Genomic DNA, 69,065 nt, shown 5'->3' with positions numbered 1-69,065 from the left:
TCCTGAGGTCAATCCAAGTATCGGAAGTGAAGCAGGAAAAGAGCAAGGTCAGCTCATCTGGCATGATAGCCACCTCAGCAGGAGGCCTTCTCCATTTTCTAGGCATGCACATTATCATAGAAAATCTCTTTCATCCCTGACTTGCAGAAGAGGGGTCTTCCTTCCTGACAGCTTCCAGGACACACTCCTCCTCTTCCCTATCCACAGACATCCACTGCTTTCCATTCTGGCCTCAGAGAGGGTTTCAGGATTGCTAAAGCCATCAGCCACCTCCTTGTTCTCACTGACATCCCTCGACCCTCTCTCTGAGCCCTACAAATGGCCAATCAATGAGTGCTGCTCAGAGCTGCTCGCTCTTCAGAAGAGGCCTTGAGATTCCTGCATATTCCTGGTGCTTATTAACGATCTTCCTGACTCCCTCCAGAGCTCATGGCAAACATTGTTGTCTACAACAGGGCCTTTATGACCATCTTTTATGAAATCATTGTCTTTTTTAGATCTTCTCTGCAGAAAGGGTAGCCACAGAAAAGCACCAAAGCCACCACAACAGAGTCTGAGTGAAGTGCCAGTAAGAAGCAGCTGAGCAACACCCAAGGCCCTGGCTTCCTGGCAAGGAGCCTCTCCTGTTTGTCACCTTTTCTCATGAAAGGAACAGGAAAACTGTCCATCCCATGGAGCCCTGCTGAAGGAAGATGGAGCTGTACATAGTGTGAGGCGATACAAGTGGGATCAGCAGGTAGAGAAGACTTCTGTAGGGAAAGCATTTTGAGGGAGCACCCTGACTTCACCCAGATAAAAAAGAGACCAGGAAGTGTGCTGACATGATGGTTAGAAGTGTCCTGGGGTAAAAGAATGTGCATGAGAGCGGGTGGGAGAGATTTGGTTCGCAGGGGTTTGAGGTAGTACTTTCCGTGTCTGAGCAGCCTGAGGTTTGGAACCAAGGAAAAATATAGAAGATCTCAAGGACATTTTGGAATTAATGGAACTATCACTGTGATAAATGAATTTAGTCTCAAACAGGATTCCAATCAAAGTTTACAATTTATTAAATGAATAAAGGCAAGCAAACAGCGCTGGGTGCATTGGGAGTCTCTGCTCTACCAAGATGCACGCTGTGAAAAACAACCCAGCTTCTTTTATAGTCTAACAGTAGTTACATCGTGTCCTTCCAAAAACTCTCCACCTCCTGGTTGTGCAGGTGCAGTAGTTCTCCTAGAAACTTCTCGAACTCTCCTCATTGGCTGAGGGGTCTTCTATACAATGTATCTCCTACCAAGCTCCTCACTGCTCGGGCATGACAGCAGACATCCTGTGTGACAGGACACCCTGCACAACACCAGCTGTGGCCTCCAAAACCCAAGCAAGTTCGCAACAGACACCCCCCCCCCCAACAAATGCATATAACAAATTGCTTACACCCTGCCACTTCAATACACCCTCTATTCATACATACTAAAGATCACCCCGTTCGTAACCTCGCTTAATACTATGATAAATGCCTCAGTTCTCCCCTAGGATCTCTTGTTTAACACTGCGCAGTTAACAACAAAACCGGTTTTGGGCTGGCAAAAAAGAACTATATACATATCATCTGTTTCCTCCTGGCCTGTGGTTATACGAGGACCGACAAAATGGTTAAAGATTACATATACAGTGAGGGTCACATTTTATTATGCGGCCCTAGCATTGCTTATATTGACACGAATCAGATGAACACATTTCACAATCACTAATAGTAGTAACAGGACAGTGCTGAAAGGGAACTCCTTTGTATTCTCGATGATGAACTAAAGCTCTTTCATTTTTCTTTTTACTTGACAAAATAGCTGTAAGTTCTCAGTGATTAGCCTCTGGTGTACAATTCTTAGAACAAGTGTCCATGATGGCACCTCCTGGCAGCTGCTTCACGGCCCCTGTCAGCGCCCTGTCCCTGTGCTGGCCCAGCCCTACTGCCGATACGTGGACCCACGGCTCCACTGTGCAGGAACAGCATAGGAAAGGGGAGAGTCAGGGGTGGGGACCTTCCCCTCGTTGTGATCCCAAAGACAGCCTTCAGATCACAGTTCCCCCATGACCTTCCTACTTTTGCAGCTTCCCCAGCACCCGACCCCTGCCCTGCCCCAGCCTTGTACTACATGGGGCTTTGCAGAAAGCTCTGCTCCAGGGTCTGCCAGGGTCTGGGGAAGGAGAGAAGCTGGTCAGGGCTGTTTCTTCCCCCAAACCAGCCTTTGGGCCACCGGGACAGTGGAGGTGGCCTCACAGCAAAACTTACCTGTAAACCTGGAATAACTGGCAAGTGCTGGACATGGCCAAAAAGAGATGTTGGGAGTGATGAAGACCCCGAGCCACCTTCCCTGTCTGACCACACCGCAAGGGCACCGACCAGGCCTCTTCTGTGCTCTGCACCTGCGTGTCTTCCATGCTTGCCACAAGCCCTGCCTCTGCACCACAAACCCCCGGTGTGAGCCCTTGCCCTGCATGGTCACACACTGCAAGCTACACACTGATATTTTTCTCTCCTGGGCGCTTTCCAGCCCAGACCAGCTCCCCCTAAACTCTTCCCACTTCCCTTAACCTCTCTGCACCTCCCCTGCCCTCTCCCCAGCACAGCCCAGTCTGGCATGGCCCCACACCAGTGCCCACCACAGGGTGCGGCAGAGCTCTGGGCACTCACCCCACAGCCCCAGACCCTCTGAAGGGCACAGCAGCTCCTCGGGGGCGGAGAGGGGTGAGCCCCAGGGGTGGGGGGCATCTGTGGCACAAGGCATGGGGAGATCCCCTTGTCTGATGGAAATGCTGCAATGGAGGCCAGCTCTGTCACACAAGTGCCTGCGGCCACAGGCCTGCCACACAGCAGGACTGTAACCATGCTTGAGGAACACTCAGGTCTTCCACCAACCAAAGGGTTCAGAAGGAAAGCATGCAGTGGGAAGAGAGCAGCTGGGGAAAGACCAGCGCTGGTGCTCCCTGGCACTGCTGCTGTGGCCTGGACTCTTTTCTTCTTCCCCTCTGCACACAGGCACTGCTCCCTGCAGCTGCAGAGAAGGTCTTGGAGGAAGGATCTCATAAGAACAAGTCACTGCAGGGCCCTTTATTTTGTTTAAATGCACACAGAGGGCATAGCTCATTTGCACAGCCTCCAGGACACAAAATGTGGATAGACTGTGAATTAGAAACCAGAGGAAGACAGACATTTCTTTGTGGAAAGCTTTCAGATAAGTAAAAGAAAGTGACATAGAAGAAATAAAAACCACACCCAAAAATCACCATAAAAAGACCAGCAAAGACAGGTTGGTCTGCAAAGAGATATAAGTACTATGCAGAAGACAAGAGGACAGCTGCTTTCTTTCTAAAAAGCATCCAGTGATTAGTTTTCTCAGGGCATCCTTGATCTCATGGTTCTCATGCTGTAGATGAGGGGGTTCAAGGCTGGAGGCACCACCGAGTACAGAACTGCCACCAGCAGGTCCAGGGATGGGGAGGAGATGGAGGGGGGCTTCAGGTAGGCAAACGTGGCAGTGCTTACAAACAAGGAGACCACGGCCAGGTGAGGGAGGCAGGTGGAAAAGGCTTTGTGCCGTCCCTGCTCAGAGGGGATCCTCAGCACAACCCTGAAGATCTGCCCATAGGACAGCACAATGAAAGTAAAACACCCCACAGCTAAACAGACAGCAACTACAAGTACCCCAACTTCCCTGAGGTAGGCATCTGAGCAGGAGAGCTTGAGGATCTGGGGGATTTCACAGAAGAACTGGTCCACAGCATTGCCTTGGCAGAGGGGTAGTGAAAATGTATTGGCAGTGTGCAGCACAGCATAGAGGAACCCACTGCCCCAGGCAGCTGCTGCCATGTGGACACAAGCTCTGCTGCCCAGGAGGGTCCCGTAGTGCAGGGGTTTGCAGATGGCAGCGTAGCGGTCAGTAGGCCATGACAGTGAGAAGAAAATACTCTGCTGAGATCAAAAAGAATAACAGAAAGACCTGGGCAGCACATCCTGGGTAGGAGATGGCCCTGGTGTCCCAGAGGGAGTTGGCCATGGCTTTGGGGACAGTGGTGGAGATGGAGCCCAGGTCGAGGAAGGAGAGGTTGAGGAGGAAGAAGTACATGGGGGTGTGGAGGCGGTGGTCACAGGCTACGGCGGTGATGATGAGGCAGTTGGCCAGGAGGGCAGCCAGGTAGATGCCCAGGAAGAGCCAGAAGTGCAAGAGCTGCAGCTCCCGTGTGTCTGCAAACGCCAGGAGGAGGAACTCAGCGCTGGAGCTGCCGTTGGACATTTTCTTCCTCTGGGCATGGGGTGCTTTCAAAGTAGAAAAAAGACAGGGAAGAGTCAGGGCATTATTCTCTGAGCAATATCAAAGCCATTTCCCGCAGATGCTCCCATTCTTACACACACAGACCCTTTTCCTTTTCTAGGAGACCTTCCTTCAGGCCTGTGGCTGGAGCCCTGCTTGGTGCTGGCCGAGCGTGCAGTGAAGAGCAGGGCCTCTACCCATGGGCTCTTGAGAAGTCAGCCCTGCTCTGCAGCAGTGGGTTCATGGGATGGGTGCAGGCAGGGGCCAGTCTGGTGTTTGACTTTGTCAGCTGAATCCACTCCTAATGCAGAAGGGGTTGTCAGCACCTGCACTCCCAAGTGCTAAGGACCCAGGAAGGTAAAAATAGTTTTAGAGTTCTAGGGTTTTTTACAGCTGCCTACATCACCCCTGGGGAGTTTTCTTAGATCTCAGAAGCCTTCAGCATTTCTGCTGCAGTCTGGGAGAACAGGGTGAGCCAGGCAAGTCAGGAGGATTGCCTGTGGCTTAGTGCAGAGAGAGGGGAGCTGCTCTGTCCTTCTGTCTAGTTCCCACTTCCACTGTGCTTGCACCTGTCTGAGGTGGATGGTGATCACGCTCCCATATTTTACCCTGAAAAGCCACCAGACACTGCTGAGAGCAGAGACATCCACTGCAGACCACCAAATGTCTCACCCTTTCTCAAAGTCTCAGCACCCTGCTTCTAGGCAAGGACACACCAGGCTCATTTCACCAGCCCAAGAGCATTTCCTCAGTCATAGCATCTCTGTGCTTCTCCATGGGGCTTTCTGATAACAGAAAGCTGCTGTGAGACAGGTTTGCATCCTGCAGGGCAGCTCACAGCTTGGAAGGACGCTCTGAGGTGACAGCCAAGTGACCTAATGTGCTGGCATCTCTGTAAGGGAGAATCAGCTCTTTCCCCAGCCCCACAGACAGCATTGAGCATAACCCCTCAGATGAGAGGAAAGCTGGGACACTTGTTCCCATGGACACAGCTGCATGGGAGGACCCACAAGACCAGTGTGTGACTCTGCAGCTGAAACTCCCATCCCCAGAGAGCCTGACAGCAGAAACAAGGTAACAGTAACGCAGACAAGTGGAGAACCAAGGGAAAAAAGCAGTGATGGTCTGTCTCAGAGAGGCAAAGGGAGAGGCAGCAGGGAAATCAGGAAAGAGCTACCCTTCCCCAGCTGCGCATGCCACCTCCCAGGCACCAGCACAGCCAGGCAGTTGTTCTCAGTCCCTGTGCTCTACTTCAGGAGGCTCCTATCAGACTGACTGATCCCTCAGAGTTACAGCTCCCCAGTCTCAGTGAGCTGTTCAAGCATGACAGCTCCTTTTCCATTTCTCCTGAAAACTTCGCCAAGACGTAGGAAAGACGAAAACACAAGCTCCGGAAAGCTCCTTAACTTTATAGCAATCCCTGCTTTGAGCTTCCCCTTGAAAAGTGGCCTCAGAAATGCCCCGGGGCTGATCTGGAGCTGTGAGCAGCCCTGACCCACACAGCACCCTCTTGTCAGCAGAAGGACCCTGCCCTGCTGCAAGTTGCTTCTTCCACCCACAGCTTCTCCCCACTCTGCTGTTGGAGCTCCCCAGGCAGGCTGAGTACTTACCCTGACCAGCGGCAGAGTCCCTGCCCCAGCACACAGCCCCCTGGGGTGCAGGGACCCTGCTCAGCAGGACAGCCCTGGGCACCCCTGGCTGCACACCCAGCTTCACACTCCGCAGCCATCCCCGGGTGAAGGCAGCTGACATGCCCTGTCCCTCTGAGGGTGCAGCAGGGAACCTCTGCTCCAAAGCGCGTCCTTTTTCTCTACACTGCACAAACTGTGAGAGTCCTCCTGACAGATCCCATAGGCTGTGGGATGTGCCAGCTTTAGGAGGTCATTCCAGGAACCACAGCTGCATTGCCCTGCAGCAAGACACTTACCCTGTGAAGGGCTGTGAAGATTTTTCTCCAGGTCAGCTCTCCTCTCTCCTCCCACCCCAGACTGCCTTTAACCTCTCTCTCTGCCTCACTCCTCTCCCCTCGGTGCCTGCAGGCAGTGCCCTCAGCCCTGCTGCGCTTTGCAGAGGAGCTGCTCCTGGGCAGAGCTGTCTCTCTGAAATGCTGCCTGCTTGCCAGGAGCTCCCTCCACCCCAGGAGCCCAGCCCAGCTCAGCAGCAGAGGACCAGCCCAAGGCAGCACTTTCTCTGCCCCCTCTGGGCTCCCTCCTGGTGTCCCTGGGGCTCAGGGGAACCTGCTGGGAAACAGGCTGAAGCAATCACTGGTGTTGCTTCCCTCAGCTAGGGAGAGACACTTCTTTCCTGAAATAAAATTCTCCTCTCAGAGACAAACTTCCATCTACATGCCACATTTTTTGGTCATATTGTTAGACAGGATCCCCAGAGAGAGGCAGGCAGGGATCTCCTTTACCCCTGCTGAGGGAAGGGATCCATGGGTCAATGGAGGCAAATCATCCTGCCTTTCTACTCATGGCATTTGAAGGAGGCTCAGCTGCCTCCCATGCACACCACAAAGCCACAGGAGGTGGGATTCCTCTTGCCTCAGTTCAGGTGTGAGCAAAATAGACACCTGCATGTGAGCTCCTTGTCTCAGCTCCCATCTGAATTAAGGGAGAGCAAAGGCAGGAGTCAGGTGTTCAGATGCAAATCCCTGGTGACATTTGAACGGCCAGAGGTGGTCCAAGATACATGTAGGTAACAGCAACCTGTAACGGAGAAGTTCATAGAGACAGGGCAACATCTTGGGAATCATGTATGAGCCTGGTGGGAAATTCCTTTGGCCAAGTGACATGGCAGCTTATGCCCAACTAAAGGCCAAAAGAACCTTTTCCTACTCCTTATCTTCATGGCACTTGACACAGGTATTCATATGAACGACTGCAGTCATGTACCATAGCGAGAGCTGGGTCTCTCTCTTTTCCATCAGCTGAATTTACTGTACCTCCACTGACTGTAATGGCATGTGTCCCAGGTTCGTCCCCACACTGCCTAACAGAATTCAGGGCAGGTACTCTGTTTCATGTCCAAATCCAGGGCCACAGAGCTACACGAGATGCCAAGGCTGGCAGGGACCTCACAGGAGCTGCAGGAAAGCAATTCCCATTCAGGGTGGGTGCATCATAGACGTCCCAGACGGCATCACAGCGAGTGCGATTTGGTGCCTGTTTGCCATACACTAAAGGCATCAGTCAGAGGCATCAGTCGTCAGATGCCATCATGAGGCAAGGTGTGCTCCTTCTCCACCCAAGAGCTGCAGGCATTGCATGAACAGGAAGCATGTCACACAGGGGTTTTTACTCACTCCCTTGATGGTCCAGTCAATGAAAAGACCAAGAATTTTCAGAGTGTGCCTGGATACATCTTGTCTTCAAGGACATCATCCTCCAAGCACAGCAATGGTCCGTGTCAAAACTCGGTGGAAGCTCAAAAAGGGATTTCAAGGGCACCAAGATGAACTTTTGGTACTTCAGGAACTGTTACAGAAGCAAAAGAGATAAGGTAGGACCACTGCTGAAATGAGGAAGAGTAGCTCTAGATAGATCTGAGGTACTCTACGTCACAGCCTCGGTTAATACCAGCAAGGTCTCCCAGGCCTTTGAGCTGTGAGGCAGGACTCTGGAGGAGAACAACCAGCAGTGGATGGGGATCAAGCGCGGGGTTACTCAAGCAAACTACACCCTTACCAGTCCATGGGAACCATAGGGGCTGCATCCAAGGGTGCTGAGAGAGTGATTTTTGTTCTCGAGGAGGTGCTGGTCTGGTATGACCCCAGTAAGAAAGGAACTCGGACACAGTGAGCTGCATTTTAAAATTATGTTCATCATCGTTAACACTATAAGGAGAGAATCATGCAGATCATCTTAGGCCCCTTTAGATGGTGGGAACCCCAGGTGGTGTAGCATTGAACGGGCCTTCTACCTGAATGCAGCAAAGCATGCAGACCCCATCCATAGAAAACAGTCTCCTCTTTTGGTCATCCAAGCTACTATAGGATTTTCTTACAAGGAACAACTCTACTCATCGTCTCAACAGTCAAACAGAAATGATGTTTTCATGAGAATGTTTTGCTGCACTGTTAGATACAGGCAAGGCCACGCAGGAGGCATGATGTCCAGTACAGAGTGGGACCTGCCTGCAGGCTCGTGTGTGATAATATGCTGCTGAGGTCGTCCTGTGGCCCAGGGATCTGTGCAGCATAACACAGGTTTGATGGCCGTGCTGGACGCGCAGCAGGGTGCAGCGCAGCCCTAAGAACTCGATGTTCAACATTTTTCTGGTCAGGACCAGTGTTCAGGTTTCCCTGTGAGAAGTCTGCGGTCCACTACGCTGCCACAGCTGAGATGCCGTGGCCCTAATGTGCACTGCCAGGAGGAGCTGGAGACGCGTGGCTTGTCACAGAACTGTGATGGTTTTGGATGAAATGAGACGTGGTGGGACAGCTTGCTGAGCTGTGGTGCTGCAATGGAGGGCTACAGGCTCTGCCCAGGGAGCAGCAGGGAGGACGAGGACTATGTCCCCTGTATGAAGGGGAAGCTTGGATTTGTGGGGGTCCTCTATGTGACAGACAACAGGTTGGGTTAGCTTTTGTCATTTAGGATGAGAGCAGGAGTCAGCAGGAGTGACCTGGTGTTTGCAGTTACAAACTGCTTGCTCAGGGAGAGGAAACAGAAAAGGTCTTTTGTCAGCAGCCCCAGGAAGTCTCCAGGTTCATGAGCAGGTTCCTGTGGTGAACAACTTTAAGTGCCCTGGCATTCCCTGGCAAGGCAAAGCAACAGGGTGCCAACAGCCTGAAGTTGGCTATTGGGACAACTTCTTCAGCCAGCTGCCAGGTGGGCCACCAAGGGTGATTCTCACCTGGACCTGATCCTGGCCAACAAGGAACAGCTGGTTAGGGATGTGATGATATTCAGTGTCAGTCTTGGCTGTCATGGCCATGAATGAGGGGTTATCACTCACTAAAGGGCAGTGAGTAAGGCCAGCAGCAGAGCACAGACCTGGGACTCCAGAGGAGAAGACTTGGACACACTCAGGAGACTGAGACAAATGGTGCCATGGGAAGCAGCTGTGAAGGGTGAAGGAGCATGGGAAATCTGATAGGCCTTACAGGACAGCCTCTTCCAAGCACAGGAATGATCTCCCCGAATACCCTTGAAGAGAAGCAACCATCTTCGGAGGCTGCTTGTGTGAACTGACTGAGCTCCAGGGCAAAAAGGTAGCAGGCAGGAGGTGGAAGCAGGGAAAGCTGCAGACAGAATGTCGAAACCTTGTCCCAGGATGTAGGGATGATGCCAAAGCCAAAGGTCCCATTGTCTTGAGAGATGCAGGGCAGGATAGAGGCAGCAAGATGAGCTGATACTGGTTCATTAACAGTAAAAGAATAGACAGGGGTCATGTGGGCCTGCTGCTGAGCTCCCTAAGTGTAGGAGCAGGTAAGGCTGAGGAACTTAATGACTTCTTTGGCTGTGACTTCTGCCAGGCCTTTGTGACTGGCGACAGGACCCTGGAGGAAAGCAACCAGCAGTAAGTGGGGATCAAGTCAGAGGTTACTTGAGCAATGTCAGCCTTGAACAGCCCCTGGGAGCAGAGGGGAATCATCCAAGGCTGGGGAGGGAGCAAGCCAATTTTGTAGCGAGGCTCACTCTGCATCACTTTTGACAGATCATGGAGATCAGGACAAGTGCTTGATGGCTTCCAAAAAAGTTGACAGCTCTCTTCCAACACAGGCCAGAGGATGACCAGGGGAAGAAAAGGTTGTTTGACCTCATATTGGAGAGCAGTGTGTCCCTGAGCATGTCCTCCTGGATGATATTTCTGGGAAGATGAAGAGGAAGGCGACTGGGCATGGCCAGCATGGATTTACACGGGGTGGATCATGGTCGACCAAGCTCATGGCTTTCCATGATGAAAGGGCTGGGTTTCTGGATGAGGGGAGATCAGTGGGTGTCTTTTGTTATATTATTCTGTCCAGGACATTGGGAGTGAAAGAGAGAGGGAGGGCTGGGCAGATGGATGGATGGACGGATATAGAGATGGGCAGGAACTGGGCTTGATAGTCAGGCTCAGAGGGTCATGAAAAATGGGTCGCACACTGCCTGGAGGCCAGTAACAAGCGGGCACTGCAGATGTTTGCATCTTGACCGCATGTCTCAGCCTGGGAGATGGGGTTTCCCACTGCTGCGGCTGGCTTTGCCAGTCGAGTCACATGGGTCTAACTGGTGCAGACTCTACTTGAAGACATTCCTGTAACCCAAACATGTTGGGATTAATGGAGAATTGGCTATTCAAAATCAAACATTTTATTCACTTGGTCTCTTTGCTTTGACATCTTCGCACTTTGACCACACTCCTGAAATCCCTCTAATTCACCACAGAAATGAAGACCAGAGGCAGATTATGCCCAGACTTGGCTCCTTGGGGTGTCTTGCACGCTAATGAGCCCTCTGGTGCCGAGTTCCTGAACTGCAGATCCTTAGAGACTGACCAAGCCTCTACAGAAGTCCAAGTCAGAAGCAAACCGCCAGGTTTGTGAGGGTGTTAGCAGGCCCTGCTGAAGTCCGTCACTAAAGAGACCATGCAGGGAATGAGCAGACAAAGTTCATGTCCCTGGGGGCTGGTGAAGCAGGAAATTGGAGGCACTTGGCACAGGAGGAAATTTCCATGTGCAGGTCACTGTGAAAGCCCTTGATGTGCTTCACCAAGCAGGCTGGCCAAGCCCTGACCCCCATCCCCTGGGGAGGAGGCTCCTTTCCCCCTTGGGATGCTCAGGGCTTTTCCTGGGGGCAATGTGATGTGGGAGTGTGTGATGCCAGGTGCAGTTTGTCGGTAGGCCACCTCGCAGGGTCTGTGGAGGGTAGGTAAGGAGGCAAGAGGCACTGGAGCTCTAAGGGCCTCCTGTCCTATAGCGAGTCTGTCCTCGTTTTGCCTGGGATAGAGTTAATTTTCTTCCTCGTAGCTGGTATAGTGTTATGTTTGGGATTCAGTATGAGAAGCATGGTGATAACACACTGAGGCTTTCAGCGGTTGCTAAGTAGTGTTTATACTAAGTCAAGGATTTTTCAGCTTCTCAGGCCCAGTCAGCAAGAAGGCTGGATGGGCAGGAGAAGCTGGGAGGGGACACAGCCAAGACAGCAGAACAAGCTGGCCGAAGTGATATTCCATGCCATGTTATGTTATGCCTAGTATATAAACTGGGGCAGTTGGCTGGGGGGGGAGTGGGTTGCTGCTAGGGAACTACCAGGGCATCAGTCAGTGAATGGTGAGCAACTGCATTGTGCATCACTTGTTTTGTATATTCCAAGCCTTTTATTATATTATTGTCATTTTATTGTTGTTATTATTATCATTATTCTTTTCTTCATTTCTGTCCTTTTAAACTGTTCTTATCTCAACCCACAAGTTTTACTTTTTTTCTCAATTCTCTCCCCGAACCCACTGGGTGGGGGAGAAGTGAGTGAGCAGCTGCCTGGTGCTTAGTTGCTGGCTGCAGTTAAACCACGACAGGGTCTCAGTGGGAGAGACAGCAGCCGTAGCCAGGAGAACAAGGGTCTCTGCTCTTTTGGGGTGTCCAAGCCCCACCAAGGCCCTTGGCCATCTCCCCCACAGTTACACTGTCCTGTGCCTGTGCCTGTGCCTACTTCCTTGCTTCCGACACCAAGCTGTGGTTTTCTAAGGATTTGCCAGTGCCTGTGAGCTCCCCACAGCACAGCCCATCCCATTTCTAACAAACCTTGCTAATGCTCATTTATCCCCAAGATTTCCAAGCCCCAAACTTGCTAGAATCCTTTACTGTGCTCCACATACCAGCACTGAACTGCACATCCTCCTTCTTCTGCTGTCGCCTCAAATTGCAAGCTCAACCGATTTCACTTCAGCGTGACACCCCGCCAACATTTCAAGTCTTCTTCCTGCCTTTAACGCACTCACTGCTACACCTACACGGCTCTCTCCCTTGCGTACCCTTGTGTCTCACATACCCTTCCTCTTCCCCTGCAGTGATTGTCACGCCCCAGTTTCTCAGGACGACAACTCAGGTTTGCTGATTCCCAGGTCAGGACTAAGGTGAAATGACACCAGGGATCCTTTAACTCACCAAACTCAACTTTTATTCGCTCACAACAAGAATTGGCGTGAAACTATGCCAGTAAACTGTAACACGTGCTAACCATATGTCACCAAAGATACACTACAGGCCTTGCTTATCTGGGCATCAGTTCAGGGAAGACAATAAGGAGAGCCCTCCCATTGAGTCATGAGGTTCAGAGTGGACCCCCTTGCTTTCTAGACTCCCTCTCAGTGAGGAGCCTAGGGGCAGCTGGATCCACTCCTATTCCCAGACTTGGTCACTGGTTTATGTCTAAAGGGATAAGGTGTAGCAATTTTGAGAGACAGAGGGAGGGAGGGAGAGAGAAGAGAAAGATGTCGCTGGCCCTGGGTCCAGCGTTGGTTCAGTCAGCCGAGGGGTTCAGTTCCAGTGGGCTTGCGCACATGGGGCTTTAGTTTGGGTCCATTTATCATCCTTCCCCCTGTCAGGCAGGCTCTCAAACTCATTAGGCTAATTAGGTGTCATGAGCAGTTTGTGAGCCTTTGGGAAATGGGTCCGTGGGCTTGGGGGTCGTTTAGGGAGTAACTTCCCCTTCCCTGCAGACGTGATCTTTTGCCATGCATCGTGAGCTGCCCTGCTCAGCATATCAGAACAGCACATCAGAACAGGGAGCTGTGCGCCCTCCGGCACACCCTCCCTGCCCTGTTGCTGATGTCCTGTGCTGATTGGCTTCTTTTCCAGCGTGGTTCCTTGCTATGCAGTGTTCGTTGGTATGCAGAGCTCTTCCTTAAGCAGAACTTGCCCCACCACACTTTTTGAGACATTAACTCTTTCAGTCTCTCACAGTGATGGGACATCAGCCAGAGGTCTGCGCTATGACCAGCCTCATGGATGTTTCCTGAGGTCCATCCCAGTGTGGGGGGTGAAGGAGGGGAGAAGAGCAAGGTCAGCTCATTGGGCATTACTACGCACAGCTACTCCAAGCAGTGGGCATTCCCCATCTACCAGCATGAACCATGCACAGTAGATGGAAATGTCTGTATCAGCCCTGATTTGCCCAGGAGAGGCCTTCCTTCCTGCCATCTTCCCAGGGCAATCTTCTTCCTCAACCTCCACACACGTTACTGAAACCGGGAATAAAAACTCCTTAACACCTGGGGACACGGGGGATCACTCCTCCAAAGGCGTGTCCAAATTCGTATTAAAATCCATCAGTTTTTATACACTTTTTCTGTCGAGTCATTGTTACCTAAGTTCTTTTACATAAAAATGCATACTATGCTCGCTCTTGAATTCAACCTTTATAATGATTGGTGCTCTGATTACATAACCTTATTAATATTCTGATGTAAAAGTAATCATGGGTCACTCAGACCTATCTCTACCGATTGGAATCCTTGGGATCTCTGTTCTTGCCCTTGCTCTTTGATCTTGAAGCTTAACACAGTTTCAATCACATGTGGTCAGTTCCAATATTGTTCTCATCTAGCATACAGGAACACCTAGTCATGAGAGCAAAGAACTGCAAAACTTTTGAGTAATTACTAGTTAATCACTTGACTTTCAATCATACTGTTAGTTTCCATTGTCAAACACAAAATTCAATAGTATAGAATAGGGGTAAACTTCTTCGTTTGTCTGCCAGCAGTCATGTCCCAGTTCTCCTTCAACTTGATTAGTTGTTAAAAACACAGCAGGGTTAATGATGGTAGTAGTTTTTCAGTAAACATCATCTTGCTCCAGCAACACCACTTGGTACTTCAGCATTCTGCTAGGGGATAACCAATGCCCCCCTTTCTGTTCTAGCACAGTAATTACCAGGTGGGGAACATACAGGATAATTCTTTGTCCTAAGGTGAAGTTACGAGCTTCTTGGATCAGTAGCACAGTTACAGCGATGGCTCTCAGGCAACCAGGCCATCCCAGACTCACATTGTCTAATTGCTTCGAGAAGTAGGCCACAGCTCGCCGACTTGGTCCCAGATATTGGGCCAGGATACCCAGAGCTATACCTTTTCTTTCACGAGTAAAAAAGTTCAAATGTCTTTGTGAGATCTGGCAGGCCTAGGGCTGGTGCTCCCCATTACAGCCTGTTTCAGTTCTTTGAAAGCAGCTTTCCCGACATCAGTCCAATCTATAAATCCATCGTTTGAGGTTTTGAACTGCTCGTATAAAGGTTGGACCAGCAAGCCATAATTTGCAATCCACAGGTGACACCACCCAACCATTCCCAGAAAGGCTTGCAATTCTTTTAGAGTCTTAGGTTCCGGGAGACGACAAATTGCCTCTTTTCTCTCAGTTCCTAATTGTCTCTGTCCTTTCAGGATTTCAAAACCCAAATAAGTTACTTCTCTCTGGGTTATTTGGCCTTTTTCTTTTGACACTCGATATCCACTGATTCCCAAAAAGTTCAAACGGCTAATAGTTAACTTTGTGCATCGTTCTTCTGTCTCAGCTGCAATTAACAGATTATTCATATATTGCAACAAGATTCCTTGAGTATTCTCTTTCTTCCAAATCCCTAATTCTCATGCCAATAGATTTCCAAAAATGGGAAGACTCTTCTTAAAGCCTTGAGGCAAGACTGTCCGTGTGTATTGGGGTTTTCCCCTAGTCTCAGGATTTTCCCATTCAAAAGCAAAAAGCGCTCCTGACTATTGGGATCCAAGGCAATACAGAAAAAGGCATCTTTTAAGTCTAACACTGTGATCCATTCTTCTTTCTCTGTTAAGGTTGTTAACAAAGTATACGGATTTGTTACTACCGGATAAATATCTTACACTGATTTATTGCTTTGAGGTCTTGAACTAATCTGTAATCTTTTCCATTAGCCTTTTTAACAGGCAAGATTGGGGTGTTATATTTGGATTCACATTTTATTAAAAATTTGGACCTTAGAAATTTTTGTGTTATCGGTACTAACCCTTTCCAATTTTCCAGTTTTAGGGGGTATTGTTTAATTCTTACCGGATTCGATCCTGGCTTTAAATCAATTCTCACAGGTTCTGCTCTTTTGGATTTACTGGGAACTTCCCCAGCCCAGACGACTGGAATTACAGCATTATTTACTTCGACTGGTATGATCTTCTGCTTTCGGTAACCATCCTGTAACAACAAAGCCACTGCTTCGATATGTTTAGTTTCTGGAACTAAAATTTTAATCTCTCCATTTTTAAATTGAATTTCCGCCTCCAATTTCTCAAGTAGGTCTCTCCCTAACAGGGGTTTAGGAGAATTTGGCAAATACAGAAACTAATGAGTGACCCGTTGCTTTCCTAATTTCATTGCCAAAGGTTTAAAGAAGGGTCTAGTCTCTCATTCACCTGTCCCACCAACACCACCAATTTCTTCAGAACTTAACTCTCCCTCTAAGGTATTTAAAACTGAAAAGGTGACACCAGTGTCAACTAAAAATTCAATTTTCTGTTCTCCCAGATTAGCCATATATAACCAGAGGTACTGCTGAGAGACTCCCCTCCAGTCCCCATCAGATACTTTCACTCAAAAGAACAAATCTACATATGGCACTTCACTCCATTTACTCTCTCCTAGAAAACAACATTAACTACAACATAGTATTATAACTCAAAGTTCCGTTCGTTAGCCATTCCTCCTGATCCTCCAAAACATACAAAGGCCACCAATAATTGCAATATTTGATCATCTGACTTTTACGTAAATCATCATGCAATTCATTCCAATGTGTCAATAAACATCCCAAGGATGACGTTTTTGATATCTTTTCATCAGCAGTTATATTTCCCTCACTCTTACTCTTAAACAATTTTGCTAATGCCATTATACTTATATATTCGAATATCAAATATCAAACAAATGCAAACAACAGTTCTCTCAAACACACAAAGTCCAACCCAGCAATAGCTTTCGCTTATGACTTACAGGTAGAGACCTAGGCTTCCAGTGCAAACGGGTACCCTCAAAGCCCCAACCCTGCGAAGCTTTCACCACGGCTTATGGGCAGGCTATCCAAACAAATTCCTAAGAAGAAGTGCCTCACCCCTTTTCCAGGGAGCGTTGCGAGGAGGTTTGTGAGTCGAGGGTGATGGTTCTCCCTGAGAACTCCTCCGTGCTGGCTGGAGTTTGACCAACACTCGATTTTATCCAGTCTCACTCACAAGGTCCCATCTGGGTTGCCAGAAACTGTAACCAAAATTGGGAATAAAAGCTCCTTAACACCAACCTGATGTTAAGAAGCAGGCACTTTGTTTATTGCAGCACTGAGGACACGGGGGATCACTCCTCCAAAGGCATGTCCAACTTAGTATTAAAATCCATCAGTGTTTATACACTTTTTCTGTCGAGTCATTGTTACCTAAGTTCTTTTACATAAAAATGCATACTATTCTTGCTCTTGAATTCAACCTTTATAATGATTGGTCCTCTGATTACATAACCTTGTTAATATTCTGACGTAAAAGTAATCATGGGTCACTCAGACCTATCTCTACTGATTGGGAATCCTTGGGATCTCTGTTCTTGCCCTTGTTCTTTGATCTTGAAGCTGTTAAGCTTCAATCACATGTGGTCAGTTCCAATATTGTTCTCATCTAGCATACAGGAACACCTAGTCATGAGATCAAAGAACTGCAAAACTTTTGAGTAATTACTAGTTAATCACTTCGCTTTTATAATTACTTCTATTGTTTCAATCATACTGTTAGTTTCCAAAGTCAAAGACAAAATTCAACAGAAATGATAGGAGGTATCTATGGTTACACCTAACATGATTCATTGCACCTAACACGATTCCCTGTGGTTACAATTTTAACTTATTCTAGAGGTACAAAACTGATTTTTCCTACTATTGTAACACAGACACCAACTGCTTTCCATTCCTGGTTTCAGACACGGTTGTAAGGATTTGCTAAAGCCATCTGCCATCACCTTCTTTCTCACTAACATCCCCCGACCCCTCTCGCAGACCTACACATGGCCAATCACTGCTGCTCAGCACCACTCAATCTTCAGAAGAGGCCATGAGCATCCTGGACCTTCCCGGTACCTTTTAGAATCTTCCTTGCTCCCTCCAGAGCTCATGGTGAGCTTTCTTGGCCACAACAGCGCCTTGATGGCCATCTCTTATGAAATGGTTGGGGTTTATGATCATCTGTGCAGAAAGAGTAGTCACAGAAAAACACCAAATATATCAAAACAGATGCCGAGTGAAGTGTCAGTAAGAAGCAGGTGAGCTACCCCCATGCCTGTGGCTTCCTGGCAAGGAGTCTGTCCTGAGAAGGGGAGCCAGCCTCTGCCACTCTCTGGAGAGGGAAAACCAGCAGTGTCCAGGCCACCTGGGGACACAAAGGGTGACCTTTGCAAGACCACCTTTCATCTGAAGTGCTTTGCATGTGTCCTTGAGGATGGGCTGTCATGCCTTATATGGCAGGTACCGATTCAGCTGGCATTGCCCTCATGCAGACTGCTATGTTGCAGAGATTTACATTTAGGCAGATGAATGATTTATTTGGTAGATAGTGACGCCTCTAGGGAAACCACAGAAACACCTGGAGTATTATTGAAGGACCTTCTCCAGTTTCCCCATGCTCCTTAGGAATGGGAAACCCCCTGGCTCACATGGCATCCAGCATAACCCCCATGCCCTTCTCCCCAGGGAACTCCTCAGCCAGTCATGTCACAGCCTGTCCCAATGCACGAGGTTATTCTGGCCCAGTGCAGGCCTTGCCCCCTTTGCCTTGTAAAACTTCTGGAGGTTTCTGTTGGCCAAATCCACAAGTGTCTCACGGTTCCTCTGGGATGAAAATCCAACATGAGAGCATTTAAGGTTTGTGGGACAGTGCCTCAAGCCAGAGATGAACAGGGAGAATTACAGGACGCTGCAGGTAATGAAAGAGAATGACGTGCTTAGTGGAGTTGCTTACCAAGGTGGGAAATGCCACAGTAACCATCTCAAAAACACCAAAAGAGGGTATGAAACAAGTAATACATGGACAATGGGGAAAAGATTATCAGGGTAGGTGTCCCGATCCAATATCGGGGAGGGTTCTTAAACAATCCCAAGAGTGAGATTAAGACACAAACGAGGTCAGATGCTGTACAACCTTGTAAGTTTTATTTCCTGTAACAACTGATAATAGCGACAGGACAGAGGGAAAAAGAAAGGAAAAAGGCAGACCTAAGCAAGAAAACAGAAGAGATGCAGCAAGACTAGTTACCACCACCATGAAGCCAGCAACGTCCCATTGGCTCGGTCTCGGTGCAGGTGATGGGGTAAGCTCCGAGCTCCAAGCTCCAGCAGAGAGATGATGACAAAATCCCAGCTCCGAGCACTGATTTTTCTTCTTTTTGAGAGAGGAGTACGCAGTCCTTTTACTGTCCTAGTCCCCACAATTTTCTCTGAAGAGGCCGCTCATTCCCATGGAGCTCATTGTCATACGTGCCACCCCGTGTTCCTCCATGTGTGCATGCCCAGGTGTTCACGGTGGTCCTATCTACCTGGCTTGCGCGCAAGCGCAGCTTGGTTTAGCTTTGGGCTGATATGGTGGTTTCTTTGGGGATATTTCTTCTCCTTCAGAGCGTACTCCTTCACGGCAACAGGATGTTGAGGCCAGGAAATGGTAGTGGTGCAGCAGCAATGTTGAGACAAACACAGTCCAACACAGACTCTTACAGTAGGCTGTTCTTTTTGGATGGTGTTACGATAGTAAAGGAAGAGCACTTGTCGTTTCAGGGAAGTAAAAGGGAAGCAAAGCATGTGGTCAGGGCTGTTTGGGGGAACCTGCAAAGCAGCTAGCACCTGATGTGAATGCCTTCTGTGGCCAGGGAGAACCTGAGAGCTTTCCCCAATTTGAAAGCATGAAGGGGAAGGAAGGACAGCATCATTCAGGTTGGAAGGGACCTTGGCAGGTGTCTTGACCAACCTCCTGCACAAAGCAGGATCAGAACAGGTTTCTCAGGGCTTTATTCAAACACCTCTTCATCACTTTCCAGGATCGAACTTGTGCCTATTTGCTGGGAAACAGCTTCCAGAGTTTCACTCTCCTAGAGCTGGAAAAGTTTCTCCCTGTATGTACCCTGACCCTCTCTTTTTCCCAGCCCATTGCCTCTTGTCCTTGTGCCTTGTACCATGGACATAAGCCTGACTCAGCCTTACTAGGACCTGTGCCATGCTGCTGCATGTTCCCCCATGACCTTCCTTTCCTGCAGCTGAACAAGCCCAGCTCTTTTAACTTCTTCTCATCGGACAAGTTCTCCAGCCCTGGTCACCTTGGTAGCCCTCATCTGACCTGCTTCCAGTTTGACGATGTCTCTTTGGCATTGCAGGGGAGTCAAAACCTAGGGGAGTATTCTGGATAGGATGTAAAATGTTCTGAGGAGAGAAGGATAATAACTTCTATTGGATGTGCTCCTGCTCATGCAGCCCTTGATTCTGTTGGTCGTCTTTGCTGATGGCTCCTGTTTTGCCAAATGAAACCCAAGGACCACCACAGCCTTTCTCGCAGAGACGTTACCCAGCCATGCAGCCCCTGGCCTCTGTCATTGCAGGCGCTTAGTCCACTTCTGGGGGATTTGTCCTTTTTGGATATCATGAGGTTGTCTTTTGGCCCATCCCTCCAGCCTGTCTGTGTCCTTTGGAATGGCAGCCCTGCCCTCCAGTGTAGTGTCTGCTCTCCTCAGTGCGGTGTTGTCCTGGTTTTGGCTGGGATAGAGTTAATTTTTTGTCCTAGGAGCTAGTATAGTGCTATGTTTTGGGTTCAGTATGAGAAGAATGTTGATAACACACTGATGTTTTCAGTTGTTGCTAAGTAATGTTTAGTCTAAAGTCAGGGATTTTTCAGCTTCTCATGCCCAGCCACAAGAAGGCTGGAGGGGAGGGGACACAGGGAGGGCAGCTGACCCAAACTGGCCAAAGGGTTATTCCATACCATGTGACATCATGCCTAGTGTATAAAGCTGGGGGGAGTTGGCCTGTGAGAGATCTCTGTTCGGGAACTACCTGGGAATCAGTTGGTCAGTGGTGAGCAATTGCATTGTGCATCATTTCTTTTGCATAGTCCAATCCCTTTCTTCTTCTTCTTCATCTTCTTCTTCTTCTTATTATTATTATTCTCATTTTATTATTGTTAATATTATCATTATTCTTTTCTTCCTTGCTGTCCTTTTATACTGTTCATATCTCAACCCACAAATTTTACTTTTTTTTCCCCATTCTCTCCCCCAACTCACTGGATGGGGGGAAATGAGTGATCGGCTGCATGGTGCTTAGTTGCTGGCTGGGGTTAAACCACAACAGGTGTCATCTATAAATGCTATGAAAAATCACCCTCTCATCTCCTCCAGGTCATACAAAACGTGAAACAGGGCAGGTGGCAGCACAGGCCTCTGCACGACCCCACTAGCTGGGTGCCTCCAGGCAGAGGACGACACATTGACCACATCCCTCTGAGCCCAACCGTCCAGCTGGGTTTTTTACCCATTTATTAGGCATCCATGCTGACCAGAATATCCTGTCTTGGACACAAGAATATTGTGGTGGATGATGGTGAAGGCCTTGCTGACTTCCAGGAAAAAGACCACCACTGCTCTCCCCGTGTCCGGCACTCCCGTCCTTTCATCACAGAAAGCACAGAGGAGGGCCAGGCCCACTCTACCCAGGGTTTAATCCTGTCACCTTCTCTTCCAGACACCCAGAAATGGGATTCCGGTGGACATGCTCTGGGGCACAGCCTTCATTGCCCTGCTCATCCATTGGCCATTTTCAAAAATGCATGCAATGTGTGGGTGTTGCCATCCATCGGGGAGTTCTCCCAATCTCCATGACCTTTCAAAGCTGATGGAGAGTGGCCTCACTGTGATTTCATCCTGCCTTCTCAGCTCCTTGGGATGCCTCCCCTCTGGTCCCATAGACTGCTAAGGATGGTGTTTGCTCAAGTGTTCTCTGACTTGATCCCCATCCACTGCCGGTTGTTCACCTCCAGAGTCCTGCCTCGAGTCACGGGGGTCTGGGAGACCTTGCTGATGAAGACAGAGGAGAAGAGGACACAGAGCATCTCAGATCTATCTACACCTGCTCTTACTACATTCAGCAGTGGCCACACAGGATCTTTGCTTCTTCTTTAACTGTTCCTGAAGTAGGAAACACTCCTTATGGTGCCCTTGAATTGCCTTACAGGTTTAGACTGAGTTTCGAGCTGCACCATTGCTGAGCTTGGAGGACGCTGTCCAGTACAGACCAGCTGTACTGGGCTCTGCCACCAAGCCTTGCAATTGATTCCGTGACATCCCCCCAGCCTGGAAAAATTATATGCTTCTCTGTCACCTTCCTGGTGTCCTATCTAACACTGGGACAGGAGATTGTCATACTGTGGCAGGTACACCCCTCCCCCCCCAACAGGAAACAAAACTTCTCCAGGCAGGGAGGAGAGGAAAAATAACCCAAACCCTAGAGGCCGCAGGATGAAAATTGAACTGACCAATTGAGATGTGCCAGGTACACTGAAGTGTTGACCTTTTGGCCAATGGGGATTAAAATGACCACAGATCAGATTCGACAAGGGTATAAACAGGGTCCCATTTTGGCATCAGTCCTCCTCAGAGCAGCGGGTCTGCAGTCAGGGACTCTCCCCTTGGGTCGGGATAACAGCCTAGGTAACTCCTGCAGGTTGAGAGCCCTCATCTTTTAGGTGAGTGATATGTGCCTTTTGAGTCATCATTTTAAATCTTAAGGATTCTTAAGTCGGCTGTGAAGTACTAATTGCCCTTACATCCTCAAGCCTGTGGTTCACAAATGTTACCGGAGTTCTAACTAACTTTGTACTGAAGAACAAATCTGAGTTCTAACACCTCTTGCATTTGATTGTGTGAGCATCCGTAAACATGAACCCAACTCTTTTTCTAATGAAAGAAATGCCACAGGACAGAAGTCTCTCTGTAGCTGAAGGAGGGAACATCAGTGATTGCTTCAGCCTGTTTCCCAGCAGGTTCCCCTGGAGCCCCAGGGACTCCTGGAGGCAGCCCAGAGGGGGCAGAGAAAGTGCTGCCTTGGGCTGGTCCTCTGCTGCTGAGCTGGGCTGGGCTCCTGGGGTGGAGGCAGCTCCTGGCAAGCAGGCAGCATTTCAGAGAGACAGCTCTGCCCAGGAGCAGCTCCTCTGCAAAGCGCAGCAGGGCTGAGGGCACTGCCTGCAGGCACCGAGGGGAGAGGAGTGAGGCAGAGAGAGAGGTTAAAGGCAGTCTGGGGTGGGAGAAGAGAGAAGAGCTGACTTGGAGAAAAATCTTCACAGCCCTTCACAGGGTAAGTCTCTGGCTGCAGGGCAATTCCTGGAATGACCTCCTAAAGCTGGCACATGCCACAGCCTATGGGATCTGTCAGGAGGACTCTCACAGTTTGTGCAGTGCAGAGAAAAAGGACGCGCTTTGGAGCAGAGGTTCCCTGCTGCACCCTCAGAGGGACAGGGCATGTCAGCTGCCTTCACCCGGGGATGGCTGCGGAGTGTGAAGCTGGGTGTGCAGCCAGGGGTGCCCAGGGCTGTCCTGCTGAGCAGGGTCCCTGCACCCCAGGGGGCTGTGTGCTGGGGCAGGGGCTCTGCCGCTGGTCAGGGTAAGTACTCAGCCTGCCTGGGGAGCTCCAACAGCAGACAGGGGAGAAGCTGTGGGTGGAAGAAGCAACTCGCAGCAGGGCAGGGTCCTTCTGCTGACAAGAGGGTGCTGTGTGGGTCAGGTCTGCTCACAGCTCCAGATCAGCCCCGGGGCATTTCCGAGGCCACTTTTCAAGGGGAAGCGCAAAGCAGGGATTGCTATAAACTTAAGGAGCTTTCCAGAGCCTGGGTTTTCTCTTTCCTAGTCTTGGCGAATTTTCAGGAGAAATGGAAAAGGAGCTGTCATGCTTGAACAGCTCACTGAGACTCGGGAGCTGTAACTCTGAGGGATCAGTCAGTCTGACAGGAGCCTCCTGAAGTAGAGCACAGGGACTGAGAACAACTGCCTGGCTGTGCTGGTGCCTGGGAGGTGGCATGCACAGCTGGGGAAGGGTAACTCTTTCCTGATTTCCCTGCTGCCTCTCCCTTTGCCTCTCTGAGACAGACCATCACTGCTTTTTTCCTTGGTTCTCCACTTGTCTGTGTTACTGTTACCTTGTTTCTGCTGTCAGGCTCTCTGGGGTGGGAGTTTCAGCTGCAGAGTCACACACTGATCTTGTGGGTCCTCCCATGCAGCTGTGTCCATGGGAACAAGTGTCCCAGCTTTCCTCTCATCTGAGGGGTTATGCTCAATGCTGTCTGTGGGGCTGGGGAAAGAGCTGATTCTCCCTTACAGAGATGCCATCACATTAGGTCACTTGGCTGTCACCTCAGAGCGTCCTTCCAAGCTGTGAGCTGCCCTGCAGGATGCAAACCTGTCTCACAGCAGCTTTCTGTTATCAGAAAGCCCCATGGAGAAGCACAGAGATGCTATGACTGAGGAAATGCTCTTGGGTTGGTGAAATGAGCCCAGTGTGTCCTTGCCTAGAAGCAGGTGCTGAGACTTTGAGAAAGGGTGAGACATTTGGTGGTCTGCAGTGGATGTCTCTGCTCTCAGCAGTGTCTGGTGGCTTTTCAGGGTAAAATATGGGAGCGTGATCACCATCCACCTCTAACAGGTGCAAGCACAGTGAAAGTGGGAACTAGACAGAAGGACAGAGCAGCTCCCCCTCTCTCTGCACTAAGCCACAGGCAATCCTCCTGACTTGCCTGGCTCATGCTGTTCTCCCAGACTGCAGCAGAAATGCTGAAGGCTTCCGAGATCTAAGAAAACTCCCCAGGGGCGATGTAGGCAGCTGTAAAAAACCCTAGAACTCTAAAACTATTTTTACCTTCCTGGGTCCTTATCATTGGGAGTGCAGGTGCTGACAACCCCTTCTGCGTTAGGAGTGGATTCAGCTGACAAAGTCAAACAGCAGACTGGCCCCTGCCCGCACCCATCCCATGAACCCACTGCTGCAGAGCAGGGCTGACTTCTCAAGAGCCCATGGGTAGAGGCCTGGCTCTTCACTGCACGCTCGGCCAGCACCAAGCAGGGCTCCAGCCACAGGCCTGAAGGAAGGTCTCCTAGAAAAGGAAAAGGGTCTGTGTATGTAAGAATGGGAGCGTCTGTGGGAAATGGCTTTGATATTGCTCAGAGAATAATGCCCTGACTCTTCACTGTCTTTTTTCTACTTTGAAAGCACCCCATGCCCAGAGGAAGAAAATGTCCAACGGCAGCTCCATCGCTGAGTTCCTCCTCCTGGCGTTTGCAGACACGCGGGAGCTGCAGCTCTTGCACTTCTGGCTCTTCCTGGGCATCTACCTGGCTGCCCTCCTGGCCAACGGCCTCATCATCACCGCCATAGCCTGTGACCACCACCTGCACACCCCCATGTACTTCTTCCTCCTCAACCTCTCCTTCCTTGACCTGGGCTCCATCTCCACCACTGTCCCCAAAGCCATGGCCAACTCCCTCTGGGACACCAGGGCCATCTCCTACCCAGGATGTGCTGCCCAGGTCTTTCTGTTAGTCTTTTTGATCTCAGCAGAGTATTTTCTTCTCACTGTCATGGCCTACGACCGCTACGTTGCCATCTGCAAGCCCCTGCACTACGGGACCCTCCTGGGCAGCAGAGCTTGTCTCCACATGGCAGCAGCTGCCTGGGGCTGTGGGTTCCTCAACGCTGTGCTGCACACTGCCAGTACATTTTCAGTACCCTTCTGCCAAGGCAATGCTGTGGACCAGTTCTTCTGTGAAATCCCCAAGATCCTCAAGCTCTCCTGCTCAGATGCCTACCTCAGGGAAGTTGGGGTACTTGTATTTTCTTTCTGTTTAGCTGTTGGGTGTTTTGTTTTCATTGTGCTGTCCTATGGGCAGATCTTCAGGGCTGTGCTGAGGATCCCCTCTGAGCAGGGACAGCACAAAGCCTTTTCCACCTGCCTCCCTCACCTCGCCGTGGTCTCCTTGTTTATAAGCACTGGCACGTTTGCCTACCTGAAGACCCCCTCCATCTCCTCCCCATCCCTGGACCTGCTGGTGGCAGTTCTGTACTCGGTGGTGCCTCCAGCCTTGAACCCCCTCATCTACAGCATGAGAAACCAGGTGATCAGAGATGCCCTGAGAAAACTAATCACTGGATGCTTTTGAGAAGGAATAAACTGCCTCTTGTCTTCTGCATAGTACTTATATCTCTTTGCAGACCAAACCTGTCTTTGCTGGTCTTTTTATGGTGATTTTTGGGTGTGGTTTTTATTTCTTCTATGTCACTTTCTTTTACTTATCTGAAAGCTTTCCACAAAGAAATGTCTGTCTTCCTCTGGTTTCTAATTCACAGTCGATCCAGATTTTGTGTCCTGGAGGCTGTGCAAATGAGCTATGCCCTCTGTGTGTTTAAAGAAAATAAAGGGCCCTGCAGTGACTTGTTCTTCTGAGATCCTTCCTCCAAGACCTTCTCTGCAGCTGCAGGGAGCAGTGCCTGTGTGCAAAGGGGAAGAAGAAAGGAGTCCCGGCACAGCAGCAGTGCCAGGGAGCACCAGCGCTTGGTCTTTCCCCAGCTGCTCTCTTCCCACTTGCATGCTTTCCTTCTGAACCCTTTGGTTGGTGGAAGACCTGAGTGCTCCTCAAGCATGGTTACAGTCCTGCTGTGTGGCAGGCCTGTGGCCGCAGGCACTTGTGTGACAGAGCTGGCCTCCATTGCAGCATTTCCATCAGACAAGTAGATCTCCCCATGCCTTGTGCCACAGATGCCCCCCAGCCCTGGGGCTCACCCCTCTCCGCCCCCGAGGAGCTGCTGTGCCCTTCAGAGGGTTTGAGGCTGTGGGGTGAGTGCCCAGAGCTCTGCCGCACCCTGTGGTGGGCACTGGTGTGGGGCCATGCCAGACTGGGCTGTGCTGGGGAGAGGGCAGGGGAGGTGCAGAGAGGTTAAGGGAAGTGGGAAGAGTTTAGGGGGAGCTGGTCTGGGCTGGAAAGCACCCAGGAGAGAACAGTATCAGTGTGTAGTTTGTAGTGTGTGACCATGCAGGGCAAGGACTGACACCGGGGGTTGTGGTGCAGAGGCAGGGCTTGCGGCAAGCATGGAAGACATGCAGGTGCAGAGCACAGAAGAGGCCGGTCGGTGCCCTTGCGGTGTGGTCAGACAGGGAAGGTGGCTCGGGGTCTTCATCACTCCCAACATCTCTTTTTGGCCATGTCCAGCACTTGCCAGTTATTCCAGGTTTACAGGTAAGTTTGGCTGTGAGGCCACCTCCACCTTCCTGGTGGGCCAAGGGCTGGTGTGGGGGAACGGACAGCCCTGCCCAGCCTCACTCCTTCCCCAGACCCTGGCAGACCCTGGAGCAGAGCTGTCTGCAAAGCCCCACCTGGGACAAGGCTGGGGCAGGGCAGGGGTCGGGCGCTGGGGCAGCTGCAAAAATAGGAGGGTCATAAATCACAAATGGGGGAAGCTTTCCCACCCCGACTCTCCCCTTTCCCGTGCTGTGCCTGCAGAGTGGGGCTGTGCGACCGTGTATGGGCAGTGGGGCTGGGCCAGAACAGGGACAGGGCGCTGACAGGGGCCATGAAGCAGCTGCCAGGAGGTGCCATCATGGACGCTTGTTCTCAGAATTGCATACCAGAGGCTCATCACTGAGAACTCATAGCTATTTTCTCAAGTAGCAAGAAAATTAAAAAGCTCTAGTTCATCATCGAGAATACTAAGGAGTTCCCTTTCAGCGCTGTCCTGTTACTGCTAGTAGTGATAGTTCCACTAATTCCAAAAGGTCCTTGACAGCTTCTGTATTTTCCCCTGGCTCCAAACCTCAGGCTGCTCAGACACGGAAAGTGCTACCTCAAACCTCTGCAAACCAAATCTCTCCCACCTGCTCTCATCCACACTCTTTTATCCTGGAACACTTCTAACCATCATGTCAGCACACTGCCTGGTCTCTTTTTTATCTGGGTGAAGTCAGGGTGCTCCCTCGTAAAGCCTTCCCTACCAAAGTCCCTTCTACCTGCTGATCCTGCTTGTATCCCCTCACACAACGTACAGCTCCAACTTCCTTCTGCAGAGCTCCATGGGATGGACAGTTTTCCTGTTTCTTTCACGAGAAAAGGTGACAAACAGGAAAGACTCCTTGCCAGGAAGCCGCAGCCTTGGGTGTTGCTCACTTGGTTCTTCCTGGCACTTCATTCAGCCTCTGTTTTTCTGTATTAGGTGTTTTTCTGTAGCTACTCTTTCTGCAGAGATCTTAAAAAGACAATGATTTCATAAAAGATGGTCATAAAGGCCCTGTTGTAGACAACTATGTTTGCCATGAGCTCTGGAGGGAGTCAGGAAGATCGTTAATAAGCACCAGGAATATGCAGGAATCTCAAGGCCTCTTCTGAAGAGCGAGCAGCTCTGAGCAGCAGTGATTGATTGGCCGTGTGTAGGGCTCAGAGAGAGGGTCGAGGGATGTCAGCGAGAAACAAGGAGGTGGCTGATGGCTTTAGCAAATCCTGAAACCCTCTCTGAGGCCAGAAATGGAAAGCAGTGGATGTCTGTGGATAGGGAAGAGGAGGAGGTGTGTCCTGGGAAGCTGTCAGGAAGGAAGACCCCTCTTCTGCAAGTCAGGGATGAAAGAGATTTTTCTATGATAATGTGCATGCCTAGAAAATGGAGAAGGCCTGCTGCTGAGGGTGGCTATCATGCCAGATGAGCTGACCTTGCTCTTTTCCTGCTTCACTTCCGATACTTGGATTGACCTCAGGAAACATCTATGAGTGTGGGGGATGCACAGACCTCCTGGGGTGGAGTTTCATCACTGTGGGGGAAAAAGGGAAGTGTATGTGAGACACGTTGTAGTGCAGGGAGAGAGCTGTGCGCGTAAGAATTCAAGGGAGCCTGGGGTTAGAGGAGCACATCTCGGGTGCTAGAGGAACATAATCAAGGCTTTGAAAGAAGCCAGATGGGTTTTTGGGAACTCAGAGACATTGCCTAACCCTCAGAAAGCTACAGCTTTATGTTTGAACAACAGTGAGGACAGAGAGTTATCAGTAAACCTTGGGATATCATGGGGTCAGAGTGAGTTGGGGAAGCAGGGGGGAGAGTTAAAATCTGCAGAGAATCGATCACTGACATAGGACAGTATAGGACAGCCTGTGGTGGGGAAAGCCAAGGGCTTTGGTAGGGCTGGGACCCAGAACTGAGGTCCTTGTTCTCTTGGCTAGGGCTGCTGACTTGTGGGCTGAGTGGTCTCCATGTATGTCAGCACTGGCATGATTGCCTATCTGAAGCCCCCTCCATCTGCTCCCCATCCCTGGATCTGGTGGTGGCAGTGCTGTACTCACTGGTGCCTCCAGTTGTGAAAACCCTCATCTATAGCATGAGGAACAGGGAGCTCAAAAATGCCCTGAGGAAAGTGATTTCATGGGCATTTTTCAATACCAGTAAACTTCCAGTCTTTTTCCACAAGTGACTCCCATACTAGGCCCGTGCTTTGTTTTATTATCATTGTTGTTATTGCTATTTGGGGTCTCATGTTCTTACACCGATACTTGGACTTCCCGTACTTCATGTGAAGCATGAACGTACCCTGTCTCACCTGGAGGACCATATAAAAATGTGTCTTTGTAACACTGGGGCCAAGCTGACTCCCTCATAGCATCTCTGTAATAAAAAGGGATCTTCCCTGTGCACTGCCTGATGGTAGGGCTGTTTTTCCAAGATTCGTGTCAGGAACAGGCCCGAGATACTGCACCTTAAAAGGCCTATTGATCCACGGTTTCAAGGGCAAAAAGCTCATTGTCATCTTGTGACCTGCTAGAGGGGTGGATTTAGGACTCACCTGTTGGTGCCTGGTGACAGTGGAGATGATGAATGGTCACTGAGGTACAAACCCAGTTGTTTCCCACATGTGACAGGGCAGAAGACATCTTCCAGGAGGGGAATCTGTAGCTGCCTGGATTATCCCAGGGAATCTCCGTGGGCAGCGTGTGCCTGGGGTGTGACCAGAGCTCCACAAAGGGAGAGATTGCCCAGGTGGAATCATGCAAAAGTGTTAATTCCAGGTATTCACAGGGAAAGGAGGACTCTGCAATCACAGGGCAGGCAGCAGGAACCCAGCTGGCACAGGGGAAGGGGGCTGGAGAGATGCAAGAGCTGGCTGAGGAGCTCCAGGGCCAGGACTGTCATGCTGCCCTGGGGCGTGGGGCTGGTGGGGGCAGAGAAGGGGCAAAAGCAGTCAGTGTTGGGGATCACCTATAATATGAACACAGAAGAGCCAGAGGGTGAGTGGCCATACAGCCCAACCCTGAGGAAGGACCTTTGCTGCATGGTCACGCCTGTCTTCCTCCAGGTCTCTAGGATACCCAGCTCTACTGCCATTACTAATACAAAGGGAACCAGTTTCCTACCAACACTCATTACACATCAAGTCCCACAGCTCTTGCCACAGCCAGACTCTCAGCCAAGCCCATTCTCAGACACCTCCGGCTAGATCAGGTGCTTGTCTTGAAAGATTTTGAGAATTTCCATTGATAGCGATCTCACCAACTGGCCTGGGTCCTTGCTCCAGTGTTTGGCTCTGAGGGATTTTTTTCCAAACCCCAGCTTTCTCAGCCTCTCCTTGTACGCAATGTGCTCCAGGCCCCAACCATCCTTATGGCCTCTGCAACTGTCTCTCCAGTCTGTCAGGGTCTTCCTTGTGCTGGTGAGCCCCATACTGGACACAGCAGTCCTGAGGTGGTCATCCGGCAGTGGGTTAGCCTTGCCCAACACCCAGACACCCACCCAGCTGCCCAGTCACACCCCCAACTCAAAAGGACAAAGGGAGAAAATAAGATGGAATAGCTCATGGGTCACGATAAAGACAGGGAGGTCACTTACTAATTACTGTCACAGGCAAAGAAGGGTTGACTTGGGGAAGATCAATTTAATTTATGCCAAGTAAAAAAGGTTTGGATTGTGAGAAACAATGACAAAATTGTTAAAGTCCATTGCCCTCACACTTTCCCCCAGACTCAAATTAATCCCTTACTCCAAATGCTTCTACTCATCCCAATCCCAAGAGGAGCATGGGGGATGGTGAAAAGAGGGTTAACAGTCACTAAAGAACAACTCTGCCGCTCCTTCCTCCTCACACTTCTCCCCTGTTCCAGCTTGGGTCTCCTCCATGGGATCCCACAATATTTGTGGTCAAGGCTATGTGGTGTTCATTTCTTCCTGTCTTACCTTTCTCCTTTATACTCACAGAATCACAGACATGTTGAGATTGGAAGGGACCTCTGGAGACCATCCAGTTCAACCCCCTCAGCTGAGGAAGGCTCAGCTAGAGTATGTTGCTCAGCACCTTATCTAACTGGGTATGGAGTACCCCCATGGATGGGGACTCCACAACCTCTCTGGGCAGCCTGTTCCAGTGTTTAACCACCCTCACAGTCAAACACAGTTTTCTGGGGTTCAGATGGAATTCTATACCCATTAATGAGATCCCCCTCAGCCTTTTCTTCTCCAGGCTGAACAGTCCCACATCTCTCAGCCTTTCCTCCTAGGAAAGATGCTCCAGTCCCTTAAACCAGCTTTGTGGCCCTTTGCTGCACTTGCTTGAGTAGGTCAACAAGTATGATGCACTGGGCAGTGCAGCACTTGACACAGCACTCCAGCTGTGGCCTCAGCAGTGCTGAGTAGAGGGGAAGGATCACCTCCCTCCATCTGCCAGCAAGGCTTCTCCTCATGCAGCCCAGGAGGCTGTTGGCCTTTGCCATGAGGGTGCATTGCTCGCTCATGCTCAGCTGCTTGTCCTCTGGGACCTCAAGGTCCTTCTCTGTAGAGCTGCTATCCCAACATTTGCTGAAGGGGACACATAGCAAGGTGAAAGCCATCCAGGAGGTGTTTGGAGTTCATTGACAATGACTTCCTGACAAGCGTGAGTGAGGAGCCAGTGAAGGGGAGTGTCCTGCCGGATGTCATCCTTGGAAACAAGGAAAAGCTGGTCAGGGGTGTAACAGTCAAGGGTGAGAAAGTAGAGTTGAGGTTCTTGAGAGAAGGGAACAAGGCAAAGAGCAGGACTTCAGGAGAGCAGGCTTTGGTCTGCCAAGGGACATCCTTGACAGTATCCCATGGGATATGGTCCTGCAGGAGAAGAGGGGAGAGGTCTTTGATGGTCAAGGATCTCCTCTTCAAGCTCCAGAACAGTACAGCGGGACATGCAGGAAGTCAAGCAACATTGCAGGAGGCTGGTATGGGTGAGAAGGGAGCTCCTGACAAAAATCAAGTATGAAGAGGAAGCACGGAGAAGGTGGAAGCTGGCTGCTTCCCAGCCTCAGTGGTTCTGTGATTCTGTGCTGGAGAGAGCCGCGTGTGTGTTTGTTTGTGCGTGGGAGAACTGGAGGGGTGAGGGGATCCCAGGGCCAGCTCCTGGACAGATGGAGGGCCTCAGATCAGCTCCTGGAGAGATCACTACTGTTATGTATGTCTGTAGAGGCCTAAGTTTTCCACTAACACAGCCTAGCCGACAAACAGCCCAGCCCTCGTTTCTCTTTTCTCCACTGACAGTGGTTTTGCTTGGCTTACAGACCTCCCAGGATCCTTTCCAGGATGAATGATTGTGCGTTTTCTTCCATCAACAGTCTTCCCTTGATGGTGGTAGGGAGAGCGCTCAGGTTCCCCCTGACCATGGAAGTAAACAGACATAAACTTGGAGTGATCAACTGTGGCTTTTTTGTCCCACTGAAGTCATGGATGCAGGGCTGCTAGGCAGGTAACCTCAAACAGGCCTCATCATAGCTGAGCTTAACTTTTGGTTTTCTTTTTCCTTCTTTTCCCTCCCAAATTCTCCTCTGATCATCCTCACCCATTCCTCTACAAACAGCCCAACTCTGCTCCTTCTCTGTGGCAGTACGTCCCGCCCCCCCATCCTGCCAGCAGGAAACAAAACTTCTCCAGGAAGAAAGAAGGGGAAGGAAACCCTGGAGGCTGCAGGTTGAAATTTGAACTGGCCAATCGAGATGCGCCAGGGACACCAAGGTGACCCTCCTAGCCAGTAGAATTAAATGACCACAGGTCAGATTCGACAGGGGTATAAACGGGGTCCCGCCAGAGGACACGTTGGCAGTCCTCCTTGGAGCAGCGAGTCTGCAGTCGGGGACTCCCCCTCGGGCCAGGGCACCGCCCGAGGTAACTCCTCGAGGGAGAGAGCCCTCAGCTTTTAGGTGAGTGATACGTGCGTTTTGAGCCATCACTTTAAATCTTGGGGTTTCTTAAGTCGGCCGTGTAGTATTAATTCCCTTTACATCATTGAGCCTGTGATTTTATAAAATGTTACCGGACTTGTAACTTACTTTTGCTAAAGAATAAATCTGAGCTTTAACACTTGTTGGACTTGGTTAGTTGTGCATCCGTAACATTCCCCTCTGGCCCTGGCTTTTCTGGCTTTGTACCCTCATGTGGTGTTTCTAAGACGGTTGTTGTGCTGATTCCTACATTAGTCAGTACAAACCCAGTAACTCCTTTTATTAGCTGGAGCGTCCTGCAACTTCTCACGCTGTGGTCTTGTGTTGATGGCTCACCACAATCAGGGTGAGCCATCTGCACACAGATATTAACACCCAGCAAAATGGAGCTTCACTCCAGGGGGACTTTGAGAAACTGTCGTGGTTTAACCCCAGCCAGCAACTAAGCACCACGCAACTGCTCACTCACTCACTCCCCCCCCGCCCCAGTGGGATGGGGGAGAAAATCGGGAAAAGAAGTAAAACTCGTGGGTTGAGATAAGAACGGTTTAATAGAACAGAAAAGAAGAAACTAATAATGATAATGATAACACTAATAAAATGACAACAGCAATAACGAAAGGATTGGAATGTACAAATGATACGCAGTGCAATTGCTCACCACCTGCCGACCGACACCCAGCTAGTCCCCGAGCGGCGATTTCCCGCCCCCACTTCCCAGTTCCTATACTAAATGGGACGTCACATGGTATGGAATACCCCGTTGGCCAGTTTGGGTCAGGTGCCCTGGCTGTGTCCTGTGCCAACTTCTTGTGCCCCTCCAGCTTTCTCGCTGGCTGGGCGTGAGAAGCTGAAAAATCCTTGACTTTAGTCTAAACACTACTTAGCAACAACTGAAAACATCAGTGTTATCAATATTCTTCACATAATGAACTCAAAACATAACACTGTACCAGCTACTAGGAAGACAGTTAACTTTATCCCAGCTGAAACCAGGACAGAAACTCTGGGATTTGGGCAACAGAAACTTCTCAAGTTTTTCAAGGAGAAGTGGCCGGTCCTGCGTCAGGGGGAAGAATAACCCCATCTATCAGGGCAGGCTGGGTCCGCAGTGGCTGAGCAGCGACCGTCATGAGAAGGACCTGAGCACTACAAGGGACACCATACAAGCCAGTGGTGCATGCTCACCATGAACAAGGTCAACTGCATATAAGGCTGCATTAGGAGGAGCGTGGCCACCCCAGACATCTGGAGTTCTCATCCCCCTCCAGGGGATGACTTTCATGCCAGTGCATGCTCTCCTCTTCCTTGAAGCCTTTCCCTGAGCACAGGGCCTGGAGACCATTTCAGTAAAGACTCAGGCACAGCAGGCATTCATTCCTTCAGCCCCAGCTGTGTCTGCTGTTATTAAATCACCTTGCCCAGTCAGCAGCAGCCCTGCATTTTCCTTGTTCAGCCTTGGTCTCTCAGAAGTGACCAAAGGTCTTCTGTTTGCTTCTGAATTCCCTTGCAACCAGCATCTCCAGGTGAGCTTTTCTTTTCCTACACACATACCTCCACAACAAAGGCAATATATAGAAATTCCCGCTTTGTACCTGTCCTTGCTGAAAGCTCCTGGCAGCTGCTTCTGTCCCTGTTCTGGCCCAGCCCCACTGCCCATACGTGGTCTTACAGCCCCACTCTGCAGGCACAGCATGGGGGAGGGGAGCATCAGGGGTGGGAAAGTTCTCCCCATTTGTGATCCCAGTGGCGGCCTTCAGATCACAGTTCCTCCATGACCCTCCTACTCTTGCAGCTGCCCCAGCACCTGACCCCTGCCCTGCCCCAGCCTTGTCCCATGTGGAGCTTTGCAGACAGCTCTGCGCCAGGGTCTGCCAGGGTCTGGGGAAGGAGCGAGGCTGGGCAGGGCTGTCCGTTCCCCCACACCAGCCCTTGGGCCACCAAGAGGGTGGAGGTGGCCTCACAGCCAAACTTACCTGTAAACCTGGAATAACTGGCAAGTGCTGGACATGGCCAAAAAGAGATGTTGGGAGTGATGAAGACCCTGAGCCACCTTCCCTCTCTGACCACACCGCAAGGGCACCGACTGGCCTCTTCTGTGCTCTGCACCTGCGTGTCTTCCATGCTTTCCACAAGCCCTGCCTCTGCACCACAAACCCCCGGTATGAGCCCTTGCTCTGCATGGTCACACACTGCAAGCTACACACTGATATTTTTCTCTCCTGGGCGCTTTCCAGCCCAGACCAGCTCCCCCTAAACTCTTCCCACTTCCCCTGACCTCTCTCCACGTTCCCTGCCCTCTCCCCAGCACAGCCCAGTCTGGCATGGCTCCACACCAGTGCCCACCACAGGGTGCGGTAGAGCTCTGGGCACTCACCCCACAGCCCCAGACCCTCTGAAGGGCACAGCAGCTCCTCGGGGGCGGAGAGGGCTGAGCCCCAGAGGTGGGGGGCATCTGTGGCGCAAGGCATGGGGAGATCCACTTGTCTGATGGAAATGCTGCAATGGAGGCCAGCTCTGTCACACAAGTGCCTGCGGCCACAGGCCTGCCACACAGCAGGACTGTAACCATGCTTGAAGAGCACTCAGGTCTTCCACCAACCAAAGGGTTCAGAAGGAAAGCATGCAAGTGGGAAGAGAGCAGCTGGGGAAAGACCAAGCACTGGTGCTCCCTGGCACTGCTGCTGTGCCTGGACTCTTTTCTTCTTCCCCTCTGCACACAGGCACTGCTCCCTGCAGCTGCAGAGAAGGTCTTGGAGGAAGGATCTCAGAAGAACAAGTCACTGCAGGGCCCTTTATTTTGTTTAAACACACAGAGGGCATAGCTCATTTGCACAGCCTCCAGGACACAAAATCTGGATAGACTGTGAATTAGAAACCAGAGGAAGACAGACATTTCTTTGTGGAAAGCTTTCAGATAAGTAAAACAAAGTGAAATAGAAGAAATAAAAACCACACCCAAAAATCACCATAAAAAGACCAGCAAAAGACAGGTTTGGTCTGCAAAGAGATATAAGTACTATGCAGAAGACAAGAGGCAGTTTATTCCTACTGAAAAGCATCCAGTGATTAGTTTTCTCAGGGCATCCTTGATCTCATGGTTTCTCATGCCGTAGATGAGGGGGTTCACGGCTGGAGGCACCACTGAGTACAGAACTGCCACCAGCAGGTCCAGGGATGGGGAGGAGATGGAGGGGGGCTTCAGGTAGGCAAACGTGGCAGTGCTTATAAACAAGGAGACCACGGCGAGGTGAGGGAGGCAGGTGGAAAAGGCTTTGTGCTGTCCCTGCTCAGAGGGGATCCTCAGCACAACCCTGAAGATCTGCCCATAGGACAGCACAATGAAAATAAAACACCCAACAGCTAAACAGACAGCAACTACAAGTACCCCAACTTCCCTGAGGTAGGCATCTGAGCAGGAGAGCTTGAGGATCTGGGGGATTTCACAGAAGAACTGGTCCACAGCATTGCCTTGGCAGAGGGGTAGTGAAAACGTATTGGCCGTGTGAATGACAGCATGGAGAAACCCACTGCCCCAGGCAGCTGCTGCCATGTGGACGCTAGCTCTGCTGCCCAGGAGGGTCCTGTAGTGCAGGGGTTTGCAGATGGCAGCGTAGTGGTCGTAGGCCATGACAGTGAGAAGAAAATACTCTGCTGAGATCAAAAAGACAAACAGAAATGCCTGTGCAGCACATCCTGGGTAGGAGATGGCCCTGGTGTCCCAGAGGGAGTTGGCCATGGCTTTGGGGACAGTGGTGGAGATGGAGCCCAGGTCGAGGAAGGAGAGGTTGAGGAGGAAGAAGTACATGGGGGTGTGGAGGCGGTGGTCACAGGCTACGGCGGTGATGATGAGGCCGTTGGCCAGGAGGGCAGCCAGGTAGATGCCCAGGAAGAGCCAGAAGTGCAAGAGCTGTAGCTCCCGCGTGTCTGCAAAAGCCAGGAGGAGGAACTGTGTGATGGAGCTGCTGTTGGACATCTGCTGCCTCTGGGTGTGGAGCACTGAACAAGGAGGCAAGGGCAGTGACATGTTAGCCCATAATTCTTTGAGCAATATCAAAGACATTTCTCACACTACATGCTCACTGCACCTTTTTCATTTCAAACAGATCTCTGTTCAGCTGTGTTGATGGAGCTCTGCATGGTGCTGGCTGAGTGTGCTGTGAGAAGCAGGACCTCTGCCTACTGGTTGCCAAGGAATCAGCCCTGCTCTGCAGCAGTGGGTTTCTGGGAATGGTGTCCATCAGGAGAGGTCAGTCCTGGTGTTTGAATTGGTCAGATGATACTGCTCCTAATGAAAAAGTGTCAACATCTGCACTCCCAGGGCTAAGAAAACAGAATCCGAGCATTGTTTGAGAAAGAGGGCGGTTTTTAACAGCTCTTCCCTATGTCACCTGGTAATATTCCTGGATTTCAGAAACCCTCATCATTTCTGCTGCACTCGGAGAAAAAAAAAGTGGGTCCTGCGAGGAAAGAGTACTGCCTGTGGCTTAGTGAAGACTGAGGAGAGCTGATCTGTCACTCTGTCTTGTTGCCAGCTACCCTGGGCTTGCACCTTTCTGAGACGGAGAGTAATCACACCCCTGTGTTAACCTGGAAAGACTCCAGGCACTACTGAGAGCAGACACCCACTGCCCCGCACCAAGTGTCTCCCCCTTTCTCAAGGTCTCTGCACCCCACTTCTTGCCAAGGACACACATGGTTCATGTCACAAACCCAGCAGCATTTCCTCACTCATGGTGTCTCTGTGCTTCTACGTGGGACATTCAGAAACACCGAGATGCCATGGGACAGACCTGCATCCTGGAGGGCAGCTCACAGCTTGGAAGGTCACCCCAAGAAAATAGCCAAGTGTCCTGATGATGGTATCTCAGGAAGGGTGAGTCAGCTCATTTCCCTGGGAATTACACAGGCTGCATTGCCCACAGCCCCAGAGCTTGGAGGAGAGCTTGGACACCTGTAAGCTTGTTCCCTTGGACACAGCTGCATGGGAGGACCCATAAGATGAGTGTGTGACCCTGCAGCTGAAACTCCCACCCCAGAGAGCCTGACAGCAGAAACAAGGTAACAGTAACACAGACAAGTGGAGAACCAAGGAAAAAAAGCAGTGATGGTCTGGCTCAGAGAGGCAAAGGGAGAGGCAGCAGGGAAATCAGGAAAGAGTTACCCTTCCCCAGCTGTGCATGCCACCTCCCAGGCACCAGCACAGCCAGGCAGTTGTTCTCAGTCCCTGTGCTCTACTTCAGGAGGCTCCTATCAGACTGACTGATCCCTCAGAGTTACAGCTCCCGAGTCTCAGTGAGCTGTTCAAGCATGACAGCTCCTTTTCCATTTCTCTCAAAACCTCCCCAAGAGTAGGAAACTGAAAACACAAACTCAGGAAAACTTCTTAGGTTTTTAGCAATCCCTGCTTTGACCTTGCCCTTGAAAAGTGCCCTCGGAAATGTCCTGGGGATGATCGGGAGCTGTGAGCAGCCCTGACCCACACAGCACCCTCTTGTCAGCTGCAGGACCCTGCCCTGCTGCAAGTTGCTTCTTCCACCCACAGCTTCTCCCCACTCTGCTGTTGGAGCTCCCCAGGCAGGCTGAGTACTTACCCTGACCAGCGGCAGAGCCCCTGCCCCAGCACACAGCCCCCTGGGGTGCAGGGACCCTGCTCAGCAGGACAGCCCTGGGCACCCCTGGCTGCACACCCAGCTTCACACTCCGCAGCCATCCCCGGGTGAAGGCAGCTGACATGCCCTGTCCCTCTGAGGGTGCAGCAGGGAACCTCTGCTCCAAAGCGCGTCCTTTTTCTCTGCACTGCACAAACTGTGAGAGTCCTCCTGACAGATCCCATAGGCTGTGGGATGTGCCAGCTTTAGGAGGTCATTCCAGGAACCATAGCTGCATTGCCCTGCAGCAAGACACTTACCCTGTGAAGGGCTGTCAAGATTTTTCTCCAGGTCAGCTCTCCTCTCTCCTCCCACCCCAGACTGCCATTAACCTCTCTCTCTGCCTCACTCCTCTCCCCTCGGTGCCTGCAGGCAGTGCCCTCAGCCCTGCTGCGCTTTGCAGAGGAGCTGCTCCTGGGCAGAGCTGTCTCTCTGAAATGCTGCCTGCTTGCCAGGAGCTCCCTCCACCCCAGGAGCCCAGCCCAGCTCAGCAGCAGAGGACCAGCCCAAGGCAGAACTTTCTCTGCCCCCTTGGGCTCCCCCCTGGTGTCCCTGGGGCTCAGGGGAACCTGCTGGGAAACAGGCTGAAGCAATCACTGATGTTGCTTCCCTCAGCTAGGGAGAGACACTTCTTTCCTGAAATAAAATTCTCCTCTCGGAGACAAACTTCCATCTACATGCCACATTTTTTGGTCATATTCTTAGACAGGATCCCCAGAGAGAGAGGCAGCAGGGATCTCCTTTACCCCTGCTGAGGGAAGGCATCCATGGGTCAATGGAGGCAAATCATCCTGCCTTTCTACTCATGGCATTTGAAGGAGGCTCAGCTGCCTCCCATGCACACCACAAAGCCACAGGAGGTGGGATTCCTCTTGCCTCAGTTCAGGTGTGAGCAAAATAGACACCTGCATGTGAGCTCCTTGTCTCAGCTCCCATCTGAATTAAGGGAGAGCAAAGGCAGGAGTCAGGTGTTCAGATGCAAATCCCTGGTGACATTTGAACGGCCAGAGGTGGTCCAAGATACATGTAGGTAACAGCAAACTGTAACGGAGAAGTTCATAGAGACAGGGCAACATCTTGGGAATCATGTATGAGCCTGGTGGGAACTTCCTTTGGCCAAGTGACATGGCAGCTTATGCCCAACTAAAGGCCAAAAGAACCTTTTCCTACTCCTTATCTTCATGGCACTTGACACAGGTATTCATATGAACGACTGCAGTCATGTACCATAGCGAGAGCTGGGTCTCTCTCTTTTCCATCAGCTGAATTTACTGTACCACCACTGACTGTAATGGCATGTGTCCCATGTCCGTCCCCACACTGCCTAACAGAATTCAGGGCACGTACTCTGTTTCATGTCCAAATCCAGGGCCACAGAGCTACACGAGATGCCAAGGCTGGCAGGGACCTCACAGGAGCTGCAGGAAAGCAATTCCCATTCAGGGTGGGTGTGTCATAGACGTCCCAGACGGCATCACAGAGAGTGCGATTTGGTGCCTGTTTGCCATACACTAAAGGCATCAGTCAGAGGCATCAGTCATCAGATGCCATCATGAGGCAAGGTCTGCTCCTTCTCCACCCAAGAGCTGCAGGCATTGCATGAACAGGAAGCATGTCACACACAGGGGTTTTTACTCACTCCCTTGATGGTCCAGTCAATGAAAAGACCAAGAATTTTCAGAGTGTGCCTGGATACATCTTGTCTTCAAGGACATCATCCTCCAAGCACAGCAATGGTCCATGTCAAAACTCGGTGGAAGCTCAAAAAGGGTTTCAAGGGCACCAAGATGAACTTTTGGTACTTCAGGAACTGTTACAGAAGCAAAAGAGATAAGGTAGGACCACTGCTGAAATGAGGAAGAGTAGCTCTAGATAGATCTGAGGTACTCTACGTCACAGCCTCGGTTAATACCAGCAAGGTCTCCCAGGCCTTTGAGCTGTGAGGCAGGACTCTGGAGGAGACCAACCAGCAGTGGATGGGGATCAAGCGCGGGGTTACTCAAGCAAACTACACCCTTACCAGTCCATGGGAACCATAGGGGCTGCATCCAAGGGTGCTGAGAGAGCGATTTTTTTTCTCGAGGAGGTGCTGGTCTTGTATGACCCCAGTAAGAAAGGAACTCGGAAACGGTGAGCTGCATTCTAAAATTATGTTCACCATCGTTAACACTATAAGGAGAGAATCATGCAGATCATCTTAGGCCCCTTTAGATGGTGAGAACCCCAGGTGGTGTAGCATTGAACAGGCCTTCTACCTGAATGCAGCAAAGCATGCAGACCCCATCCATAGAAAAGAGTCTCCTCTTTTGGTCATCCAAGCTACTATAGGATTTTCTTACAAGGAACAACTCTACTCATCGTCTCAACAGTCAAACAGAAATGATGTTTTCATGAGAATGTTTTGCTGCACGGTTAGATACAGGCAAGGCCACGCAGGAGGCATGATGTCCAGTACAGAGTGGGACCTGCCTGCAGGCTCGTGTGTGATAATATGCTGCTGAGGTTGTCCTGCGGCCCAGGGATCTGTGCAGCATAACACAGGTTTGATGGCCGTGCTGGATGCGCAGCAGGGTGCAGCGCAGCCCTAAGAACTCGATGTTCAATCTTTTTGTGGTCAGGACCAGTGTTCAGGTTTCCCTGTGAGAAGTCTGTGCTCCACTACGCTGCCACAGCTGAGATGCCGTGGCCCTAATGTGCACTGCCAGGAGGAGCTGGAGACGCGTGGCTTGTCACAGAACTGTGATGGTTTTGGATGAAATGAGACGTGGTGGGACAGCTTGCTGAGCTGTGGTGCTGCAATGGAGGGCTACAGGCTCTGCCCAGGGAGCAGCAGGGAGGATGAGGACTATGTCCCCTGTATGAAGGGGAAGCTTGGATTTGTGGGGGTCCTCTATGTGACAGACAACAGGTTGGGTTAGCTTTTGTCATTTAGGATGAGAGCAGGAGTCAGCAGGAGTGACCTGGTGTTTGCAGTTACAAGCTGCTTGCTCAGGGAGAGGAAACAGAAAAGGTCTTTTGTCAGCAGCCCCAGGAAGTCTCCAGGTTCATGAGCAGGTTCCTGTGGTGAACTTAAGTGCCCTGGCATTCCCTGGCAAGGCAAAGCAACAGGGTGCCAACAGCCTGAAGTTGGCTATTGGGACAACTTCTTCAGCCAGGTGCCAGGTGGGCCACCAAGGGTGATTCTCACCTGGACCTGATCCTGGCCAACAAGGAACAGCTGGTTAGGGATGTGATGATATTCAGTGTCAGTCTTGGCTGTCATGGCCATGAATGAGGGGTTATCACTCACTAAAGGGCAGTGAGTAAGGCCAGCAGGAGAGCACAGACCTGGGACTCCAGAGGAGAAGACTTGGACAAACTCAGGAGGCTGAGACAAGTGGTGCCATGGGAAGGAGCTCTGAAGAGTGAAGGAGCATGGGAAATCTGATAGGCCTTACAGGACAGCCTCTTCCAAGCACAGGAATGATCTCCCCAAATACCCTTGAAGAGAAGCAACCATCTCCGAGGCTGCTTGTGTGAACTGACTGAGCTCCAGGGCAAAAAGGCCGCAGGCAGGAGGTGGAAGCAGGGAAAGCTGCAGACAGAATGTCGAAACCTTGTCCCAGGATGTAGGGATGATGCCAAAGCCAAAGGTCCCATTGTCTTGAGAGATGCAGGGCAGGATAGAGGCAGCAAGATGAGCTGGTACTGGTTCATTAACAGTAAAAGAATAGACAGGGATCATGTGGGCCTGCTGCTGAGCTCCCTAAGTGTAGGAGCAGGTAAGGCTGAGGAACTTAATGACTTCTTTGGCTGTGACTTCTGCCAGGCCTTTGTGACTGGCGACAGGACCCTGGAGGAAAGCAACCAGCAGTAAGTGGGGATCAAGTCAGAGGTTACTTGAGCAATGTCAGCCTTGAACAGCCCCTGGGAGCAGAGGGGAATCATCCAAGGCTGGGGAGGGAGCAAGCCAATTTTGTAGCGAGGCTCACTCTGCATCACTTTTGACAGATCATGGAGATCAGGACAAGTGCTTGATGGCTTCCAAAAAAGTTGACAGCTCTCTTCCAACACAGGCCAGAGGATTACCAGGGGAAGAAAAGGCTGTTTGACCTCATATTGCAGAGCAGTGTGTCCCTCAGCATGTCCTCCTGGATGATATTTCTGGGAAGATGTAGGGTGACTGGGCATGGCCAGCGTGGATTTATCCAGGGTGGACCATGAGAGACCAACCTCATGGCTTTCGAGGATGAAAGGACTGGATTTCTGGATGAGGGTGGATGATCAGTGGGTGTCTTTTATTATATTATTGCATACAGGACATCTGGAAGGATGGAGGGAGGAAGGAGGGATCGATGGATGGATGGAGGAAGAGATGGGCGGAACTGAGATTGATGGTTCAGCCTCAGAGGGTCATGAAATATTGGTCCCGCTCTGCCTGGAGGCCTGTAAGAAGTGGGCACTGCAGACATTTGCATCTTGACTGCGTGCCTGGGAGATGGGGCTTCCCCCTGCTGCGGGTGGCTCTGCCAGGCCAGCCACATGGGTGTAGGTGGTGCAGACTCTACTTGAAGACATTCCTGTAACCCAACTACATTGGGATGAATGCAGAATTGGCTATTCAAAATCAAGCATTTCATTCACTTAGTCTCTTTGCTTTGACATCTTCGCACTTTGACCACACTCCTGAAAGGTCTCTAATTCACCACAGAAAAATTGAAGCCTTGTATTGGGTCTGGCTGAGATGGAGTTAATTCTCCCCATAGCAGCCCTCGTAGTGCTGTGCTCTGCACTGGTAGCTAGAAAGGTGTTGATAACACACCAGTGTTTTGGCTACTGCTGAGCAGCGCTGGCACAGCATCAAGGCTGTCTCCCCAACATTTTTGCCCCCCTCCACGGCAGGCTGGGGCAGGGCAAGATCTTGGGAGGGGACATAGCCAGGACAGCTGACCTAAACTAACCAAACATATATTCCATACCATATGACGTTAGCTCAGCTATAAAAGCTAAGTAAAGGGAGATGGAAGGGGAGCATTTTCGTCTTCTGGAGGAACCACTACACGTACTGAAGCCCTGCTTCCCAGGAAGTGGCTAGACATTGCCTGCTGATTGGAAGTAGAGAATAATATAATTTGATTTTCTTTGCTTTTGCGCGCAACCTTTGCTTTCACTTTGTTAAACTGTCCTTATCTTGACCCACGAGGCTTTTGTTATATTTTCTCTCCCCTGTCCAGCTGAGGAGGGGGAGTGATAGAGTGGCTTTGGTGGGCAGCTGGCACCCAGCCAGGGTCAGCCTACCACAAGACTAAAGGCAAATTATGCCCAGGCTTGGCAACTTGGGGTGTTTTGCATGCAAATGAGCCCTCTGGTGCCGAGCTCCTGAACTGCAGCACCTTAGAGACTGACCAAGCCTCTACAGAAGTCCAAGTCAGAAGCAAACCTCCAGGTTTGTGAGGGTTTTAGCAGGCCCTGCTGAAGTCCGTCACTGAAGAGACCATGCAGGGAATGAGCAGACAAAGTTCCTGTCCCTGGGGGCTGGTGAAGCAGGAAGTTGGAGGCACTGGGTACAGGAGGAAATTTAAATGTGGCAGTCACTGTGAAAGCCCTTGATGTGCTTCAGCAAGCTGGATGGCCAAGCCCTGACCCCCATCCCCTGGGGAGGGGGCACCGTTTCCTCTTGGGATGCTCAGGGCTCTTCCTGGGGGCAATGTGAAATGGGAGTGTGTGATGCTGACAGGCACAGGTCAGCAGTACACCACCTTGCAGGTTCTGTGGAGGGTGAGTGAAGAGGCAACACAGCACTGGAGCCGTAAGGACCTCATGTCCTCTAGTGGGGCTCAGTTGAAGAGACAGAAGCCATAGCCATGAGAACAAGGGTCTCTGCTCTGTTGGGGTGTCAAAGGCCCACCAAGGCCCTTGGCCATCTCCACCACAGCTACACTGGCCTGTGCCTGTGCCTGCTTCCTTGCTTCCAACACCAAGCTGTGGTTTTCTGAGGATTTGCCAATGCCTGTGAGCTCCCCACAAGTCATCCCTTTTCTTTTAAAGCCTTACTAATGCTCATTTACACCCAAGATTTCCAAGGCCCAGACTTGCTAGAATCCTCTATTGAGCACCACAACCCAGCACTGAACTGCACATCCTCCTTCTTCTGCTGTTGCCTCAAATTACAAACTCAACCTGTTTCACTTCAGCATGACTCCCGCCCCGATATTTCAAGTCTTTTCCCTGCCTTTAACTCACTCACTGATACACCTACATGGCTCTCTCCGTGCACACTACATGGAAATGTCGATATCAGCCCTCATTTTCCCAGGAGGGGCCTGTGTTCCTGCCATCTTCCCAGGACAATCCTCTTCCTCAACCTCCACACACAGACATCAACTGCCTTCCATTCCTGGTTTCAGACATGGTTGTAAGGATTTGCTAAAGCCATTAGCAATACCCTTGGTTCTCATTAACATTCCTCAACCCTCTCTCGCAGACCTACACATGGCCAATCGCTGATGCTCAGCACCACTCACTCTTCGGAAGAGGTCTTGAGCATTTTGGATCTTCCTGGTGCTTTTTATAAGCTTCCTCGCTCCCTCCAGAGCTCATGACAAGCTTTCTTGGCCATAACAGGGCCTTGATGACCACCTGTTATGAAATGGTTGTCTTTTTCTGATCGTCTGTGCAGAAAGAGTAGTCACACGAAAGTACCAAAATCTATTGAAATGGGTGCTGAGTGAAGTGTCAGTAAGGACCAGGTGAGCCACCCCCACGCCTGTGGCTTCCTGGAAAGGCATCTGTCCTGAGAATCAGATCCAGCCTCTGCCACTCTCTGGAGAGGAAAACCAGCAGTGTCCAGGCCACCTGGGGAACATAAAGGGCAACCTTTTGCAAGACCACCCTTCATCTGAAGTGCTTTGGATGTGTCCTTGAGGATGGGCTATCATGCCTTATATGGCAGACACTGATTCCGCTGCCATTACCCAGAGACGCTGACACAGATGTAGACTGCTCCGTTGCAGATATTTACATTTAGGCAGGTTAATGCTTTTTGGGGTAGATACTGAGACTCCTAGGGAAATCACACAAACACATGAAGGATTATTGAAGGACCACATGGCCCACATGGCATCCATCATAACCCCCATGACCTTCCCCCCAGGCAACTCCTCAGCCAGTCATGTCACAGCCTGTCCCAATGCATGAGGTTATTCTGACCCAGTGCAAACCTTGTCCCCTTTGCCTTGTAAAACTTCTGGAGGTTTCTTTGGCCAAGTCCACAAGTGTCTCAAGGTCCCTCTGGGCTGAAAATATACCACCTCCACATTTAAGGTCTGTGGGCCACTGCCTCAGGCAGTGGATGAATATGGAGAATTACAGGACACTGCAGGTAATGAAAGAGAATGATGCGCTTCATGGAGTTGCCTACCAAGGTGGAAAATGCCACAGGAACCCTCTCAAAAACACCAGAAGAGGGTACAAAGCAAGTAATGCATGGCCAAAGGGGAAAAGATTAACAGGGTAGTCTGTTCTTTTTCGATGGTGTTATGATAGTAAAACAGGAGCACTTGTAGTTTCAGGGAAGTAAAATGGAAGCAAAGAATGTGGTCAGGGCTGTTTGGGGTCACCTGCAAAGCAGCCCAGCACCTGATGTGAATGACTTCTGTGGCCAGGGACAACCTGAGCGCTTTCCCTCATTTGAAGACATGAAGGAGAAGGAAGGACAGCATCATTCATTCACTCTGGAAGGGACCTTGGCAGGTGTCTTGACCAAAGCTGCACAAAGCTGTGTCAGACAAGGTTATTCAGGTCTTTATTTAAACATCTCTTCATCAGGTTCAAGGATCAAGCCTTCACATATTCTCTGGGAAACAGCTTCCAGCGCTTCACTATCCTCGTGTTGGAAAAGTTTCTCCCTGTATGTGCCCTGACCCTCTCTTTTTCCAGCCCATTGCCTCTTGTCTTTGTGTCTTGTGCCACGGACATAAGCCTGACTCAGCCTTACTAGGACCAGTGCCATGCTGCTGCATGTTCCCCCACGACCTTCCTTTCTCCCAGCTGAACAAGCCCAGCTCTTTTAGCTTCTTCTCACACGACAAGTGCTTCAGCCCTGATCACCTTGGTGGCCCTCATCTGACCTGGCTCCGGTTTGCCAATGTCTCTTTGGCACTACAGGGGGCTCAAAACCTCGGGAATTAGTCTGGATATGATGTAAAATGTTCTGAGGAGACAGCGATAATCAATTCCATTGGCTGTGCTCCTGCTCATGCAGCCCTTGATTCTGTTGGTCGTCTTTGCTGCTGGTTCATCTTTTGCCTCCTGGCACCCAAGGACCACCAGAGCCTTTCCCACAGAGCTGCTACCCAGCCATGCAGCCCCTTGCCTCCCTCATTGCAGGGGCTTGGTCTGCTTTAGGGGCAGGACTTTGGATTTGTCCTTATTGGATAGCATGCAGTTCTCTTTTGGCCCATCCCTCCAGCATGCCTATGTCCTTTGGGAAGGCAGCTCTGCCCTCCAGTGCAGTGTCTGCTCTCCCTAGTGTGATGGTGTCCTGGTTTGGCTGGGATAGATTTCTTCTTCCTAGCAGCGGGTACAGTGTTATGTTTTGGGTTCAGTATGAGAAGAATGTTGGTAAGACTGATGTTTTCAGCTGTTGCTAAGTAGTGTTTAGGCTAAAGTCAAGGATTTTTCAGCTTCTGATGCCCAGCCAGGAAGAAGGCTGGAGTGGCACAAGAAGTTGGGAGGGCACACAGCCAGGGCAGCTGACCCAAACTGGCCAAAGGGTTATTCCATACCATGTGACATCATGTCTAGCATATAAACTGGGGGGAGTTGGCCTGGGTGGGTGTTACGGATGAACGACTAACCAAATCCAACAGGTGTTTAAAATTTAGGTTTATTCTTCAGCAGAAGTTGGTTACAAGTCCGGTAACATTTTATAAAACCACAGGCTCAATGATGTAAAGAGATTTAGTACTACACGGCCAACGTAAGAATCCCCAAGATTTATAAGCGATGGCTCAAAATGCACGTATCACTCACCTCAAAGCTGACGGCTCTCTCCCTCGAGGAGTTACCTTGGGTGGTGCCCCGGCCCAAGGGGGAGTCCCCGACTGCAGACCCGCTGCTCCGAGGAGGACTGCCAACGTGTCCTCCGGCGGGACCCCGTTTATACCCCTGTCGAATCTGACCTGTGGTCATTTAATCCTATTGGCTAGGAGGGTCACCTCAGTGTACCTGGCGCCCTTCAGTTGGCCAGTTCAAATCTCAACCTGCAGCCTCCAGGGTTTCCTTCCCCTTCTCCCTGCCTGGAGAAGTTTTGTTTCCTGCTGGCGGGATGGGGGGGTGGGGAATGTACTGCCACAGTCCTTCATGGGAAGGTGAGAGGACCACATACCATCACTACTCACCCAAACTGTTAGTCCTAAACTTTCCACCTGTCCTTTAATACAGTCAATTCCAGGCCAAATTCTCCTTCCATTATTAAGAGGGGACCAAGTATCATTTAAAACATTACTATAATTTCTACAAGCACATCCTCATCTTAGAGCTTTAGCTACTGGATAAAGTCTTTGAACTTCTGGGTCAGAAGAATTACAAGTATAGACTTTCGTACAGTTCCATTTAGGATGTGTGATTTTCTCTGTTTGTCTAGTCCAATCTAAATTCCCATAGATAGTTCTGGTTCTGGGTGGATCTAATAAGGGCCCTGTAACTCCAGTAAATTCCAAACACCATTCTCTATTTTGAATATGATCCCAAGTTCCTCTCTGCACTTGTCTCCATGATTTTGGCAATTGGCAGCTCCAAGGGGTGTTTGTACAAGTTTCTTCTGAAGGATGATAAATTAATTCTTTTGCTCATGAGGTGGATGGTTTGGTAATGTTACAATTCAAAATGCTGTAATTCCTCCTTTCAAAGTTTAAAGAATAATTGCCATCCAAATCCATCCAATTTAATCTGCTAAACTGATTCTCATTGTCCCACATCTTTTCCCAAGTTTTGGTTAGATTCAATGTCAATATTCCCCATGGAATTGGATTTTCAGCTGACTTTGGAATCGGAAGGCAGGCTGTTATTGAGGTTAAATTTTGTACCTTCGCAAAACCTTGAATCAATTGTATAACTAGATTGTCTTTTATCAAAATCACAGGAACGACTAATATCAGGATTAGTAATTCAGACAATAATCACTTCATTTTGTTTATCTTATACTACGGATTCTTTTATGATGTGTATTGGCTTTGTGTGGCAAGGTTTTGGTAGCGGGGGCGGGGGTTACAGGGGTGGCTTCTGTAAGAAGCTGCTGGAAGCTTTGCTGTGTTCGAGAGAGCCAATACCAGCCGGCTCTAAGACGGACCCGCCGCCGGCCAAGGCCGAGCCAATCAGCGATAGTGGTAACGCCTCTGTGATAACATTTTTTAGAAGGAAAAAAAGTTGGGACAGACAGAAAACGGCAGCCGGAGAGAGGAGTGAGAACATGTAAGAGAAACAACCCTGCAGACACCAAGGTCAGTGAAGAAGGAGGGGGAGGAGATGCTCCAGGCGCCAGAGCAGAGATTCCCCTACAGCCCGTAGTGAAGACCATGGTGAGGCAGGCTGTCCCCCTGCAGTCCATGGAGGTCCACGGTGGAGCAGATATGCACCTGTGACCCCGTGGGAACCCCGCGCTGGAGCAGGCTCCCGGCAGGACCTGCGGATCTGTGGAGAGAGGAGCCCACGGAGCAGGTTTTCTGGCAGGACTTGTGACCCCGTGGGGGACCCACGCTGGAGCAGTGTGCTCCTGAAGGACTGCACACCGTGGAAAGGACCCATGCTAGAGCAGTTCGTGAAGAACTGCAGCCCGTGGGAAGGACCCACATTGGAGAAGTTTGTGGAGGACTGTCTCCTGTGGGTGGGACCCCACGCTGGAGCAGGGGAAGAGTGTGATGAGTCCTCCCCCTGAGGAGGATGAAGCGGCAGAAAATAACGTGTGATGAACTGACCGTAAACCCCATCCTCGTCCCCCTGTGCCGCTGGGGGGGTTGGTAGAGAAGCTGGGAGTGAAGTTGTGCCCAGGAAGAAGGGAGGGGTGGAGGGAAGGTGTTCTGAGATTTGGTTTTATTTCTCATTACTCTGCTCTGGTTGGTTTGTAATAAAGTGAGTTAATTTTCCCTAAGTTGAGTCTGTTTTGCCCGTGACGGTAATTGGTGAGTGATCTCTCTCCTGTCCTTATCTCGACACACAAGCTCTTTGTCATATTTTCTCTCCCCTGTCCAGTTAAGGAGGGGGAGTGATAGAACGGCTTTGGTGGGCACCTGGCAACCAGCCAGGGTCAACCCATCACATGATGTCAGTTCGTGATTCTGCCTTTGTAATTTTACATCTACTTTTATTTATCTTATGTTTAGGACAACTTAAAAGAAAATATGTAAAACCTGTAACACACAAAAGGATTACTGCCCCTGACAATATCCCTAGTAACAACCCCAATATTATAAGCTTTACACAATTGTTCTCCCAAGTGCATAGCATGAAACTTATTTATAGGTTTTCAATTTCAAAGGACCGGTTTCTTTAGACTTCCAATTCCCTGTTGGTGCTTTCTTTACTCTTGAATAGTGAAGCCAAGGTCCTTTTCCCCAAACCTTTGCTGCTGTATATGTTGTTAAAATTACTTGATACGGTCCTTTCCACTTCTCAGCTAGTGGTTCTGCAGTCCACGACTTTACGTATACCCAGTCTCCTGGTTGGAAGGGATGCACTGCTGTGTCCAATTCTAAGGGTCCAGCTGTGGAGACATACTGACGAAGTTCTTGTAAAGAGTTTCCTAAAGAAATCATAACACCCTTTAAAGACATATCTCCGAAAGCGCTCAAGGTATTTTGTAGGGAACACCGTTCGGAAGATCTCGCGATGTCACGGAAAGGTAGGAGGCTAGTCGTCGCCTCCCTATGACATATCAGTAATCCCACCTACCGTTGTTAGTATAAAAGGAATTAACTGCGCAATAAAGGACGGAGTTGGCACTCACACCATGTGTGTTATCTGTCTCTTCCCTGGTCCAGGCCGACCAGTGATCTAATCGCGGCACCTTGATATGTAGCACCGCTACATAGTGGTGACCCCGACGTGATCGGCCGCACAGGCGACGATGAGGCTTGCGCAAGTGATTAAGGTATTAAAGGTGTTAGCTTATGAGGTGGGTGCCCGCGGTTCGATTAGGAGGGGCCTCACGGGCGAATGCATCCAATGGATGCTGCGCCGGGGGGACATTGAGTTTCTTATCTAAGTTTTGAGCCCCCCAAATTGGGGAGAGATTCAGGAGTCCTTGCTCCGATCCGAGCGCGGAGCTGCTGAACGATCGCAGAGTTGGGGGAAGGTGGAGCAGGTGGTCGCGGCGGGACGGGAGGCTGAGGCATGCTGGCTGGCGGTGCGAGCTGCTGCGTCTGCGGGTGCAGCGCCGCCTCGGGAGCAGCGGGGACAGTGCCCTCGGGGACAGCGGGGACAGCGCCCTCGGGGACAGCAGGTCGGACTCAGACGGAGCTGGCGGCCATGGAGTGGGGCTCGCAGAGTGGTCCGTCTTTGATTGCGGACATGGGCACGGAGGGTGCGGCGGAGACGGAGGTTTTTCCTGCAGAGGCGGCACCAGCAGGACCTGATGCGCCCCCCCCCCCCCCAGTATCCGTGAGAGGAGTTGCGGCGGGTGCTTCGGCAGCTCATGGGGGAGGGACGATTTGCAAGGCCTCAGGCACAGGCACAGGGCATACGCGGGCGTGACTTTACGGCACTTGCAAGAACTGCCTTGGCCGCACTTGGGCGTGTCGCGGCCATGGATAGAGCGGACCCCCCCTTGGGTGAAAGTTCGGCAGGGGATTGCCGAGAGGTTTACTGCCTTTTTAGATTGGCTTCAGCTTGCTGTGTAGGCGGCAAACCTCCCGGAGGCGGCTAAAGAGGCGATTGTGCTTGAATGTGCTAGGGCTCAAGCTAACCCACAGAGCGCAGCGCTTGTCTCTCATTTGCCAGCGGGTTCGTCCCTAGGTAACATGATACGCCATGTACTGGAGAGAGAGCAACAACGGGAAGCGCGTCCGATAGTGGTGGCCTTGCAACAAGTTTTGCAGGCGGCTACAACCTGATACTGCTTTTGAGGAGGCACTCTGTAAGCAGGCCGCTAATGAGCAGGATTCTGATTCTGATAATAATTCTTTTGTATCAAGCAGGGTGGACTCTGAAAAAGAGCCGGATTTATATCCCTCATTACCTCCGCCGCTGCCTCCCACGGCCTCTGCTCGGCCGGGACCGCTGCCGTGCCGCCGCCGTCCCCCACCCCCCCCACCCCAATCGCCTGGTACTCCCTCTCCAGAGTCTGCAGAACTTACAACGGAACCTGGCTTTGCTGCACTGCCTGTATCTCCTTCTCCTGCTAATCCCTCTAACTCTGTGCCTCTGTCTAATCCGTGACGTTTCACTTAATAATTTGGGAAAAAAATACACATAGTTGATGCAACGCTGTCGAGAAAAAAGCTCTACAGCAAGGAGATACCATGTTTACTTTTCCTGTCGTATGCACACCTGCCTCAAGAAATGCAAGAACCTCAAGAGTTAGAGTTCTTAGGATCAGTCATCATGAATCCCTGTGTGATGTTTAATTACACCCATAACACCACTCGAAAGGGTCAGAATGTAAATGCTATTTTGCCTGTATATAGAAATGCTACAGCTTGGTGTAACTATATCTATTCCAGAATATCACACTCTTTTTTCTATTCCAGCTGCTTTACCTGCGGGGATATTTTTAATTTGTGGAAATAGAGCGTGGGAGAGGAATTCCATTGAAACTTAACGGGAGGCCATGTAGCCTCGGACGACTTGCGTTACTAACACCTGATATTAATATGATTCACAATAAAAGGCTCACGATAACTGACACAGCTTTAAGTGGATGGCTAACAAGTTTGAGAATTATGGGATGGTTGAAAGATTTGCTTATACATAACTTAGTTATTTTAATTGTAATATTAGCAGTTGTAATGATTGTACCACGTATCATAAAATAGTTGAACGTATGATTGCAAAAGCATTTCATGTAATTTGGCTTGCATAAAAATAATTTTAAAAAAAAAAAAGAGAGAGAGAGAGGAAGAGACAGGGGAAAAAAATTAAATTAATGAAAACAAACAGCTGGAGAGGGGGAAGAGAGATGCGGTTGCGGAACACACAGACATGGCAGCTGAAGAGTGAGAACATCTAAGAGAAATAACCCTGCAGACACCAAGGTCAGTGCAGAAGGAGGGGGAGGAGATGCTCCAGGCGCCGGAGCAGAGATTCCCCTGCAGCCCGTGGTGAAGACCATGGTGAGACGGGTCGTTCCCCTGCGGTCTATGGAGGTCCACGCTGGAGCAGTGTGCTCCTGAAGGACTGCACGCTGGGGAGGGGACCCATGCTGAAGATCTTCGTGGAGGACTGTCTCCCGTGGGAGAGATCCCACGCTGGAACAGGGGAAGAGTGCGATGAGTGCTGCCACTGAGGAGGATGAAGTGACAGAGATAATGTGTGATGAACTAACCGCAAAACCTCATTTCCCGTTCCCCTGTCCAGCTGTGGAGGAGAGAGTGATAGGATAGCTATGGTAGGTAACTGGTGTCCAGGCCAGGATCAACCCATCACATAGACAAATGCATTATAAAATAGAATGAAATTACATTGCAATTGGGAATTTCAAAAACAAGGGCTCTGTGTAACTCCTTTACAAAGGAATGAAAGTGTATGTGATTGGAATTAGGTGAAGGCACATTTGCAAGGTGCATTTGCTCCTAATATTGCAGGAGAGACCTAAGACCTTGCACAGATATTACAAGATCAAATGGGAAATATACGAAATTAGCAGAATAAGGTGTTTTTCAAAGAATTGTCTAATACTGTTGAATGCTTAAATCCAAAAATATGATTTGGAGGTTTAAATTTGTGTATCTGAATTTATATTGCTATTGGAGAATTATTAATCATTTGTGTGTTTGCCAGCAATCAGAATCACCTGAGGAGCAGTACGAGGATTGCGTCAGTTCGAAGCTAGAGTCCTCGCTGCCTTCCTCGTGAATCTGATGTTCCTAAACAAAAAAGGGGGCGATGTGGGAGCAGCTCGGAACACCTGGCATTTGTTTTCAAGAGTGACCGTTAGAATTGTTGTGCTGCATGTTTGCCAAGCCTTGAAGAACTAGTTTTACAAGGTCAGGTTGGAGGATGGCCTTGTGTAGGCCTGGGAAGATGTGGCTGAAGACAGTCACGAGTATGTTCTATGGAATGTTTTTATCTTTAACTGTTCTGAGGACTGGCAAACATCCCAGCTGGGTCAGATATGCCCTCCTGTGCTAGTAGTATTGGCTGTGAGTCGTTAGTACTTTCTGGATCTTTGTTGAAACATATATAAGTTGGATTCTTTTGTGAAATAAAGGGAATCTTGCACGGAAAAAAAAAAAAAAAAAAAGGGGCAAATTGTGGGAGATTTCATAGAAAATGGGGGAACATTTCTTTGAGCCTGATTATTTAGAGTTAGCATAAGTAGCCCGCAGTCAACATGAGTGGACCGGAGTACGCTCCCTTTAAGCCACTACAGTATTTGCATGTTACCGTAGACACCTATAGTAAATATATTCTCACTACAGCGCACAGGAAGCAGAATAGCTTGGCGGTTGTACAACACTGGCGTGCCTTGCATAGCCCAACTGGGGATTCCACGACAGATCAAGACGGATAATGGTACAGCTTATACTGCGGAAAAGGTGAAACGATTTTGTGCAATCTGGGGTATAGCCCTTGTACATGGCATTCCTTATAACAGCACCGGCCAGGCCATTGTAGAATGAGCACATCGAACCTTAAAGACCCTGCTAGATCGTCTTAGGGAGGGGGACCAGGCGGAGCCCTCCTGCTTACGGGATAATTCACCTGTTCTCCGTACACAGCGTCTCCTGTTAACTGCGTTAACTTCATTAAATCAGACAATTCGGGGGGACCTGGACCAGACGACGGTTGCAACGACATTTTACGACTACGGAAGAGAAAGGCCCCTACCCACTGGTCCGTGTGCGTGATCCCCAGACACACCAATGGGACGGACCGTTTGAGCTGCGTTGCCTCAGGCGGGGGTACGCCTGTGTACAGATACCTGAAGGGCTACTGAAATGGGTCCCTAGTCGTATGGTTGGTCCTGCCCTAACCTTGTAGTGTTTGAGTGTTTTTCTTTACAGATTGCTGTTATCCTTTCCTGGCTTGTGATGCCTTGGGTATCTGCTGCGAATTTCTGACACTACACCACTTAATGAATAAGACAACAGAGCTTCGGAGACAATAAAGAGCTGCAAGACCTTTATAGCAATTAAGAAAACTGTCATTTTGGCTTGGAGCATTTAGCTGCGGAATGGGGACTTCGGAGTTGGTTTGTATCTTTGTTAAAAATCGGGGTTTCTTTTATTCTTGTGTATTTTATTAGGTATAATGTTGCTTTTACTGTGTTTAATTAATTGTGTTCATATATCTTGTAGGTCACCTTAGCCGACATAACAGGTCAAGATTCTCTGTGCACTGCAACCACATCACAAAGCCCGTGAACCAATAGACAGGATGGCTATGACTCGTGCGGCACGTCTGGCCAGCAACCGCATGTGCCATAGGCTCCCCATGTTTCAACTGAGGGGAATTTTAGCACCCGCTGGCCACATGTGCTGAAATCTGTTCCTCTGCAAATGTATAAATACCGGGATTTCCGAAGAGCATCGGGCTGGTGTACGGCAAGGCCATCGTTGCCTCTGTGGGGACGCCACGTAAAGCTGGCACCTACCGATTGCTGGGCTGAGTTCGCGGATGGTGGTGACGAGATCTGCTAATGCTCTTCTAATAGAAAAAGGGAGGGGAATTGTTGTGGGAACATATTTAGCTAACGGTCACAAGAGCATTCCAGACGCCTTTAGAACGCCTTGAACAGAATAAACAGGACGACAAAAATAAGAAAGATACCAATTAGAAAAACACAGGTGCATATTCCATGATAAAGAGAACTTGGCACAAACAACCTCAATTCGGCAGTTTATCTTGACCAATTAGACTGAGATAAGTCTCGTATGTTTAGTTAGTATGACCAATTATATTTTATGTTTATGCGCATGTGCAGTGTTGATGCAGCCAATCATTGAGTGCAACTGGACGCGTGGACAGTGCATGAATAGTGTGTGTAACCAATGGGAGCTAGCTGGACATGAGGAGGGGGAGATGTAGGGAACACCGTTCGGAAGATCTCGCGATGTCACGGAAAGGTAGAAGGCTAGTCGTCGCCTCCCTATGACATATCAGTAATCCCACCTACCGTTGTTAGTTATAAAAGGAATTAACTGCGCAATAAAGGACGGAGTTGGCACTCACACCATGTGTGTTATCTGTCTCTTCCCTGGTCCAGGCCGACCAGTGATCTAATCGCGGCACCTTGATATGTAGCACTGCTACAGTATTTGGAACATAGGACCCTTGATATGGTCTCCCATATAACATTTGATAAGGACTTAAATTTCCTTTCCCTTTTGGCTGTACTCTGATTCTTAATAGAGCCATGGGTAATGCTTTAACCCATGTAAGCGAGGTTTCCTGACAAATTTTACTCAGCTGTTGCTTGAGAGTGTAGTTCATTCTTTCTACTTTCCCACTTGCTTGCAGTCTATATGGGGGTGTGATAGTCCCAATCTATAGACAATACCTTGCTCAACTGTCTTACAATCTTTGCTATAAAATGAGGGCCATTGTCAGATGACATTCCTACAGGGACCCTGTTGTGGTTTAACCCCAGCCAGCAACTAAGCACCACGCAGCCGCTCACTCACTCCCCCCCCCACCCAGTGGGATGGGGGAGAAAATCGGGAAAAAGAAGCAAAACCCACGGGTTGAGATAAGAACAGTTTAATAGAACAGAAAAGAAGAAACGAATAATGATAATGATAACACTAATAAAATGACAACAGCAATAGTGAAAGGATTGGAATGTACAAATGATGCACAGTGTAATTGCTCACCACCCGCCAACCGGCACCCAGCAAGTCCCCCAGCGGCGATTCCCTGCCCCCACTTCCCAGTTCCTATACTAGATGGGACGTCACATGGTATGGAATACCCTGTTGGCCAGTTTGGGTCAGGTGCCCTGGCTGTGTCCTGTGCCAACTTCTTGTGCCCCTCCAGCTTTCTCGCTGGCTGGGCATGAGAAGCTGAAAAATCCTTGACATTAGTCTAAAACACTACTAGCAGCAACTGAAAACATCAGTGTTATCAACATTCTTCACATACTGAACTCAAAACATAGCACCGTACCAGCTACTAGGAAGACAGTTAACTCTATCCCAGCTGAAACTAGGACAGTATCCACCCCTTATTCTATACCATTGACGTCATGCTCAGTTCCCATACCTTAGTTACATCCTGGTCAATCATGATCAGCTTTTCCATCCCTTTCAGACGTATGAACAGTGAGATATATATATATATATATATATATATATGTATACATACACAGAGATATCATTCCTTTAGTTTATGGGTTATGTTCATTAAATGTTTGTTGAGTTCATTTAGTTCCTGACTCTGGGCTCCATCTGTCATACCAGTCTTTCTGGGCAGGAGGGATGGTGCAAAGTCCTCTCAGTCGGTAGAGCAGAGTTGGGCTTCAGTGCAGTGTGACGAGCAGTTGACATTGGACGCAGCAGGAGGATGGCGTGCACCGTTGGATTGTTGCATGCTGGAGTCAGTTCTGGTTCCATCACTACTGCGCTTCGCTCAGATTATCACAGTTTTTTCTTGCTTGATCTAAGTGATTCTTACTATAGTACTATGGATATAGCATATAACAATTATAGTAATGATAACATACAGTAGCAGGGTTATATAGCAACTAATATCATACAGGTTAATTCTGGCTATTCTCACCTAAAATTAAATCCCCTTGAGGCACACATCGAACTTCCCCATCTTTTCGCATCACCCACCAAGTGCACCCAGGCCCTTGAGCAAAAGCAATCCCACGAATGGGTTTACCTTTGCCTGAGGCAGGAGTAACCCAGACTGTCTTCCCTAACATATTTTTTTGTGTGCACTACAGGGACTTTATCCCCTTCTACAGTACGTAAAAATTCTGACTGGGCAGGGCCACCCCCGATTGACAGATCCTCTGGTGTTGACTAACCAGGTGGCTTTTGCCAAATGTGTATCCCAATGTTTGAAAGTTCCACCCCCCATTGCTCTCAATGTAGTCTTTAACAGTCCATTGTACCGCTCAATTTTCCCAGAGGCTGGTGCATGATAGGGGATGTGATACACCCACTCAATGCCATGCTCTTTGGCCCGGTGTCTATGAGGTTGTTTCGGAAATGAGTCCCGTTGTCTGACTCAATTCTCTCTGGGGTGCCATGTCGCCACAAGACCTGCTTTTCAAGGCCCAGGACAGTGTTCCGGGTGGTGGCATGGGGTACAGAATATGTTTCCAGCCATCCGGTGGTTGTTTCCACCATTGTGAGCACATAGCGCTTGCCTTGGCGAGTTTGTGGGAGTGTGATATAGTCAACCTGCCAGGCTTCCCCAAATTTATATTTCAGCCATCGTCCTCCATACCACAGGGGCTTTAACCGTTTGGCTTGCTTAATTGCAGCACATGTTTCACATTCATGGATAACCTGTGCAATAGTGTCCATGGTCAAGTCCACCCCTTGGTCACGAGCCCATCTATAAGTTGCATCTCTTCCCTGATGGCCTGAAGCATCATGGGCCCATCGAGCCATAAATAGCTCACCCTTATGTTGCCAGTCCAGGTCCACCTGAGACACTTCAATCTTGGCAGCCTGATCCACCTGTTGGTTATTTTGATGTTCTTCAGTGGCCGACTCTTGGGTACGTGAGCATCTACATGACGTACTTTTACAACCAGATTCTCTAGCCGGGACGCAATATCTTGCCACAGCGCAGCAGCCCAAATGGGTTTACCTCTGCGCTGCCAGTTGCTCTGCTTCCATTGCTGTAACCACCCCCACAGGGCATTTGCCACCATCCATGAGTCAGGATAGCAATAGAGCACTGGCCACTTTTCTCTTTCAGCAATGTCTAACGCTAGCTGGATGGCTTTCCACCTCTGCAAACTGACTCGATTCACCTTCTCCTTCAGCAGTTTCTGCCACTTGTCGTGTAGGACTCCATACAGCAGCCTTCCACCTCCGATGCTTTCCCACAATGCGACAGGACCCATCAGTGGACAGGGCATATTGCCTCTCATTTTCTGGCAGTTTATTATACAGTGGGGCTTCTTCAGCACGCGTCACCTCCTCCTCTGGTGACATTCCAAAATCTTTGCCTTCTGGCCAGTCCGTGATCACTTCTAAAATTTCTGGGCGACTGGGGTTTCCTACGCGAGCCCGTTGTGTGATCAGTGCAATCCGCTTACTCCACGTGGCATCAGTCGCGTGATGTGTAGAGGAGACCCTCCCTTTGAACATCCAGCCCAGCACTGGCAGTTGGGGTGCTAAGAGGAGCTGTGTTTCAGTACCAACCACTTCTGAGGCAGCTCGAACTCCTTCATATGCTGCCAATATCTCTTTTTCAGTTGGAGTATAGCGAGCCTCGGATCCTCGATATCCTCGACTCCAAAACCCCAGGGGTCGACCTCGGGTCTCCCCAGGTGTTTTCTGCCAGAGGCTCCAGGTAGGGCCATTCTCCCCGGCTACAGTATAGAGCACATTTTTAACATCTTGTCCTGCCCGGACTGGTCCAAGGGCTGCTGCATGAACAATCTCCAGTTTAATTTGTTCGAAGGCTTGCTGTTGCTCAGGGCCCCATTTAAAATCATTCTTCTTCTGGGTCACTTGATAGAGAGGGCTTACAATCAGACTGTAATTTGGAATATGCATTCTCCAAAAATCCACAACACCCAAGAAAGCCTGTGTTTCCTTTTTATTAGTCGGTGGAGACATAGCTGCTATTTTGTTGATCACATCCATTGGTATCTGACGACGTCCATCTTGCCATTTTATTCCTAAAAACTGGATCTCCTGTGCGGGTCCCTTGACCTACTTTCTTTTATGGCAAACGGGCTTTAAGAAGGATTTGGACTATTTTCTTCCGTTTCTCAAAGACTTCTTCTGCCGTGTTGCCCCATACAATGATGTCATCAATGTATTGCAGGTGTTCCGGAGCTTCACCTTTTTCCAGTGCAGTCTGGATTAGTCCATGGCAAATGGTGGGGCTGTTTCCACCCCTGGGGCAATCAATTCCAAGTGTATTGGACACCCCTCCAAGTAAAGGCAAACTGTGGATGACACTCCGCTGCCAAAGGAATGGAGAAAAATGCATTAGCAGTGTCTATTGTGGCATACCACTTGGCTGCCTTTGACTCTAGTTCGTATTGAAGTTCTAGCATATCTGGAACGGCAGCACTCAGCGGTGGCGTAACTTCATTCAGGCCACGATAGTCAACTGTTAGTCTCCACTCCCCGTTTAGACTTTCGCACTGGCCATATGGGACTATGAAAGGGTGAGCGAGTTTTGCTGATCACTCCTTGGCTCTCCAGTTGGCGAATCAACTTGTGGATGGGAATCAGAGAGTCTCGGTTGGTGCGATATTGCCGCCCGTGCACCGTCGTGGTAGCAATTGGCACTTGTTGTTCTTCAACCCTCAGCAACCGCACAATCGAAGGGTCTTGAGAGAGACCAGGCACGGTAGACAGCTGTTCAGTGCCCTCCATCTCCAAGGCAGCTGTACCAAAAGCCCATCGATACCCCTTCGGGTCCTGAAAATACCCCTCTCCTGAGATAGTCTATGCCAAGGATACACGGAGCCTCCGGACCAGTCACAATGGGGTGTTTCTGCCATTCATTCCCAGTTAGGCTTACTTCAGCTTCCAATACAGTTAACTCTTGGGATCCCCCTGTCACACGGAAATACAGATGGGTTCTGCCCCTTTATAACTTGATGGCATTAGAGTGCACTGTGCGCCTGTGTCTACTAGAGCCTTATACTCCTGTGGGTCTAACGTGCCAGGCCATCGAATCCCACACAGTCCAATAGACCCGGTTATCCCTTTCGTCCCCCCTGGCTGGAGGCAGGGCCCCTCTAATTCTGGCCAGAGTATCCGGTATTCACTTCTTGTAAAATTGGCTCAGAAGTCCCTTCAGGAGGATCAGAAATAAGATCAGCCCTTCTACTCTGTTTGGAAACTGGAGCAGCATTTTCCATAGTAGAATCCCCTTTTGTGGTGTTTTTTTCCTCGCAGCTCACGTACCCGTGCATTTAGGACCGAGGTAGGTTTTCCATGCCATTTCCTCATGTCCTCTCCATGATCACATAGGTAAAACCATAGGGCACCTCGCGGTGTGTACCTTCTATATTCTCTCTCTCGGGCAGAGGAGCGCTCACTCCTAATAGCTGAGACATTGGTCCTTACAGGTGGACAATAGGACATATCCTCTTTGAATTGCTGGAAATCCTCGGACAGCTTCTGCACAGCCGAAATGCAGGCTTGTAGGGAGGAGGAGAGATTTTCTTCGTATTGACGGAGTTGGCGAGCCACTTCATCCACTGTCGGTGCCTCTTCGTCTTTTCCAGGTCATTGTTGCCAGTGAGTTGGCATAGGACGATGGTGCGTTCCGTACAAATTTCCGCCACATGGGTCGTGTGCATTGGACTTCGTCTGGATCCTTGGGTAATTGTGGGTTGTCCGGGTCATGATGAATCGTCTCTAGCACAGCTAGTTCCCTCAGATATTGGATACCTTTTTCCATGGTGGTCCACTTGCTTGATTGACATATAACATCTTCCTTAAAGGGGTACCTTTCCCTCACACTTGACAAGAGTCGCCTCCAGAGGCTGATGGCTTGTGTCCCTCTTCCAATTGCCTTGTCAATGCCACCTTCCCTGGCAAGCGATCCCAGCTGCTTGGCTTCCCTACCTTCTAATTCCAAGCTATTAGCCCCATTGTCCCAGCCTCGGAGAAGCCAGGTGATAATATGCTCACCTATACGGCGGCCAAAATCTTTTCGCATATCCCGCAGCTCACTCAAGGATAGGGACCGGGTTATTACCTCTGGTTCTGCCTCTTCCTCCTGTTTCCCGTGATGACCCTGGTTCACCTTCATCCTTTGCTAAGCGCGCTGATTTTTTTATATTTCTTTTCTGTACGGGGGCAACTGATACTGGTGCAGGTTGATCCGCTGGTTCAGTTGCAGTATCGCTCGCCGGGTTTTGGATAACCGCAGCGTCTGTCGCCAAGGTTTGGGTAGCAGCGCTGTCGCCAAGGTTTGGGTAGCAGCAGTGCTCGTTGCCGCAGCTGGAGGGGCTGCAGTGCCTGTTGCTGAGTTTTGGGTAGCCACAGTTCTCGTTGCCAGGGCTGGAGGGGTCACGGTGCCTGTCACCAAGGTCTGGGTGGCCGCCAATGCTCGTCGCCGGGGTGGAGGGGCCGCAGCGCCCATTGCCGGGGTTTGGGTGACCGCAGTGCTCATCGCTTTGTTGTTAGGTCCAGAGACCTTCTCTTCCCCTTGAGGGTGCTGAGTTGTGTCGAACAGGGCTCGATAGGCATGGGCCAGGCCCCAGCACGTTGCAGTGATTTGTATCTCTCTGGAGCTGCCGGGGTGACAGCATAGCTTTTCCAAATATTTTACTAGTTCTTCTGGATTCTGCACTTGTTCAGGGGTGAATTTCCAAAACATTGGAGGTGCCCACTTTTCTAGGTACTTGCCCATACTACCCCACACACCCTGCCACTCATAATTATCCAGCTCGGGGCAGACCTCTGGGTGATCTTCTTAAATAGTTGTTTAACCTTAAACAAAAGCTGAACCACATTCAGGAGCATGCTAATTCCCAGCAATAGGGCTAGGACCGTGCTGGTATCAACATCCCAAGAGGATTCAAATTTTTCAAAATTCCCAAACACCATTGTAACTGGACTGAAGGAGAAAGGAGAGGGGAAGAAAGGTAAAGGTATCCCACTCATAGACTGGTTTTCCAAGGAGGAAAGGTAAATGGTATAATTATTAATAGTTTCCCACAGATGGCTCCCGCAGTATAAAGGTGACAATGCTGAGTGCAAATACCGGATTAATTCCACTACTGATGATTTTATCATACCGTAAACCAGTGTTATACAACACATCAAAGCGAAAACCTTAATCCACCTCCCACGGATGATAAGCAGCAGAAGAGGGACTACATACAGCAAGCGAGGTGATACATAACAGAACTTTAAAAACCAGAGCAACAACTCTAAGAACACATAAATCAACATAATGACCAGCGACTATTAGACCAATATAATGGAATGCTTATACAAAGTTGTTTTAACGAACTCTGGTCAGGTTTGTCGTTATCTCAACCCTTCGGCCCCCGTTGGGCGCCAAAATGGACTGTCGTGGTTTAACCCCAGCAGCAACTAAGCACCACGCAGCCGCTCAACTCACTCCCCCCCACCCAGTGGGATGGGGGAGAAAATCGGGAAAAAGAAGCAAAACCACGGGTTGAGATAAGAACGTTTAATAGAACAGAAAGAAGAAAGACGAATATGATAATGATAACACTAATAAAATGACAACAGCAATAATGAAAGGATTGGAATGTACAAAATGATGCATAGTGTAATTGCTCACCACCGCCGACCGGCACCCAGCAAGTCCCCCAGCGGCGATTTCCTGCCCCACTTCCCAGGTCCTATACTAGATGGGATGTCCCATGGTATGGAATACCCTGTTGGCCAGTTTGGGTCAGGTGCCCTGGCTTGTGTCCTGTGCCAACTTCTTGTGCCCCTCCAGCTTTCTCGCTGGCTGGGCATGAGAAGCTGAAAAATCCTTGACATTAGTCTAAAACACTACTAGCAGCAACTGAAAACATCAGTGTAATCAACATTCTTCACATACTGAACTCAAAACATAGCACCGTACCAGCTACTAGGAAGACAGTTAACTCTATCCCAGCTGAAACGAGGACAGACCCCAAATCTTGGTATGATCTCTTTTGAGCAAGACTTTAACTACTTCTCTTGCTTTGTTGGTGCGGCAAGGGAAAGACTCAGGCCACCCCAGTGTGAAAGTATCAAAGAGAACTAGGATATATCGATATCCTTCTTTTCGGGGCAATTCTGTAAAATCAGTTTGCCAGCATTCTCCTGGAGAATTTCCTTGTTTCATAATTCCAAAGGTAATCTTATTACTGGTTTGGGATTATTGCGTATACAAATTTCACATCCCATTGTAATTGTTCAAATAATCTTTGTCATATCTCTACTCAAAATACACTTTTGTAATGCTTAACAAGGTTTTCTGTTCCGCAATGTACTTTGTTATGTTCAGCCCGGGCAATTTCTCTCATTATTGCGGGTGGGACTATTATTTGACCTGTTGGTGTTACAGCCCATCCTGGTTCATTTTATTAGCCTGCAATTTAATAATTAATTCTTCATCTTTTTCATTATAAGTTGGAGCATCTTTAGGTAAATTTACACTTTTCTCTGGAACTAGTGCTAGGATGCCTTTTTCTGCAGCATCTTTAGCAGCTCTATCAGCCAATCAGTTACCTGTTTCAGGGACAGTCCTACCTGACTGACGTGCTTTACAGTGCATTATCATGACTGCTGCTGGCTTTTGAATGGCTTCTAACAATTTCAGTATTTGTTCTGCATGCTGAAAGGTGGTTCCTTGTGCAGATAACAGTCCTCTTTCTTTCCCTATTGCTCCATGTGCATGTCCTACTCCAAAAGCATACTTTGAGTCTGTCCAAATGTTGACTCGCTTTCTTTGACTTAGTTCCAGTGCTCAAGTAAGAGCTATCAGTTCAGCCTTTTGGTCAGATACATTTGAAGGCAAAGCTCATGATTCAATTACCTTCTCAGTAGTGGTTGCCGCATATCCTGTTAAGCGTTTTCCATCACGGATGAAACTGCTTCCTTCGGTATATAGTTCCCAATCCGTCTCTTCCAGTGGCGCATCTTGGAGATCTGGTCGGCTGGAGTAGACTTCTTCAATTGTCTGGAGCCAATCACGTTCCAGTTCTCCTTCAACTTGATCAGTTGTTAAAAACACAGCAGGGTTAACGATAGTAGTATTTTTTAAGTAAACATCATCTTGCTCCAGCAACACCACTTAGTATTTCAGCATTCTACTAAGGGATAACCAATGCCCCCCTTTCTGTTCAAGCACAGTGATCACCATGTGGGGAACATACACTGTAATTCTCTGTCCTAGGGTGAACTTGCGAGCTTCTTGGATCAATAGCACAGTTGCAGCGACGGCTCTCAAACAACCAGGCCATCCCAGGCAAACATTGTCTAATTGCTTCAAGAAGTAGGCCACAGCTCGCCGACTTGGTCCCAGATATTGGACCAGGACACCCAGAGCTATACCTTTTCTTTCATGAGTAAAGAGTTCAAATGTCTTTGTGAGATCTGGCAGGCCTAGGGCTGGTGCTTCCATTAAAGCCTGTTTTAGTTGTTTGAAAGCAACTTTCCTGGCATCAGTCCAATCTATAAATCCATTGTTTGAGTTTTTGAGCTGCTCGTATAAAGGTCGGACCAGCAAGCTATAATTTGCAATCCACAGGCGACACCACCCAACCATTCCCAGAAATGCTGGCAATTCACTTAGAGTCTTATGTTAAGGGAGACGACAAATAGCCTCTTTTCTCTCAGTTCCTAATTGTCCTTTCAGGATTTCAAAATCCAAATAAGTTACTTCTCTCTGGGTTATTTGGCCTTTTTCTTTTGACACTCGATATCCACTGATTCCCAAAAAGTTCAAACGGCTAATAGTTACCTTTGTGCATTGTTCTTCTGTCTCAGCTGCAATTAATAAATCATCCACATATTGCAACAAGATTCCTTGATTATTTTCTTTCATCCAAATCTCTATGGACATGGACATGGATTAGCAAGCTGATGAAATTTTCTCTCCCTCTATGCAAATACACATTTATACTTTTGGTCCCTTTTGACTGGTAGCATTTGAGTTTGCCCAAGTAGCCCCTGATTTGATTCCTATCCACCGTTGCTTGGTGTAGGGTACGGCGTTCGGAAGATCTCGCGATGTCACGGAAAGGTAGAAGGCTAGTCGTCGCCTCCTTGTGACGTATCAGTAATCCCACCTACCATTGTTAGTATAAAAGGAATTAACTGCGCAATAAAAGACGAAGTTGACGCTCACACCACGTGTGTTATCTGTCTCTTCCCTGGTCCAGGCCGACCAGTGATCTAATCGCGGCACGTTGATATGTAGCAACGCTACAGCTTGGTTTCCTCTAGAGTCCTGCCCTGAGGCACCAAGGCCCTGGAGACCTTGCTGGTAATAACTGAGACAAAGAGCACACAAACTATGTCAGATCTACCTATACCTACTCCTTAGCAGTGATCACATATTGTCTTTGTTTTTTCTTTAACTGTCCCTGAAGGAATAACAGCTCGTTATGGTGGCCTTGAATTTACTTTCAAGTTTCAGTTTTGATAGAGGTCATTTCCATGCTTGGAGGATGCTGTCCTTGAAGAGCACTGTATGAAGCTCTGCTGCCTTTCAACGCTGATGCTCATGAGACCCCACCAAAACTCCCCAGAACAGGCCAAAGTCTAGTCCTTTAATGTCTGGCATCTGCAGTCACCTATTTTTCTTCCTCACTCCCCTCGGGACCTGGGACCTCACTATTTCATTTTCATGACAGAAAAGGCTTACACTGACCTTCAGTTCCCTGGCCAGCTCTGCCTTGCTGGCAAGTATCAGATCCGGGTTTGCATTACCCTTGTTGGCCCATCTGGCAGCTGTGTGAAGATGTTCCCCCAAGACACTCCAGAAACTGCCTGGACTGTTTGCATGCTGCTGTGTTCCCCTTCCAGAAAATACCAGGGTCGTTCAACTCCCCAGTGAGGCCCAGGCTTCTACATCCAGAGACTTCCTTGGGGTGCTTAGAAAAGACCAAGACCACTGCTCACCCTGACTGTGGGTTCCTCAACTCCAACCACAATGTCACCTTTACTGGCCCCTCCTCTGACCCTCACTCACAAGGGCTGACCCAACTTCTCCCTGGCCCCAGTAAGGAGCTCCATACATCCAAGGCACTTCTTCACTTTGAGGGAACCCCACTCCTGATCCTTCCAGCCTGTCTCTCCTGAGAACCGGTACCCATCCATTGCAGCACCCCAAGCTGTGTCACTTGTCCCACCATGCCTTGGCAGTTCCTTTAAGGATGTCAAAAAGCACAGGCTCCAGCTCGTCCTTGTTATGCCCCTGGCTGAGGGCATCAGTGCACATTTGGGCTGTAGCACCTCAGCTGTAACACCAGGCCAGTCTCTGACTTGTCTTTGGGAAGCTGGTCCAACCGTCTAAGACCCCGTGTCTGCAAAGGCTTGGCTTCAGAGCCATGCTGGAGTGGTTGGTGGATGGAAACATAAAGCTGAAACTGGATGCCAAGACAGTGAGCAAACTCTGCTGTCCCAAAGGACAGAAAGAAGAAGGGTAGGGAAGGGCAGCCCTGCCAGGGAATGGGGTTTTTTCAGTGGTGGCTCTGCTGCCCCTGAGGGCCTTTGGTGGAGGTGAAGTTAATCTCTAGGAATGACAAGGGGCTACTGACAGGCCCACTGTGAAAACTCTTGGTAATTTTCTTGACTACCTTGTCAAAGTAGTAGGTAAAGGGAGGGGAGAGGAAAAACCAGAAGTTTGAAAGTGTACGAACAGGTATGGCCACCCCAGTGTGATGTGCTTCCTCTCTAAGGACCAGACAATGAAAAGGTGATTCTTGCACCTCACTCTTTTAGATAGGAGAAATGTCACTGCTGAAAGAAGGGTCTCTCCCCAGCTGAGGGAGGGAACATCAGTGTTTGCTTCAGCCTGTTTCCCAGCAGGTTCCCCTGGAGCCCCAGGGACTCCTGGAGGCAGCCCAAGGGGGCAGAGAAAGTGCTGCCTTGGGCTGGTCCTCTGCTGCTGAGCTGGGCTGGGCTCCTGGCATGGAGGGAGCTCCTGGCAAGCAGGCAGCATTTCAGAGACAGCTCTGCCCAGGAGCAGCTCCTCTGCAAAGCGCAGCAGGGCTGAGGGCACTGCCTGCAGGCACCGAGGGGAGAGGAGTGAGGCAGAGAGAGAGGTTAAAGGCAGCCTGGGGTGGGAGGAGAGAGGAGAGCTGACCTGGAGAAAAATTGAGAGCCCTTCACAGGGTAAGTGTCTTGCTGCAGGGCAATGCAGCTGTGGTTCCTGGAATGACCTCCTAGAGCTGGCACATCCCACAGCCTATGGGATCTGCCAGGAGGACTCTCACAGTTTGTGCAGTGTAGAGAAAAAGGACGCGCTTTGGAGCAGAGGTTCCCTGCTGCACCCTCAGAGGGACAGGGCATGTCAGCTGCCTTCACCCGGGGATGGCTGCGGAGTGTGAAGCTGGGTGTGCAGCCAGGGGTGCCCAGGGCTGTCCTGCTGAGCAGGGTCCCTGCACCCCAGGGGTGGTGTGTGCTGGGGCAGGGGCTCTGCCGCTGGTCAGGGTAAGTACTCAGCCTGCCTGGGAACTGTAACAGCAGACAGGGGAGAAGCTGTGGGTGGAAGAATCAACCCCCAGCAGGGCAGGGTCCTTCTGCTGACAAGAGGGTGCTGTGTGGGTCAGGGCAGCTCACAGCTCCAGATCATCCCAGGACATTTCAAGGCAACTTTTCAAGGGGAAGCTCAAAGCAGGGATTTCTATAAACTTAAGGAGCTTTCCAGAGCCTGGGTTTTCTCTTTCCTAGTCTTGGCGAATTTTCAGGAGAAATGGAAAAGGAGCTGTCATGCTTGAACAGCTCACTGAGACTCGGGAGCTGTAACTCTGAGGGATCAGTCAGTCTGACAGGAGCCTCCTGAAGTAGAGCACAGGGACTGAGAACAACTGCCTGGCTGTGCTGGTGCCTGGGAGGTGGCATGCACAGCTGGGGAAGGGTAACTCTTTCCTGATTTCCCTGCTGCCTCTCCCCTTGCCTCTCTGAGCCAGAATCACTTTTTTCCTTGGTTCTCCACTTGTCTGTGTTACTGTTACCTTGTTTCTGCTGTCAGGCTCTCTGGGGTGGGAGTTTCAGCTGCAGAGTCACACACTGATCTTGTGGGTCCTCCCATGCAGCTGTGTCCATGGGAACAAGTGTCCCAGCTTTCCTATCATCTGAGGGGATATGCTCAATGCTGTCTGTGGGGCTGGGGAAAGAGCTGATTCTCCCTTACAGAGATGCCAGCACATTAGGTCACTCGGCTGTCACCTCAGAGCGTCCTTCCAAGCTTTGAGCTGCCCTGCAGGATGCAAACCTGTCTCATAGCAGCTTTCTGTTATCAGAAAGCCCCATGGAGAAGCACAGAGATGCTATGACTGAGGAAATGCTCTTGGGTTGGTGAAATGAGCCCGGTGTGTCCTTGGCTAGAAGCAGGGTGCTGAGACTTTGAGAAAGGGTGAGACATTTGGTGGTCTGCAGTGGATGTCTCTGCTCTCAGCAGTGTCTGGTGGCTTTTCAGGGTAAAATATGGGAGCGTGATCACCCTCCACCTCAGACAGGTGCAAGCACAGTGGAAGTGGGAACTAGACAGAAGGACAGAGCAGCTCCCCCTCTCTCTGCACTAAGCCACAGGCAATCCTCCTGACTTGCCTGGCTCACCCTGTTCTCCCGGAGTGCAGCAGAAATGCTGAAGGCTCCCGAGATCTAAGAAAACTCCCCAGGGGCGATGTGGTCAGCTGTAAAAAACCCTAGAACTCTTAAACTACTTTTACCCTCCTGGGTCCTTATCATTGGGAGTGCAGGTGCTGACAACCCCTTCTGCACTAGGAGTGGATTCAGCTGACAAAGTCAAACACCAGACTGGCCCCTGCCTGCACCCATCCCATGAACCCACTGCTGCAGAGCAGGGCTGACTTCTCAAGAGCCCATGGGCAGATGCCCTGCTCTTCATTGCACGCTCGGCCAGCACCAAGCAGGGCTCCAG

At 49.9% G+C, this 69,065-nt stretch overlaps 2 protein-coding genes and 1 pseudogene across 2 annotated transcripts; 1 reads left to right on the top strand and 2 right to left on the bottom strand.

Annotated features, from left to right (window-relative positions):
* Positions 1-3,263: 3,263 nt before the first annotated feature.
* On the bottom strand, positions 3,264-4,274 carry LOC115337739 (annotated as a pseudogene).
* A 20,245-nt stretch (positions 4,275-24,519) lies between these two features.
* On the top strand, positions 24,520-25,458 carry LOC115337738 (olfactory receptor 14A16-like). The gene has a single exon (XM_030006156.2). It carries the CDS (start codon positions 24,535-24,537, stop codon positions 25,456-25,458), a length of 924 nt encoding a protein of 307 aa, XP_029862016.1. The 5' UTR covers positions 24,520-24,534.
* A 10,060-nt stretch (positions 25,459-35,518) lies between these two features.
* Positions 35,519-36,532, bottom strand: LOC115337737 (olfactory receptor 14A16-like). Its single transcript, XM_041121669.1, has one exon. It carries the CDS (start codon positions 36,524-36,526, stop codon positions 35,519-35,521), a length of 1,008 nt encoding a protein of 335 aa, XP_040977603.1. The 5' UTR covers positions 36,527-36,532.
* Positions 36,533-69,065: the final 32,533 nt, after the last annotated feature.

Source organism: Aquila chrysaetos (assembly GCF_900496995.4).
Source record: "Aquila chrysaetos chrysaetos chromosome W unlocalized genomic scaffold, bAquChr1.4 W_unloc_6, whole genome shotgun sequence".
NCBI classification, from domain to species: Eukaryota; Metazoa; Chordata; class Aves; order Accipitriformes; family Accipitridae; genus Aquila; species Aquila chrysaetos.
Note: the sequence above shows the minus strand (reverse complement) of the source record. Positions and strands in the feature narration are given on the sequence as shown.

Excerpts from the sequence above, each read along its gene's own strand:
- LOC115337737 (XM_041121669.1), bottom strand. The coding sequence starts at position 36,526 with ATGTCACTGCCCTTGCCTCCTTGTTCAGTGCTCCACACCCAGAGGCAG.
- LOC115337738 (XM_030006156.2), top strand. The coding sequence starts at position 24,535 with ATGTCCAACGGCAGCTCCATCGCTGAGTTCCTCCTCCTGGCGTTTGCA.